The 72089-nt window shown below is 39.4% G+C and overlaps 5 protein-coding genes across 13 annotated transcripts in view; 1 reads left to right on the forward strand and 4 right to left on the reverse strand.

The window, feature by feature from the left end:
* Positions 1-1063: 1063 nt before the first annotated feature.
* Positions 1064-38033, reverse strand: LOC117288002 (leucine-rich repeat-containing protein 71-like). 9 transcript variants are annotated; one of them, XM_033768674.1, is made up of 17 exons: positions 34173-34248; positions 31136-31208; positions 27877-27986; positions 26332-26634; positions 25645-25720; positions 25317-25391; positions 24217-24285; positions 22857-23016; positions 21488-21667; positions 20853-20960; positions 19276-19344; positions 14830-14893; positions 9857-9889; positions 5339-5433; positions 4735-4843; positions 3430-3548; positions 1064-1787 (listed from the first exon to the last, which is right to left on the reverse strand). In XM_033768674.1, the coding sequence occupies exons 2-17, from the start codon at positions 31141-31143 to the stop codon at positions 1662-1664; spliced, it is 1704 nt and encodes a 567-aa protein (XP_033624565.1). In that variant the 5' UTR covers positions 31144-31208; positions 34173-34248; the 3' UTR covers positions 1064-1661. The 9 variants fall into 9 exon arrangements, with proteins under 9 accessions (XP_033624565.1, XP_033624562.1, XP_033624560.1 ...); XM_033768671.1 differs by lacking the exons at positions 31136-31208; positions 34173-34248 and adding an exon at positions 37729-38033 and having other exon boundaries at positions 5339-5421; XM_033768669.1 differs by lacking the exons at positions 31136-31208; positions 34173-34248 and adding an exon at positions 37729-38033.
* A 9165-nt stretch (positions 38034-47198) lies between these two features.
* Positions 47199-48182, reverse strand: LOC117287753 (neuropeptide CCHamide-2 receptor-like). The gene has a single exon (XM_033768256.1). The coding sequence runs from the start codon at positions 47929-47931 to the stop codon at positions 47302-47304; it is 630 nt and encodes a 209-aa protein (XP_033624147.1). The 5' UTR covers positions 47932-48182; the 3' UTR covers positions 47199-47301.
* A 1426-nt stretch (positions 48183-49608) lies between these two features.
* LOC117288559 (probable indole-3-acetic acid-amido synthetase GH3.9) lies at positions 49609-60914 on the reverse strand. The gene is made up of 7 exons (XM_033769465.1): positions 60676-60914; positions 54775-55791; positions 54094-54229; positions 53203-53367; positions 51197-51345; positions 50554-50639; positions 49609-50177 (listed from the first exon to the last, which is right to left on the reverse strand). The coding sequence occupies exons 1-7, from the start codon at positions 60794-60796 to the stop codon at positions 49959-49961; spliced, it is 1893 nt and encodes a 630-aa protein (XP_033625356.1). The 5' UTR covers positions 60797-60914; the 3' UTR covers positions 49609-49958.
* Positions 60915-62352: 1438 nt separating this feature from the next.
* LOC117287817 (probable indole-3-acetic acid-amido synthetase GH3.9) lies at positions 62353-68478 on the forward strand. The gene is made up of 7 exons (XM_033768350.1): positions 62353-62670; positions 63542-64558; positions 65198-65333; positions 65811-65975; positions 66532-66680; positions 67272-67357; positions 68005-68478. Exons 1-7 carry the CDS (start codon positions 62550-62552, stop codon positions 68233-68235), a joined length of 1905 nt encoding a protein of 634 aa, XP_033624241.1. The 5' UTR covers positions 62353-62549; the 3' UTR covers positions 68236-68478.
* A 3116-nt stretch (positions 68479-71594) lies between these two features.
* LOC117288085 (probable indole-3-acetic acid-amido synthetase GH3.8) overlaps positions 71595-72089 on the reverse strand; it is a 6121-nt gene continuing 5626 nt past the window's right edge. Inside the window, exon 7 of the mRNA XM_033768785.1 lies at positions 71595-71825. Within this exon, the coding sequence (XP_033624676.1) occupies positions 71595-71825 (231 nt within the window). The remainder of the gene's footprint in view (positions 71826-72089) is intronic.

Here is a 72089-nt window from a genome sequence, read left to right on the forward strand (position 1 = left end):
ACTGCCGAAGCTGTCAGTTTTTGTTATATTATTTTTGTTTCATATCCCATAATAACAGGATTGATTAAGAAGAAAAAAAATGAAGAAAAAAAATTTGATGTGGAAGGAAAACCCCAATAATGTGACAAAAGCTCATGCACTCAGGTAGGTAGGGACTGCGAAGCCCTAACCCATTAAATCAGGCATAATACATGTAACATTTGGTCCAAGGAAAAAAATTAGTAAAATAATTTTTGAGCACAAGGGCTGAGTGTAATTTGATCGCCTTTCTGAATTTTCCAAGAGCAAACAAAGTAGGAATTCAGAATCATTAAAGTATGAGGAATACCATCATGTTTAATGCAAGATCTGGGGTGGAATTCCAAACAGGAGTCTACAGAAGTAAAAAGGCATAGATACAACCACTGAGCCAGCCTATAATCTCCTAATTTATAGCCTTTGAGTAGAAGGGCAACATGGGCAAAAAAATTGGACGACCAATTGAGCTCAAATTTCCACAGGTTTGCTATTTTATGCCTATAACACCAAATGAGAAGACTGGTCTTTGACAATTACCAATAGTGTCCAGTATCTTTAAGGACATGCTATGAAACTAAAGTTCTGCTCAACATAAAAAGACAAAGGTTGCTTGAATGTAAACAGACAAACATAAACGTTGATGAGCAGATGAGCTAAACCTCCAATGACACCAAATCACAAGGCCCAATTTCAAAAAAACCTGTTAGCACACAATCTGGAAGATTTTGATTCTGACCAATTCTGCAACGTTCCCTTAACAAAAACGGGTTACCAGCCAACAGTTTGCACTGTTGCCACCAGTGCCCCACTCACGTCTTGCTCAGCAAAGAAATTTGCCGAGCAGCATTTTTTTGCTAAAAAGCTTTATGGAAGTGGGCACAGCTGCCTGATCCAAACGTTTTGAGTAAAATTAATTAGAAATTTCATAAAAATCAGTGGATGGAATGAGAGTGGTCTTCAAAAAAAGAAATCATCATAATGACAGAGATTTGATAGGTTTAATCACTCTTGAATTATCTTATCAATGGGGGACTCTTAGACGTTTCTTGCCAGTAAAGCGCGTTCTCAGACCTACATGGCAATACTGAGCATGTGTGCGCAAGAAGAGGACATTTATGTTTGCTCCCAGTCCATCAGCGTGTTGTTTTCAAGATCCTCACCATTGTATACAAATGTCTTCACAATATCGCTCCAACATATCTCACCAGTCAAGATTTACCAACGTGGAAGACCGGCCTTCGCTCTGGTTCAGACAATTCACTCTTGGCAGTTCCAAAGGTGCATTCCGCTGCTGGGGATCATGCTTTTTACGCATATGCTCCGTACCCTTGGAACCGTCTCCCTCATCAAATCCGTTCCGCGGAGTCAATTGCAGTTTTCAAGAAACATCTCTGAACTTTCCTGTTCAATGATTGATTGCTTTAACTGTTTTCCCATTATCAGTGCCATTATTTATGCGGTTATATTGTTTCTTGTAAGGCGCTGTGGTACCTTGTGTAAGAGTGCTATATTGATATCTCGTATTATTATTATCCGATTGATGAAGGTTTTTGAAAAATCAGTGCTGCTTTTTAAGACAGGTGTGATGGAGTTTTTGATATCCTGCCAGCACCATAAGGGGGAAATTGTTGTTAATTTTTGCTTCAACCAGCCAAGGACTGTGTATCTCCATCTGGGCTCTTAGCCTGCGCTTTATAGAAGGGATCTCTCGTTAACATCAAGTCTTGTATCTTCTGGTAAGCCTCACTGTCGGCACGGATTGGATTCCTCTGTAAAGTAGTAATCAAATTGAATTTATTTAGATTTGGATGGAGACCATGTAACTCTTACTGACATCAATAAACTTCAAACTGGCATCTTTATGTACAAACATACAAATGATCTCCTTCCTCGCACATTTTCCACTTTCTTCACGTCGGATCATGAAATTCATGATTACTCAACCAGATCCTATAATAACCTGTTTCTTCCTTTCACCTGCACCCTGTACTCAAGCAACACCCTTCGATTCACTGGTCCACATCTTTGGAACGCTATCTCTAGCGATTTAAGAACGTCCGTGGGTCGATTTGTGCTCTCATATAAAAGAGTCCTCCTCTCCCACTATGTATCGTAGCTTTTTCTCTACTTACTGTATCTATTTACTTTTGTCGTCTTTAGTTAGCTGGTTTTATATTCTTTGTATTTTGTCGTCAGCATTTTGAAATGTCATTGTTTGTTTGTCTTGTCCTTGTTTCTCCTTTGCCATTTGTTTGTTTGTTTGCCTGTATAAAGGCTGTTGTCTACAAGCCTCGGCTTACTCTAATGGCCGCATGCTCTCGCTCCTCTCTTGAACATAGTTAATACCTAGTTATTTATTTATTATTTGCTTTAACATTATATTGTTTTTATACTATTTTATTATGCGCTTTTGATTTTGTAACATTTCTATGTACTGTTTAAAGCCATTATACACTTTCGGTACAGAAAAGAAGAAAAAAAGTTCACAGATTTACAAATAACTTGTAGGGTTTACAGAAGGTAATCGTGAAAGACTTCTCTTATTATTCCATGAAATGCTTTACTTTTTGAGAAAACATTAAAACAATATCAATTCTCGATAGCGAGAATTATGGATTTATTTTAAACACATGTCATGACATGGCGAAACGTGCGGAAACAAGAGTGGGTTTTCCCGTTATTTTCTCCCGACTCTGATGACCGATTGAGCCTAAATTTTCACAGGTTTGTTAATTTATATACAAGTTGTGATACCTGAAGTGTGGAACTTGGACAATACTGTTTACCGAAAGTGTATAATGGCTTTAACTCTCACAATTTTTCTTTTTTTTCAACTGAACAAGAGTATGGAATAAATGTATTGAATTGAATTGAAATTGAATTGAAGAAGTTTCCCTACTCCATGATGTACTCAAAACATTCACGTGACAGGAAGTTATTGTTACAAGACAAGCACAGTTTCCCCCCCTTATAATTATCCACTTCACAAATGATGACCAGTATATTTTTCTGAACTTGCAAACCGTGATAGTTTTTGTAACCCGAAGCAACTTTTGGAGTGCCTGCAATTTTTGGCAGTCAGTCCGACATAGGCTTAAATATCCTCCTGGACATTCCATTGCTGAGCTTATGCATGCACCAATTAGGATGAGTTTGCTTCACCGACACAAAGAGGGGTTCTCCAAAATGTTCAAAAAATATCACTGCACGAGGCAGGTCACAATTTTTAATATACCAACCCTGGATTGGTAATATTTGTACCACAAATATGGGTATGATCAAATCACTCATTCCCTTCTGTCATAAAGATATTTATAGTCCTGACAAGATCTTCAGACAAAAAGCACTCCAGAAGAACATGGGAAGACAGAGGTCCAACCATTTTAGATGGAGCTTAGAAAGTCAACTTACACCAAGAGAGAGCCTCATCAGTCCTTTTAGTGCAGGGTTTGGAGCAAGGTTTGCTAAGGTGATCTGATACTGTACAGCTAGGAGGATAGACTTCAACCCTGCTTCTCCGATCTCATTTCCTGGTGCACAATACAAACAATAGATATAATAATGACATGCTTGGCAATGGGCGACATTTTTGGGTGGTCCTTTTTCAAATTTTGCTAGCAGTGCGCATACTCAGAAAATTTGCTTTAAAAAAAAGGGCAAAAAAATTAATCAGCAAAATAACATTAAGTTTGCTGAGCTAAGAAGCTTGCTAAGCAGTATATTCTGCTTAACAGCTTTATAAAATTGGGCATTGAATCAAGTCGTACAACATAGGCTACATTCAAACTCCCTTTGTAAAGACTCCATGCTTTAATACAGCCACTTCCACTACATGATTGTTTTAGTTAAAAGGCACTGGACACCTTTGTTAATTGTCAAAGACCAGTAATCTCACTTGGTGTATCCAAACATAAAATAATAAATCTGTTAAAATTTGGACTCGATTGGTCTTTAAAGTTGCATGAGAATAATGTAATAAAAAATACTGTTTTTGCACAATTTTTTGGTGTGTTTTCAGATGCCTAAAAAGGCTCCTTCTAATTACCTTTTTTCTTTCTCTCAAAAATTAGGTTTTTCTGAGAGAGCCGTCTCTCAAAATATTTTATACAATCAACAGCTCTCCTCTGCTCATTACCAGGTAAGATTTTGGATTGCTTACAATTATTTGGAGTAATTACTTATAGTGTCCAGTCCTAACCCTGCGGGAAGACAAGGGGATACTCCGGAAGGCACTTTTTTTAATTACCGACAAATGTTTGGGCCAATTCCGCTGAAACTACATGTAATCCTCAATGAAACCCTCTAGTTTGACATTCTAAAGTCACCTCAAACATTGAGCGCTATCAGGTCAGGCATATTGTGGGATAGCTTGGGCTTCAGCCGAAGCCTATTAATTTGTGTACAAAGTATAAGCCCATTGTGATGTATGCAGATATAATCCCCTTATGCTGTATTGATAGGTGGAGTGGGTGGGGTTAGGGTGAGAGGGGGAGGAGGAGGGGTTGGGGAGTAGCTGGGCCGGGGACCTCCATTCATCTATATAGACCCTTAGAAAAGGGATTGTGTCAACCAAACAATGTTATACGCGTAACAGAAACTGCCTTCCGTGAGCTCCCCTTTTGCTGCTTGTGTATTGAAAGGGGGGGGGGGGGGGGGTGCTGCTTGCAAGGTTAAATGTTGAAGGTGGCTGATGGCAGACTTTTAAGCATTACTTACTGGACAAGTTGAGACTGATGATGGATCTATTACCAGGGATCCATAGCTGGCCCTCAATGGACTCCACAGACTCTAATAGAGGGTTGATTGCCTCCACCATATCAGGAGACTGAAAAAAGAAACATATTAACATCATTCAGTACAAAAAATAGGGCAATTGCATCCACAAGCATTTTGGCTTACTCACACGGTTTCATGTTTTGGTGGGTCGTAGCATGTTCCATTTTGTATGTCTTGAGAAAGGATCAGTGCTTGATTTTGATTTAAAAAAAAAAAATAATTGTTAGAATAACGAGCAATTTTTTTTTAACGACTGCTATTGCTTTTTATATTCTTCTTTGATTTTGTTGATTGCCTTACATATAGCTAAAGAAAATTTCTCAGTACACACTCTGCGGATAAGATGTCAAGTTCCATGTTTTTGGTCATCAAATTTAAAGGCAGGAGCCCTTGTGCATAGTCTGACTTTGAGCTTTTAGTGTGTTTCACAAGAAGACACAATTCCCCTATTTCCTCCGTCTTTTCTTAGACAATTTATTGCATAACTTTGTTTTTGTCACTTGTGGCCTGAGCAGAGTTTCCTTTCCCACTTGAATCAACCCACCTCTGATTCAGGCATGGCTCCGCCTTTCTTGTCCTTTGATGATGTCGTCTTCTTGCCTTTTGTTGTCTTGGTTACGGTTTCAGCTATAAGGGAAGCTAGGGTAAGTATGTGGCAAGGTATCGAGGAAGAAGGGAAGGAAGGAAGGACAGTTGGAAACGAGAAGATATATAGAAAGGTTGACTAGATGGAGGAGGTATCGCATGCAGCATCTCAGGCTACTCAATCTCAAGCCTACGCGTCTTCGGGTCTAACGATGGCCATCAGCTGCAACAACAACTGTTCGAAAATGTCGAAGAATAGATCTTCTCAGTGTTCCGACTGGAGCCATTGCAGCTGAAGCCATTGCTGGAACCATTAATTTGGACATGACTCTACCAGGGCTCGTACAAACTGCCAAATTTCCCCTTGTAAATATCAACACTAAAGATAAAAAATCTGTCCATCAATTTCAGTTTTTCTATTTCTGCCACTGAGTTATTAATTTTGCCAAATGCTCTTTAAATATTCACAAGGACTAATAGTTTTTGTTCTCTTTTTTACAAACTGATTACAAAAACAGAATAGAAAATAAATGAATTTTCAGCGAGTATAAGTTATAAACAATCACTGCTTTCTCCTTAGTGCTTTATTTTCATTTGTGTCTCTACTGCAAATTCTCCACAGAAATCTATCCTTTTCTCAGATGAATAACTATACTTTCTACATTTGAAAACTTCTATAAAAGGCCAGGAAGTGTTTTTGTTTGGCTTTTTACTAATGAGTGAGATATAACAGTTCAGCTGATAAGCATATATACAATTGAGAAAATCCCAAAGAAAAAAGGCTGAAGTCCTTAAAAACTAAAGTGACTTTTGACAGTCACTGCAGAATGATTTTGCAACAAGACAAAAATGAAAAAATGGCGGTGCTAGCAGTGCTACAGCTAATCTGTGACAGTGAGCTCGAATCTATAGCGTTCTATCTATGGGAAATGACAAAATACACCTCTATGCATGCATGCATGCAATACTCTCAGACAAAGAAATGAAGACAAGTTACAGATGAAAGAAATGATAGTACAGACTAAAGCAAAATACAGTAATACACATGCAAGGATATCACACTGATCACAGTCCAAACACATGCCAAAAACCAAGTTTCATAAAGCAGTTAACAGAATTGTATGCTAAATCAGAAGTTCAGAACAAGTATGATAGACCACACTAGTAGGTTAGTAACCTCTGTGTACTAAGCAACAATTTTCTGTACTTAGCAATTAATCTGTGCTTATACGGCTCCATCAAATTTGGTTTCTCATATCACAACTTTGATATGATGGACATGGGTTAGAACTTAGACCTGCAAATTTGTTTTTGTTGTTGTGGATGAGGATTTAAAAAGAACATGAAATTTAAAGATGTGTGACAAATATGTGCAAACAGTGCATGTGCACGTGTTGATGAATATATCTTCATGGAAACAAGTGCTCTCTTGACAAAAAAAAATGCATCACAACAAAATATCACTTTTAAAGTCCTTTAGAAACAGGGCCCAATAATGGCTCTTGGCATTCTGCAATTATGTCCCATGGAATTATGTGATTTCAGTGCTTGGTAATTGCAGAACTTCGCGGTAAGCAGAGCCATGAAATCGGACCCTGCTTGATACTTTTCAATAAGATAGTTTATTTATTGTCTTTTTTTATTTACCATGCAGAGTTTTTTGTTTAATTCATCCAATTATCCAATTTTGTCACACAAATTTTGGGAAATCTATTCGCATCAAAAGGTACATAATATGTAGTTATATTAGAAATAACATCATGCAAAAACCACAAAATTCATGCAAATTCATGCAAAAGTCAGACGTAGAAAATATTAAATAGTTATTTCCCTTAATGTGGGGGTTGACTTTTTGCCAATGAAGCTCAGTGAATAGTCTTGATTGACAATATTCATTTTGTTGACCTTATAGTCGCTAATATCGCAATACGAATTACTTGAGAATAGATAAAATTATCAGATGTATACATGTACATGTAGCAGTCCTGGATTTACACACAGATCCAGGAGGTCGTGGCCTCCATTGCCTCTGGTCTTGGCCTTGGTGCCCCTTTTAAAGTTTCCCATTGACTTAAGAATTTTCCATTGGAAGTGCCCATTTGACTTGTAAAGTCCCGCCGAGCCATTGGATGTTGCGTCCTCTATTGATGACTAATACAAAAAACTAGCGACGCCAATCAAGACTACACAGCAAATGACTTTCAATGTGGCAAAAGATTTGTCACTAAAAATGGATGAAGGATCTTTGCTGAAAGAGTAACAAATGTATGAAAAAAACACAGCAATCACTTCAATAATGAAACAATGAGGTAATGTGTAAATGATTTCAAACAATGGTTGCGAGGAACAAAATGCAGGTAGATGGAAATAAATGGAATCGGTCCTTTATCTTTGCTGGCCCAACTGTGGCCAAAGCTCCTGTTTTAGTAAAGATTTTGCTGAGATCGTACATGAGGGATATTTAGTTCATAAAGTGAAAATGATCAGTAAAAGTTTGATGACATGACTGTAGTGAGGCAAGTACATAGGGGTAACATGAAAAATTGATCAAAAGGAATGGAGAAAGATTCTCAAGTAATATACAAGAAAGATTGTGTTTATAAACCCTAACCTTACAAAATGAGTGAGTTATTGGTCTTTGATGCTACAACACGTACTCCAAGTATGTAGCAAAGTTTAACGTTAATTTTTTATGTGCCCCTTCAAGGCAAATTTTAAGGCCTTCAAATGTTTTCCAAAATGTCCTGTGTTTTGATTGCACTGTGAGGGCACTGCATGTTTGAGCTTGCAAACATATGTACCTTGTTTGGTAGAAACGTGCGCTGTATAAGACTTTGATATTACAATTATTATTATTGGTAAGCCCGAGTTAATGGATTTTGCCAAGCAGTTAATTTATCCCACTATTAAGTAAGATACAAATGTACTCAAGAGTTAACTTTTTGCATATACGTTGGAGTTTTTGTTCGGTGAATTTCAAATTCCATTGAATCATTTTGTAGGATTAGTTTCAAGAGGGAAAAAAGGAAAGAGATGTCAATGATGTACAATGAATGTTTGGAAAAAGATTGATGCATAATTGTGATGAAAGTTGATCTTCACAGAGTGTATTTTGGTCTAACTAAATGGATATGGGTATGCAATATGAAATCACAGCATATCTGATGATAAAATGAAGGCCTGGAAAATTATAATGGATACCACTTCCCGTGAAAGTTTTCATAGAGCTCAATCCCATTATTGTTTTTAACGTAATGCTTAGCAAAAACTGGTAACCTATCAATATTGTGTACACTATATGTTGTTTGTGCGTTGCTTTGTCCACATTTTAAAGGTTTTTGCTCAGCATGGGCCAAATTTATGGCTCTACTAAATGTAAGCAAAGAAAAGGGGCTGATTTCATAGCACTGCTTAATGATAAGCACATTTTTGTGCCAACTATAGCAGACAAATTTGCTTTTAAGCGTAAGCATAATTTCACAGGTTGGCAAGACAGTTAGGCGGCGAGCTAGTGCGTTCACCAGGAAATCACACTGTTATACAGCATTCATTTTCTTTCAGTAAGCACAGGGAGGTTAGCATTTCTTTTGGCGTGCTTATACGATTATGAAATGGAAATTACACAGTACGCACAAAATTGGCCATTGATAAGAGAACTCTGTTGTTTGGAATTGCTTTCCTAAAACTGCACATTTCGGGAGTGGAATTCCAGGCCATGGATGTATACTGAATACTCGGACTATGGTGTGAACTCTACTGAAAAATCCAGTCTCTAGAATGTCATGCAATGGAAGAATAAGATTAAACAGGAAAAATACAGTTGGTATATCAACCTCTGGAGCTATGCCGGGATGCATCTGTCATGTTTGAATGAGGGAAGAATTAATAGTAAAAAAACAAAAAAAAGGAGGGAAATGAAAAGAGGGGAAAAAAGCAAAAGAAATTAGTCATTTTAATCAAGCAAAAAATGGACTTATGTAATTGTTGGTTAGTGCAGTGTGTTGAGCTTTCAATGGTCTTGGTTATTTTTGAGGAGTTTGCCTTGGTACACATGGGTGGATTTTGTTTGATTGGGTTTTGGAGCGACTAATTTTAATGATAAATGATTGTTAAATGTGCCATCTGATTTCATTAGATTTTTAAAGTAAAATAGGCCTAAATGTTGCCAGAAAGTTATGATCGAACGATAATTAGTGTATTTTTCTTCTGGTTATCAATAAATGATTGGTCAACCACACTTTGAAATAAATAATGCGCTGGTTTGGTTGACAAGGGTATCAAATTAGCTGAACTGTCTTTGTTATTTATAACAAAATAAATGGATAACAAATATTGTTTGTATTAGAAGGCCTCCGGCCCAAAAATTCATGCAATTATTAATAACGTTTTATTTTGTTAACTCCAGTACGGAAAACGTTCCGATTAGGAAGTGAAAGGAAGATTGAAAAAAGACAGAGCTGTATTTTGGGCTGCATACTTATTGCGACAGTGACAGAAGAACGACTTCCACCTGTAGAAAAGGTCAAAGGTCAACAGGATAATAATTGTCTAGTTCCAAAGTTTGCCCACAGGGGTTTTAAAATAAGATTAAAAAAAAACTTGAACTTGCAAAATCTAAATCTGTATGTTAACTGTACTCTCTTAATAATTTGCATACAGTTTTTGAAAACAAATTTCAAATAAAGTTATTTATTTCTACACTTACTGAATGACATTTTTGGGGGAAAATGTGCACACTATTGCAGTGTTTGTGCTTTGTGCGGTTCACGTGAAATCAGTTTGTGAATTGGTGCAGTGCATTAGCTGGAATTACACATACTCAATGCCAAAGCAAGCAAAATGAAATCACCCTGGTTGGCGAGTTATAATTGAAAGCACAGACGGGATGATACATGTCTCAATGCCAGGCCCAATGGATTGATACTGCCCTCTAAGCGAGGCCCAAAGGATTAATATTGCCCTCTAAGCGGGGCCCAATGGATTGATTGCCGAAGCAAGGCACAATGGATTATCTGCCCTCTACCACAATGCCAGGCCCAATGGATTGATACTGCCCTCTAAGCGAGGCCCAATGGATTAATACTGCCCTCTAAGCGGGGCCCAATCGATTAATACTGCCCTCTAACCGGGCCCAATCGACTGATTGTATAAGCAAGGCACAATGGATTATCTGCCCTCTACCACAATGCCAGGCCCAATGGATTGATACTGCCCTCTAAGCGAGGCCCAATGGATTAATACTGCCCTCTAAGCGGGGCCCAATCGATTAATACTGCCCTCTAACCGGGCCCAATCGACTGATTGTATAAGCAAGGCACAATGGATTATCTGCCCTCCCGCAATGCCAGGCCCAATAGATTGAAACTGCCCTCTCTAAGCGAGGCCTAATGGATTAATAATGCCCTTTACCTCAATGCCAGGCCATACTGTCCTGTCTCCTCAGAGCCATGCCTAAATGTAATGGAACAATAATGTCCTCTGCCTCATTGCCAGGTATGTGTTATGGATTTATACTGCCCTCTGCGCCAATGCCAGGCCCAATGGATTGATACTGCCCTCTAAGCCAGGCCCAATGGATTTCAACTAATGCCTTAATTCCAAGCCTGCATAGATTGATAGTGCCCTCTATCCAATGCCAGGCCAAAGGGATTAATACTGCTGCCTCTAATGCCAGGCATAATGGAATAATACTGCCCTCTATACCTGACTATCAGGCCTTATTGATTGATAATGCCCTCTGCCTGGACATGCCAAGTGATGATAAGTTTACAGCATGGTTTATGTTTGACTGCTTTTCATGTGCAATGTGCATGTAACTGATTATAAGTATTGAGTGATCACAAACTGATGCAATGTTTGTACTTAATGGTGTTGGTGAAATTTTGGTGAACTCTGGGGCAATTCAACCCCTCTGCTCCCACACACTTGACGCCCATGATCAAAATCACAAATTGTATTATCTATTTGTTAAACTAAGTTTAAATGTCAGAGCATTTCTCATATTCGCGCAGTGATGAGAAGTGAGACATAGAAAACATGTCACTTTGTGAGCCCTGTGGCCGATTTAACGAAGCGCTAGGATTAATCCTATCTAGAGAGTTAGAAAGAGTAAGATGGGTTCAATGCATCCTAATGTCTATGGTTAAAGAACTAAACTCATCCTAGGTCCTAAGATTAACCCCAAGTTATAGGAAGAGTTTGGTGAAATCGATGGCAAGAGTTTTGAGTAGCAAAAGTACCTTTGGGAAAAAAATACAAAAAATCTTGTCTTTCTTTTGGGTAAAAAATTCTAAACTTAGGCCTAAGAAAATCACGTTATCAAATCGGGAAATTTTTAAACATGGTGTGCGTATGTACAAACTTAAATGTTTAAAGTGTAAACTAAATGACAAAAAAGTGTACGAAGGCATTCACCGCAGGGAAATATCTAAAATTTGAAATGTTCTGTGATTGAACTGAGAACGCACAGCGAGACCAAACGCCGACGAGCAATGGACTAGACATTGAGCCATGTACTATCCCTAAACATAGAAGAAACATTTAGTGCATTTACCAGCCATCACGGCCTTAGCCCCTGTTGGATTAGAAAGACAGTGAGAAATAACATAAGAATGAAAAATAGCAGACAGTTCAGAGTCGAAAAACTCTTTGCAATTTGGTTTAACCCTTCCACCCTGACTGATACTCAGTATTTTATTGAGTGTTGCGGAAAACAATCTGCAGGCAAATCACTCCGGTGGGATTCAAACCCCTGACCTTTGCATCGCTAGAGCAGATGTATTACCACTAGATCAAAGAGCTAGCCTGGTCCAATAAAAATGGTAAAGGGTGTAAGGGTAAAAACCAAATTATATTCTTCATCCCCGATCCAAAAATTTATGGGAGTAAAAAATTTGGCTCCCATAAATGGCCGACCATGTTAGTCGACGAGGTAAAAGGAAAACCGTGCATTTTCGAGGCATGTTTGTGTGGATCATTGTATTCTACTTTTACAACACCTTTCTACCCATATGCATCTTATAACAAACGCTTACAAAGTTTAACAAACGCTTTTCAAAGACCAACTCGACCGATCCAAGGCAACGTGTTCCTTTAAAGGCAGTGGACACTATTGGTAATTACTCAAAGTAATTAACATCATAAAACCTTACTTGCTAACGAGTATGGGGAGAGGTTGATGGTATAAAACATTGTGGGAAACGGCTCCCTCTGAAGTGACGTAGTTTTCGAGAAAGAAGTAATTTTCCAAGAATTTGATATCGAGACCTCAAATTTAGAACTTGAGGTCTCGAAATCAAGCATCAGAAAGCACACAACTTCATGTAACAATGGTGTTTTTTCTTTCATTATTATCTCGCAAATTCGACGACCGATTTAGCTCAAATTTTCACAGGTTTGTTATGTTATGCAAATGTTGAGATACACCAAGAGAGAAGACTTGTGTTTGACAATTACCAATAGTGTCCACTGTCTTTAAGCATACACATGGGATTAATAAGGCAAAAACCCTTGTCTACCACAAAAGTTAATCGATAGCTACAGTGTGAAGTCCTAAACTAAATGTCCAAGTATGGCACTATGTGATATTTTCATAAATTGGCTTAAACTTTTCTACATAAAGCAAGTTTTAAAATTAAATGACAAAGCATATGACTGAGTCAAAGATGGCTTGGAACGAATCTGCTTATTTTTAGTTGAAAAATGCTTTCTGAATGTTTGCATTGATTCCTCCTGCACATGCTACAAGTGGATGACATTTTTTGTTTAATGATTCAAAATGAAGCAAATTGTTCAAAATGTTATTGAAGTGGATTGAACAAGACTGGTTTAAATTTGAACTATTATATTTGAGAGGACTGGACGGGTGCAAAGTTTTAAATTGTGTAATTCATTCGAAGTGGGATTTGCAACAGTGGGAGTATAATGGATCCTTCCCATGAAATATGCTAATGACATTCATGCATGCGTACAGACCCTGTTGGTTGGCAAACACCATAGAGTTGTGCACTAAGCAGACACGCTATTGCGTCTGCGTCACGCACCCATTAGCCGTATACAAAACAGCGCCATGTTCCCTCATTTTGCCAACCAAAACGTCAGTGCGCACGCGCTATGTGCAATTTACAAATTTCAAATTTCATGGGAAGGGTCTATTAGGAGAGGTTTTGAATAAGCGCCATGAGTAAATTTCGTTTGAGTAGAGTGTTTGTTCTGGAAAGACCAGGTGGTTGACAACTCAACGTTTCAATCAGTCTGGTCAAAATGTTGAGTTGTCAATTGCTCGGTACCGGTTGTTTTTAGAATCAACACTGCTCAAAAGAAACTTAGATGTGGTGCTATCAAGAACCTTACCTAATAATAATCAGAAGAAAAAAAGAAAAAAAACTCCATATTTCCGCAGTGCACAGGCTAATCTACTTTTAGCTATAGTTCTATATCACTCAAAAACACCCCCAAATGTCTCACATCAATTAACTATCAAAACTTACTAACTTCACAAGTGGAAAGCAGACCACATTTTGTGACTCTATTGTGCTATCCATACACCTCAAACTTACAATAAAATCTGATTTCAAGTATTTGTAAAACACAAGTCATACTTTACCATTCCCTGTCAGTTTGTCTGTATATTCAAATCATACTGGCTTTCGTGCAGTATCAATGTACATGTAAGAATCTGACCACCGACATTTCCACAATTTCATGGTACTGCTTTAAAACACAGAAATCTGTGCTGGAAAACCTCACATTATTCTACGCTAAATAGGCAAGTGCAAAATTCAACAGTGTAAGCAGTGGCATAAAAATTTGGTCTTGCATGTAGCTGCAGGACCAAAAAGTAAATTTGAAACATCTGTGTAAAAATATTGTGATTGGTCCACGACCAAGTCTCACTTGCCAGTCAAATATCAGACTCTGTACAGACCCCTTGCATATAAAGACCTTTCGCAAATACCCTCTGCGCAAGCACTAACTGTTGAATGAGGTGCACGCTGGTTTAGCTAGACATTAAACTTGCTGGACCAGCATGCACCTCATTCACGATAAGGCGATAAGGTCAGGAGTGCGTTTTGGCCACCCCAACCAAAAAACATTGGTCATTGGTCGAGTGTTTTTGGCCTGTTCGGTTGAGGCGCGGTGACCACATGCTGTTTAGACTAAACGGTGACCCAACTTGTTGACTTGGTTGGAGTTGCAAAAACCCCACTCCTATTGTGACGTCACAAGCCCAAATAGCGCCCTCAATGACGTCAATGGCGACCTATCATTGGTTGAGAGTTGTGCGCGGCACATACACGCATACATGTATACACCTTCCCATTGTTTGCCCTATCGATTGTGGGCAATGCAAGGGGGCCAATGCTTAATGTGACGAGATCGCTCTTTAACAATACATTGTGTTTTTGCTAAAACTAATGACCAAGGGTTGGACAATGCTTTGACTATTACCTTTCTTCCATGTATCGGCCTTCTTAGTGCCTCCTTTGCCGTCATCCTTGTCTTTTTTATTGTCCTGGAAATGACAAGAATGAAAAGATTAAAAAAACTGAGATAAAAACACTCAGCCATCGATTTCACTAAACTAATCCCAACTTAGGATTAATCTTAGGACTTAGGGCGAGTCCAGTTTCGTATCCGAATGCAGAACGCACTTAACCCACTAACTGGAGAAAGGATTAATCCTAGGATGTTGCTGGACAGTTACTTGAGGAGACTTCCTGGGAATAGAAGGGAAGTTTTGTGTTGAAGGCACTGGACACCATTGGTTTATTACTCAAAATAATTATTAGCATAAAAAACATACTTGGTACAAATGAAAAGACTTCAGGCCTCAAGCCTTTTTTAGGAATCCGAAACAAACACATTTGTGCAACAAGGGTATCTTTTCCCACTATTCTCTGGGAACTTTGATAACCAATCGAATCAAATTTTTCACTGATTTGTTATTTTATGCATATGTTGAGATACACCAAGTGAGAAGACTGGTCTTTGAAAATTACCAGTAGTGTCCAGTGTCTTTAAAGGAAGATACACTTTCATATACAATTGAGATCACTCAGAGGTGCATAAGAGAAGGTAACGATGCAAACGGACAGGGTATCTAGCCATCCCGACAGCAGAAAGGTCACATACAACTACATGGAGAATGCACATTTATTTTGCATTTGCATACTGCATAGCAAAACTAACAATAATCCAGTAATCTTACTTTTTGCACAGTTATAAATGAATTGAACCCTTTAAAGCCATTATACACTTTCGGTAAACAGTATTGTCCAAATCCCACACTTCGTGTATCACAACTTATATGAAATAATAAACCTGTGAAAATTTAGGCTCAATCGGTCATCGGAGTCGGGAGAAAATAATGGGAAAACCCACTCTTGTTTCCGCGCGTTTCGCCGTGTCATGACATGTGTTTAAAATAAATCCGTAATTCTCGCTTATATTGTTTTAATGTTTTCTCAAAAAGTAAAGCATTTCATGGAATAATATTTCAAAAGAAGTCTTTCACCATTACCTTCTGTAAACCCTGTAAATTATTTGTAAATCTGTGAACTTTTTTTTTTTCTGTACCGAAAGGGTCCAATGGCTTTAAAAAACTGTAGAGCAAACCAGGCTCTAAAAAGCAACTGCAGCTGTAATATTTCATTCCACCACCCCCCCCCCCCCCCCCAAAAAAAAAAGCGTATTAAAAAGCACACTCACAATAAGGTCAAATAATAAAACAAATACCAGTTGATCATCCCTGTCCGCATCCTTTTTGGGGGCTGCATCCTTTTTATTATGCTTTTTTTATTTGGGCTTTTAACCGATTTAATCAGATGCTCTTGCAACACGTGTAACCGTCTGTTTCAAACAAAACTAGTGAATTCCTACCTACCACCAGCAAATCTTTTTAGTGTAATAATCCGACCCTGTTAACCCGGGTCCTCATGCAACAAATAGATATAAAATAAGTTTGTGGTGGGTTCAAACTGAAGAATTGGTGGGTTCAAACTGAAGAATTGGTAGCCTGTTTGATTTGAAATACTGAGCAGCCATCTTGAAAAAAAAAAATGAAAAAAAAAACCCTCATCCTCCTCTTTTTGGAAAAATTCGGACGATCAACTGGTATTTATATTTATTTGGACTAATCAGTCCAGTAAAGGTTCTGTAAAACAGAATTTCATGGTCAGAGCCATAAAATCTGACCCTGTATACATGTACACTACAGTAGTGTGTGGTTCTTTCGGATTAGGTGCAGAATCCCAAGGAAAGCAGTTGCAGCGCAATCTTGAGCCAAGCACTTTGGTTGATTATGAATTACGCTAAATACTTAATATTTGGCTCCTAGGCACATTTTAAAAATATTCTATCTTTGTTAAAACAAAGAGAGGTTCTCCACAAATGTTATAAATTGCTTTGTGTTAATTAACTCCGTCACCTTTCTGTTCATTAAGCCGTGTACCTTAAAACAAAACAATCGTTAGATTAAATCAGGGGAAGGGAAGGTAGCAAGCTGTTAACCTTGGCATCATTAAACCCGCTCACAACCGAATTATATCTTACATAAACCACTGGTGACCGGCTTGTTTGAACCCTCAAGCATAAGGCACAAATCTCTTACACAACAGAAAGTCTTCTTGTGCAAAGGCCATTTTTGCACTCTATTTAAATTATCTTTAAAGCGATGGACACTATTGGTAACTACTCAAAATAATTATTAGCAGAAAAACTTACTTGGTAACAAGTAATGGGGAGAGGTTGATAGTTTAAAACACTGTGAGAAATGGCTCCCTCTGAAGTCTCGTAATTTTCGAGAAAGAAGTAATTTTCCACGAATTTGATTTCGAGACCTCAAGTTTAGAATTTGAGGTCTTGAAATCAAGCATTTAAAAGCACACAACTTCGTGTGACAATGGTGTTTTTTCTTTCATTATTATCTCGCAACTTCGATGACCAATTGAGCTCAACTTTTCACAGGTTTGTTATTTTATGCATATGTTGAGATACACCAAGTGAGAAGACTGATAATTACAAAGAGTCTCCAGTGTCTTTAAGATATTGTTTTTTTTATCAAAGTAGGTAGAACCAATTCATGTAATTATTGACTTCCCTTTCAAATAATAATCAAAGGTCAACCAATTTTTTCAAGTTATTGGTCTTTGTGTTCTGAATGTGTTTGTGTACTCAACATTGTTTGTACATTATGTACATAACAAAAGTTGGTACTGATAAAGAAGAGGGGATAGGAGTGCAGTCCACAAAAGTCGCCTATGGTAAGGAAAGGGTTAAAGTTAAAATATAGGTATTTGTTCGTGCACAAGTTTATGAAATTAATGTTATGCTTAATGCACTTTTACTGGTTATGATTATTGCATGCATCCGAGGGAATCAATGTTTGTAGGGTCAGTACAAATCATGCAACATTAGGGAGTAGTATTAATAACAATAATTATCACAATTGAAAGGTGCTTTGCTTGTCACTCAAGCATTGCTTAGTGACATACAGCCACAGCCACGGAGCACTCTGTGACATGTGTACGTGCGTACGCCATACAATCACAGCTTCACCGTAAAGCATCATTTCATGTAGCATTAGGTCATTATGTAGCCATGAAGTTTAGCAATGTAATGTATGTTATTTTATTTTGCACATGTTTTCAATGACAGATTTGGTCATCTACTTTCTAACAGCTTCGAGTGTCCTGGTGTTTGATCCTGGTGCTATAAAAAGTATAGTTGCATGGTTGGCACTTCAATATAATAGCATTTACTTTAAAGGATAGCATAAACTTTTAGTCTCAAAAACTAAGAGGGAGCCTACGGACAGAGCTGGGGGGGGGGTGTCTAAAAAGCTCTTGAACTGCAGCATGGCGTCTCATGGACGAGCTGCTAGTGCTGGGATGTATTTCACAAAGAGTTAAGACTAGTCCTAGTTAGGACGAGTTACTTGTCCTACTTAACTTAGGACTAGCTATACGTTTTTGATATCTCTTGGGACTAGTCCTAAGTTAAGACTAGTCCTAACTTTTTGTGAAATCGCCCCATGTCTAACTCAAGTTCTAATAGGAGTGTTGGTCTGATTCACGGTTATGACACTTAAGTCCAAAGCACGACACTTATAACCATAATTGCTTCTGGTAGCCCGGGTGTAATAATGGGAACCTGACAGGGCTGAGACTTAAGTACTATGTTGGATTTACCCCTTAGCGCTAATTTAAAGGGTCTAGGTACGTTTTGATGGACTTAAAACACAATGTCCACAGATTAACACTAAACTTTCACAACTTGAAGATAAAAATACCAGAAAGCTTCCTTGAAAATATTACTTGCTGAGGTGCTGTAGTTTTTGAGAAATGAGTAAAACTATTTTTCATGACACCGTTTTACTCATTTCTCAAAAACTGCAGCACCTCAGCAACTAATATTTTAAGGTACCCTTTCTACTATCATTATCTTCAAACGGTGTAAGTTTAATGTAAATCTGTGGACATTGTGTTTTGTGTAACAAAAAGTACCATAATCCTTTTAAAAGCAGCTTGTGGTTGCATTCTCCCCAGGGTGTTGAGAAAGTTTGAGGAATGTCTAACGATGCCTGATATACAGGGGTTGAAAGCACCTTGATCTAGCTATTTAGTGCTCTGTATACGAACCAAGTATGAACTTATTTGGGCTGCTGGATCTATAGGAACAAAAACTCTTTTAAAAACACAGGGAAGTACAAAAACTAATAAATTGTACACATTAATGCACAAGATTACACCATTTATGTTATTTTGTATTATTGCTTGACCACACAGCTTTTGACGACACCACTAAAGCCACATTTATATATGACTGCTGGTAATTGGTTAATACTGCCATCACATGATACACAACACTGCCACCGATTGGTTGGATTTTGTTTACCATAATCGCCACCGTCTTGTTGCCTTTCTTGTCGTCCTCTTTATCATTTTTCTTCTCGTGCTTATTATCCTGTTGAGATGTTTCCATAACAAAAGTAAAAACCTGATCAACAGAACAATGCACTAAGAACTGGCTGCCTTTTCGAAATACCTGAAATCAAATTGTTGAATGCAGTTGGGGCTATAATGGTCACAAAGTTGCTATTAAGTTGTAGTCTTTGGCTCATTGTTAGGAGTTGTTGTATTAAGCTCAAAACAGTAAAGCCCAGGTAATAATAGACCGATCCATTAAGCTCCGCCTCATTGCGTATTGACCAATCACAACGCAACAAAGGTCCAACACTAAGGTCTGACATGTGTACGCGTATGCTTGGCGCGCGCGGCAGAGTTGTGCAGATAGGCATTGGAGAGCCCCACGTGTTCTTGCTCACATGTGCGTCGTGGGTGGAACCTACTGGATCGGTCTATTCCTGCCAATCCAAAGCGAATTTTGACATCACAGGGATGTTTCAGCTGGGATTGTTTTTCAGCAGTGGACCACATTTCAATTGATGCAAATTAACATGCGCATTTGTGGCGTCAAAATTTGTATCGCATTCGCAGGAAGTATGAACTGGGCTTAAGACAAAAAAGAAGACAACCTTACTACAAAAAAACCCACAAAAACCCCTGAAATTACAACGTTTTGTTTTCTTTAATGTGTTCCTATGCAGCCGCTTCCCAATTTATAGATTAAACTTGTAGTCGATTCCTAGCTATCACACAGTTTGAGGGTAAATGGCTTTAGACTGGCACCACTGACCAAAGATATTGACAAAATAGGGCTCAATATCAAGATCTCTAATCACCAAACCCTGTAAGGGAAGCGCTGACAACAAAATTCTGCTTGCTAACCAAGAGTGACTGCTTTGTGAGCAAGCTTGGTAAACAAATTTGTGCGCTTGTATGACACTCAGCTTGTGCATGTCAAAATTTAAAAGACTTTAACGCGATCCACTTCAAATAAAGCATGTTTTTACATGGGGTAGAATTTGAACCTGGGGTGCGCTCCACTCGCGCAAACGACTCGCAACTGTTCGCGCAAACTTTGTTTGTCTTTTGAACGATTGGTGCCTAATACGCGATGTCAATATGGCGGTGCCCTGAAATGAAGATGGCGCGCACCATACGTAGTTATTTTTTTGTTTTTGCAGTTATAGTCCTCTTTTTGACATCATTACATCAACTAATTAACTTTGTTATTTCAAATCTGCATTATCATCCACCGAAAATACAATGTTATTATGTTTGTAAAAAAAAAATGTACCATATGCTTGTCCGCCATTTTAAAAACCACTCGCCAACACCTCAGAAGTATGTTCGCGTTAAGTTGCCAACGTTCGCCAACAGTGGCGGCACACAACTCGTTCCACTTGAAATTGTTGGCGAACGTGCGCAACTGTTGGCAACGTTTGTGCGAGTGGAACGAACCCCAGGGTCACCGAGGTGAAAGGCAGGAAAAAAACCACTCAGCAAACCCAATCCCCTGATTGCAATTGTTTATGAAAATTTAACCAACTATTAAAGTGAGAAACCAACCTTTTTCTTGGACGATTTATCTCGTTTCTTATCCCCTTTGTCGAGATGGCTTCCACTGCGTACGCTACCGGGCCTGTCTTTAGACTCTGCTCTTCTTGATGGAGGTGGCTGAAAGAAAAGTGATTAGAAAGCTAAACTCGGTCATTCTGTGAGTAGAGATACAACGAGTCTCGAGTTTAAAAGGCACTGGACACCTTCAGTAATTGTCAAAGATAAGTATTCTCACTTGGTGAATCCCAACATGTGCATAAAATTAAAAAAATCTGTGAAAATTCAGATTCAATAGGTCAATCGAAGTTGCAAGAGAATAATGAAAGAAAAAAACGCCCTTGATGCCCAAATTTGTGTGCTTTCAGATTCCCAATTAATGGCTTCAGGCCTGAAGTCTTTTAATGTTTGAGTAAGAAATTACCTCCTTCTCAAAAACTACGTTACTAATTCAGAGGGAATTGTTTTTCACAATATCCATAGCTCTCTCAGTACCAAGTTAGTTTTTATGCTTAGAATTATTTTGAGTGTTTGCTGCCTTTAAAAGTCACTCTTACTGGAGAAGACAAAACAACAATGGTGTGTGACGCCACTCAGCCACGTAACCCAAATGCAGGATTTGTCCACATGTTTTTCCTATAACTCACCGACTTTCCACTACCCCGGTCTGGTGAACCTTTATCCCTGAGTAGTTTACGTCTCTCTACAACTTCCTCGTGAGTTAGAGGAAACCTCGACAGTAACTCGCCAAACTTCATAGCACCTTTGTCCGTTATCCGATTGCTCGCTAGAGAAAGACACAGGAGAATTCTGTTCATGCGGAGACCCTGTGGGGAACAAAAAACATTAAATCTCAATTTGGGTGTCATGGCTGAGCGGTTAAAGGGAAGGTACACGTTTGATAATTGCTCATAACAAATATTATCTTAAAAACTGACTTGGTAAAGAGCATTGGGGAGCTGTTGGTAGTATAAAACATTGTGAGAAATGGCTCCCTCTGAAGTAACGTAGTTTTTGAGAAAGAGGTAATTTCTCACTAAAATAATAAAAGACTTCTTTTATTCCTGTCTGAAAGCACACAAATTCGTCCAACAAGGGTGTTTTTTCTTTCATCATTTTCTCGCAACTCCGATGACCAATTGAGCTCAAATTTTCACAGGCCTGTCATTTTATGCATATGTTGAGATGCACCAAGTGAGATCGACTATGCCCGCCCTGGAAAATAATGGATCCGTCTCAACACACTGTATGTATTCCTATATGTAGGTCGCGCAAGTGTGTGTATGCGTTGTATACGTTCATCGTGTCACGGCGGGAACTACGTGAACTATAGCTGTGACCTTTTTTCGCAGACGACCTTTCACATAGTTTGTGTGGGAAATTTAATTGTTTGTGTTTCATGTCAAACTCGCAACGTAAAATGGCTGAAGCAGGATCTCATCTTGTTGACATAGAGGGAGTACGAGCATGTCTGTTTCTACCTACATGGCACGAGAGATAATAGATGCTGCCGACAGTGAAAGCATAAAGCAGCTTATAAAATACGCCTTAAAAATATTTGCAGACTATCTGAAGCTCATTAACAAGGATTTGCAAGAGGTTGGTGAACTGCCCAATTCTGAGCTCGACGGAATCATCGGTAAATTCTATTGTGGAGCACGACAACAAAATGCTGAACTGTACTGCAAAAAAAGTATGCTGTCGATCCGTTTCGGGCTCCAACATCATTTCATCAATAAAGGTATTACACTTTTATACATTTCTAAATCAAGGCCCAGTTCATGAAATCTTTTAACCAATCAGATTAGAAGAATTTATATTATTTGGTATATAAAAGTAATATTGACTGCTTAATATTCGAGGCACAGTTGAAATTATAGGCCCTCGGTGATCAATGTCAAAACCATGACTATGCCCTCAGCTTCGCTTCGGGCATAGTCATGGTTTTGACATCACCTTGGGCCTATAATTTCAACTGTGCCCCTCATAGCAGTCAATATTTCTAATTATTGTTACCTTAGCAATGGCTTCGGCTCCTACGTCTGTGATCTTATTATGGCTGAGGTTGAGGGAGATTAGATTCTTATTGCAGGTGGTTACGGTAGACAGAGCTGAGCTGATACCTGATGCTCCCCTGTCTGTTATGTCATTGTGACGCAGTGACAAATTTATAATTCTGTGGAGTGCACATACAATTTATAATGACATTTATTAATATTGGATATCAGGCATTGCAATGTGAGGTATCAATATGTGGTACCACCATGTGTGTGTACTTGCCAGGTAGATTTTGTATTTAGAAAACTGTCTTGCTTTATATTCTACTACCACTGAGTAGAATCCTATATGATAATTTATGAATTTGGGCAAGCACAACATAAACATCTTTTAAAGGGAAAGTATACATGTACCTTTGGCTCAATTGTTTTTATCCTATTTGAATGTAGGTGTAATATGTGATTTGTCGCAGAACAAGTCTCCCGAACAATATGAAAAATCTACTCCGCAGTAGTAGAATATATATGGCAAGACAGTTCTCAAAAGAACAAACTCTACCTAGAAAGTAGACACACACATGGTGTTCCTGCAAAACAAATATATCATGTAGATATACACAATAAAACTAGGGAGTATCGTTTTGAGATATTGCCCAAAATTTGAAGCCAATATGTCCACGTAAGAAGCATAATCCGTAATTAATAATAACTAGTTCTGAAAGAGCTTCTAAAATCGGCATCCTCAGTTCTAGAGAGGTAGATCAAACAGCATTCACGGAAGTGTCGTGGCCGAGTGGTTAAGAGCACCGAATTCAAACTCTGGTGTTTCTGATCAGCAGAGTGTGGGTTCGAATCCCCAGCCGTGACACTTGTGTCCTTAAGCAAGACACTTTACCATTGCTTCGTCCTTCGAATGGGACGTAAAGCCGTTGGTCCCATGTGTTGTGTAATGCATGTAAAAGATAACAGTGCACTTATCGAAAAGAGAAGGGGTTCGCCCCGGTGTTCCTGGTTGTGGCTGCTTAATGTGCCGTAGCACCTTGTAAACCCTTATAAGTGCTACATAATTGGGTCTCAGAATCGTGCGATACGGTAGATACGTGCGCTATATAAGACTTATTATTATGATTTCATATCTGAGGAAAGCAGCGACTAATTTTCAACAGGCAATGACAAATGGGTGCGTTCGATTATTTTTTCCTGGGTCGTCTCGGGTCTGCCCCCGGTACTACGTCATTCAACGCGCTCACCCGGGTCAGTCCCAAGTGCCCTGCTTGGGGAGTGGGTCACTTGCAAGACCGTTTGATTAGTTCTTGTCAGGGGCTCATCCCAGGGAAGCTACTCGAACGCAACCATAATATAATACCAAGATAACTTACAGACTGTCTTCTCCCATAATACAGGCCCATGGTTCCTCCGGAATGGGGTTACCTTCTATCACAATATTTCTGTGGGCAAAAAGTACATAAACAAATAAATACAAACAGATTGATATGATGTTGTGGTTTTGTTTCGGCAACAAGAACTGTATTCAAGACTCAACTTATCTATTTAATCTTCTCCCAAGTACATTAAAGGCAGTGGATACTATTGGCAATTACTCAAAATAATTATTAGCATAAAACCTTACTTGGTAACGAGTAATGGGGAGAGGTTGGTAGTATAAAACATTGTGAGGAACGGCTCCCTCTGAAGTAGATTAGTTTTCGAGAAAGAAGTAATTTTCCACAAATTTGATTTTGGGACCTCATGTTTAGAACTTGAGGTCTTGAAATCAAGCATCTGAAAGCACACAACTTCGTGTGACAAGGGTATTTTTTCTTTCATAGTTATTTCGCAACTCTGACGACCAATCAAGCTCAAATTTTCACAGGTTTGTTATTTTATGCATATGTTGAGACACAGCAAGTGAGAAGACTGGTCTTTGACAATTACCAATAGTGTCCACTGGCTCTAAATACAAAGGGTTTTAAAAAAAATTCTTCCCGCTTAATCTCATTCACGAAATAATAAAGGAACACTGTTAAAGGTCAAAAGGGTCCCATCTCAAAGATTTTCTTGGTCCTATTAATTAAAGTAACTAGTGATTTGGAGGCTTTTCTTTATTCACAGCTGAGAATTTTCTCTCATATATTACTTCAACTTGTTCATGTCCTCTACAAATGTTGGAAACTTCTTAGACAAGTACAGGGCCCAATTTTTAAGGCTCTGCTTATTTACCGCCGAATTCTGCGCCTACAATCATGATTCCCCGCTGCCGTGCAAGCATACAATATCTGCGCTAGCCTTGTAATAAGCGTAGAATGCCTAGTCAAGTGGAGTATGCAGACGCAGAAGCCAAAGTTCGCCGCTAACCCGTGAAATACGCTTGCTGTAAGCACAGAATTCCCTGCTTACTGTAAGCGCCGACTCTGTGCTTACAGTAAGCAGAGCCATGAAATTAGGCCCAGATCTCACTGAAGGAAATAGAAGTACTTACTTTAGATTTGGACACTGAGGAAAAATTGCAGCTAAATCTCTTAAGGTCTTGTCTGTAAGTCCGGTATTCCAGAAACTAAACATTGTAAAAGAGGAGAAAAACAACAAAATTAACTGGTATTTAAATATAAATATTTCAAACGTACACAAAGCCCATCAATTATAAAATGCTTTTGGGAGTAATGTGAAAATGTTTGTCGAAACTCTGCCATTGCGAATTCGGTAAAATGGTAAAATGGTACCTATTATAAGCACACGTTTTCAAATGTGAGATGATATTGGAGTCCCATTCCATTATGAGTTTGTAATGTGCACAGTGCTATACTTACTTTATTGTATGGAGCTTTTCTATCGTAGGGAAACAGGTTTTGAAGATTCCAACCATCATATCGTCTATTTTCCATCCTAAGGAAAAGACAAAGCAAAAAATGAACAAACCTTCCTTTATGTTGTCCTTTTTTCAAAGTTTGGATACACTAAATTAACTTTATTATACACAGGGTTTTAAACTTTGCATGGTGGAAATATTTATGGTGGAAGTATTTTTGTTGTTATAACAAGGGGCATTGAGGAATCTGTAAATATTGTTTTTTATGAGAGAGGTTTGCTGTAGCACCAAGTGAATTGAGTGGTGTTGGTTTTGATATAAACCGGTGGTTAATGACTCAACATTTCGATCTGAATGCTCTCCTGAAGATACTCAGAGCACACTGATCGAAACGTTGAGTCGATAATAACCACTGGTTGATTTCAGAACCAACACTACTCAAAGAGATTTACACAGGGTGCTTCTGCAAAAACCTTCGCTGATTACACATTGAACTAGACAAAGGCCTTCACCGAAAAGGGGACTTCGGCTTCAACTACTGCTAAATCGCATGTGTCTGCCTATTTTTGTTTACACTGGCAGACACGCTGATCTAGCTGAAGCTGTAGTCGTCATTTTGAACGGCCTAAACCTGGTTTATTTAATCTTGATAGACCTAACTGAGTCTTTTTTGGGTTCTTATCTTTACCTCTAATATAAACCTCTGTGACAGTCGCTGGTTTATCTTCATTCTCCATCTCAACCTGTATACAAGGTTTGAAGTACGCAAAGCGCTCCTTAGTGACGTACGTCTTTGGTTTGGGTTCTTCCTCGGCGACGTCGACGGCCTCTTCAGGGGGATTGGGGTCCTTTGCCTTGGGGTCCGGCGGAGGAGGGGTACCGGGTCTCTTGGCTCGTATCACTACATTTGGGATCTCGCTTGGTGCCAAGCCCGCTCGTCGACACAGCTCCGTGAAATCTGGATCAAAGTGTCCAGTGCATGTGTAGGGTTCTACGGAGGACAAGGTTGTCATAGTTAACTCTTTGTAATCTAGTCGGAAGCGGCCCCCCACAATCAGAGAAAATTCCACAAAACTTATTACCCAAAAGGTTGGATTTTTGTATAAGACTGGTTTGGCTAGGGTCGGGAGAACATTAAATCTCATCAATTTTAAAGACACTGGACACTATTGGTAATTGTCAACGACCAGCCTTCTCACTTGGTATTTCTCAATATGCATAAAATAACAAACCCATGACAAATTTAAAAGACACATTTTGGACGACATGTTTTTTTTCTTCTTTCATTATTCTCTTGCAACTTCGATGACCAATTTAGTCAACATTTTTCACAGATGTTTCATTTTATGATAAGTTCGAAGATACCAAGTGAGAATACTGGTCGTGACAATTACCAAAGGTATCCAATGCCCTTAAGCTAAACCTTGTAAAATTTGGGGTTGTTACATGTAGGATCATTTATGAACTAAGTGCTTACCCTAAAGGCCGAGTCACACTGCAGTGTTAATGAAAATGATAACGATACAAAGAGAACGCATTCTATTGGTTGAATTGCTCCACCCAGAATACGCACACGCTCATTCAACCAATAGAATGCGGTCTCTTTGCCTCGTTATCGTTTTCATTATTGCTGCAGTGTGACACGGCCTTAAAGCACTGGACACTATTGGTAATTGTCAAAGACTAGCCTTCATAGTTTATACATCTCAACATATGTATAAAATAACAAACCTGATTTTTGGGGTTGAACAAAGAATTGACTAGAGTGGGATTCGAAACAACAACCTCCAGATTAACGTGCCAGTGCGTTAATCTAGAGGTCGTTGGTTCGAATCCCACTCTAGTCAATTCTTTGTTCAACCCCAAAAACATTTCATAATTTGCCCAGTCAGTTTCCCTTGTAGTTTATATTGAAATAACAAACCTGTGAAAATTTGAGCTCAATCAGTCGTCGAAGTTGCAAGATAATAATGAAAGAAAAAACACCCTGGTCACACGAAGTTGTGTGCTTTCAGATGCTTGATTTCGAGACCTCAAATTCTAAATCTGAGGTCTCGAAATCAAATTCGTGGAAAATCACTTCTTTCTCAAAAACTACATTACTTCAGTGGGAGCCGTTTCTCACAATGTTTTATACTATCAACCTCTCCCCATCACTAGTTACCAAGAAATGTTTTATGCTAATAGTTATTTTGAGTGATTACCAATAGTGTCACTGCCTTTAAACCCTTACCTGGTACTTTATTGACATCATCCTCAGAGGCTTCCTGAGATGTAGAGGCGGCTGCCTTCTCCTTCAGTGCCTTCTCGGTGCGTTTACCCATCTTCACTTTCTTTGCAATACTGCAATAATGTGGATTACAAAATACATGGTTAGTTATTTGAATGAAGTACTCTTACTACATGTATTGCCTACACAGGGGTGAGAGTCATTACTAAAAATGAAAAAGTCTGAAACTTGGATACAAATTCAAAGATATGTTGAAATGATGCTATTTCTATCTTTTGGTAACCCCTGGGGTTAAAAATTTCACAGAGCTTTAGAAAACAGTATCCAAAGCACTAGAGAAGCAGGATTTCTTTATTTGTGGGGAAAAATAGTGTCTGATTTTCTTCACCAGGTTGACATAAAAAGTCTGAATTCAGCCAAAAGTCTAAACAATCTCATCCCCGCTACATCAAACTAAAGGAGTTTTTTTTTAATGGTCCAATGTTTTGACCCTAGCCCATCCATAATCTTTCTTGAACTCAAAAGTATTTATAGAACTTTGCCCAAGGTCCTTTTGGTTTTCAAGCAAATCCATTTTCATTTTGTTTCAAGTTTAATGGGAAAAAGAACAAAATCACATAAAATATTATCTGTATAGGGAAATGGGAAGTTTGTTTCCAACTCATGCCAAAATGCCCGTGTGTCACATGAAAAAGAAATTGAACCAAAACTACAATCACAAATTGATAAAATTGTTCCACAAAACACAACCGATGACTATTGGATTTGAAAATATGATATTTAAATAAAATTGCTCAACATGATTTGTTAAATGTGCTGAATATTTTGACTTGCTTCATAAATGCATGCAGTGCATAAAGTTGATAACGGTACAAATTATGTAAAAGTGTGTTAAAGGGAAGGTACACTATTGGTAATTGTCAAAGCCCAGTGTTCTGACTTAATGTATCTCAACCTATGCATAAAATAACAAACCTGTGAAAATTTGCACTCAATTGGTCATCGAAGTTGGGAGAAAATTATGAAAGAAAAAACTACCTTGTTGGACGAATATGTGTACTTTCAGATAGGAATAAGAAGTCTTTTGTTATTTTAATGAGAAATTACATCTTTTTCAAAAACTTTGTTACTTCAGATGGAGTCGTTTCCCACAATGTTTTGTACTATCAACAGCTCTCCAATGCTTACCAAGTCAGTTTTTAAGTTAATATTTGTTTTAAGTAATTACCAAACGTGTACCTTCGTTAAATGTGCTGTTGAATTGCTTCATAAATGCATGCAGTGCATAATGTTGATAAAGGTACAAATTATGTAAAAGTGTGTTAATTGGAAATGTAAGCAAATGTGTTGAATCATAAGTCCTCTACCAAAACAAGAGGAGTGTACTCATAAAACTACATAATGAGCATAGCACCAGCAAAGATGAAAATAATTAACAATGATTGCATGGTATAAAATGAGCTAAATGCAAATGTGCAACATGTATGAATTTTAAAAACCTTGAAAACGAAACTACATGTACATGTAGGAAGGGGTCGAAAGTCGGTGTATTTTCTTGGTAGTCAGCAGGGCTAGTAACCAAACAATTTTTAGTAACCCTGATAAGATCTTGGTAGCTCGAAAAACACATTATGTCTCGCGTCACGGCTCAAACTTTGCATTACACCATCCGCTCAGTTTATTGCTGTGTGTGATATTGACTGTTGCATTATTTTTCCACTAGACCATCGGGCTATCAAACTGGAAAAATGAGTAGCCCGGCTGTAAATCTGGTAGTCCCGGGCTAGCGGGCGAGTGGCAATTAAGACCCCTGGTAGGTAATGTGTATGTGCGGCAAACTGAACTAACACACTCCTGCAACGAATTATACATTGTGAATTGCATCCATGTGAAATCTTCTGGGAAACAATGTAGCCTAAAGTACTGTACTATCGTCAGCATTTTTGCAAACTTGTCATGTTATCTACATCATGTGCGTTTCATACAACTTAGTAAACAAAACAGTAAAATCCTAAACTTAATTTACTTATTAGTCTGTAACGGAATAAGGCATTCTCAATGAATTTAACTACGAAATCCCCGCAAAAGATCATCATGCTAACCAACATCTCGGTACTTCAACCCTCATACATGTAAATACAGAACAGACTTTCCCTATTAATGCTAAATCCATCTAGTTTGATTAATCACTAGATTTCATATCAAGAAATACGAGGAAAGTTATAACATGTAGCCCCCATGTAGCGAAAGCAAAAGTGAAGTGAAATTCAAAGCACTCCATTTCAAATGAGTCATGTTTATAAGGTCACCCTTATTTGTATCTAGTTGGATTGCAGTGCATGCTTCCTCGACCGCTGGTGCCATCTTTGATGTATTAACAAGGGCCAAGTGCACGCATGTACGCGCTGTGTTTGCTCTTTTCCCTTGTTAATACATCAAAGATGGCGGTCGATGTGTGTATTGCAATCCATCTTTACAGATATGATATATTTCCGGTTATTTATCAACACATTCAACTGTTAGGTGGCTCAAAGGCCAAAAGTACCAATATTAACAGTACCACAAGATCAAAGAAGAATGAGCTCTGAACCTTCTAGGTTTCTCTCTGCTCTAGGACTTGGATGTTTTTTTATAGCTTGTGTTCTTCGCACATCTCCAACACAGAGTGAATCAACCACAGGACTAACTTAAATGTCCACTAGGCCTATATTTGGATGTCAAAGTCACACTTCTAGGAGGTAATTATCGAACAAGGGATTCGGGGGGAAACAAATAGCCTGGCAAGATTCAACACCACTGGGAATGTGATTGGATGAAATCTATTTTGGCAGTCAGGTGCCATGTCCTGCCTCGCCTTCCACCTCTGGGATCCCGCTTCGAATCCCACCGGGGGCATTACATGGATTGGGTTTTAGTCCCTACCTGACTATGTGGGTTTTCCCAAGGATTATTTCCCTGGGATTTTCTTCCCACGTCTAAAAAAAACTGAACCTTCTTTCCTCGTCTGATTGGCTACTACTATGTAATACAGTGATTAAGTTCGCTTTTATGAGAGCCTGTGGCTTCACAACCAGGGTCAATGAAAGAAATGAAATCCATTCAGGATGCAGTCAATACGCCAAATAATGCACATCAGGTTTTAAAAAAACTGTTGTTTCAGAAAGCATGCAAGGGTGATTGGTGGAATTTCGATGAGCGAAGATTTCAGAGTCCTGCAAATGGTGAAATGATATGGAAAGTTTGACACCTTGACTATACTCACTTGCTCATTGTTTAGTCTTGGCAAACATGCAAGCAAACACGTGGGACGCGATACATACACAGAAACTGGGATTCTAGGAAGTAACATTGAACCCACCATTCAAAGCATCAATCAAAATCAAACAATAAACAATATTGAAATCCGTGGGCTGCGGGTCTTTCAAACTACTTTTGCAATGAAATCAAACTATAACACAATGCGACTGCCTTCTACTGTACATCTACATACATATAGCTAGCAAACACTTGTAATTTGTATGGATCACTATGGACAAATAATGTAGTCAGCATTGTGGGGCTGTTGGGCTGTTACTTTGTGTTTTAAACCTTTCTTTTAACATATATCCAACTCCAGTCGCCATACACCATGGTGGCTGTGATAAGACCGATGTTAAAAGAAAGCCATAAAAAAATAACCATATATAACAGCCCAACCATGTAGGTTAACGTAGACCATCCACCATTGTCCAAGACCTTGCTTGGTGATTTTTACGGCCGCTAATTTTTATATTACAATAATAATTGAAGTGCCCTGTGAAAAATGGAAATAGCCTTGCCCTCTCTGACAATTAAATTTCAGGCTTGTCACCACTAGGCATTTGAATTTGATGATGTTGAAACTATCGACTACTTCACTCTTCAGCTAAGTTACTTCAATGGTAAAACAATGGAATAATTTTGGAAAGATATGTGCATCCTGGCTGTCACCACCCCATTTTCTGAAAAAAAGAACCTATTTTTGTTTAGTAAGTAGGTTAGAACTAGATTTTGTTTTATTTAGATACCAATTTTTCTATTTTGTAATAAACTATAAACAAAGTTTCTCTACACGGACATTGAATTGATATTGTGACTGCTGTGTCCATCTATCCGGACGTCCATTCTGCGGTCGCACTAAATACCGACAACTCACGACAACAATTTTTAATTGCCTTTTAACAGAACATTTGAACATAATTCAACTGTTAAATATATGCACAAGAGTCATATGCACCCAAATCACTTTCAAACTGTTGAAAAAATTGTATTTTTAATCGTAAAAAAAAGTGTTTTTTAACCTGAATTAAAGCCAGTGGACACTATTGGTAATTGTCAAAGACCAGTCTTCTCACTTAGTGTATCTCAACATATGCATAAAATTAAAAACCTGTGGAAATTTGAGCTTGATGGTCGTCTGAGTTGCCAGATAACTATGAAAGAAAAAAACACCCTTGTCACATGAGGTTGTGTGCTTTCAGATTCTTGATTTCGGGACCTCAAATTCTAAACTTGAGGTCTTGAAATCAAATTCATGGAAAATTACTTCTTTCTCGAAAACTACTCCACTTCAGAGGGAGCCGTTTCTCTCCCCATTACTCGTTACCAAGTAAGGTTTTATGCTAATAATTATTTTGAGTAATTACCAATAGTGTCCACTGCCTTTAAGTAACGAACGGAAACATCTGCCATGTTGTCTTTCGACGTACTTGGATGATTCCATTACACCGCAGGGGTGATACAACAATCCCAACATGCAAGATGATTATTTACCATTTTATGTGCCTCTCATGGAGTTTGAAAAATATTATATTATTACCTCCCCTTTTAACTTCGAATTCAAGAGTGGCGGCTAAGTTACTAACAAGAAAGAATAAAACAGCAGCTAAAATAAAAAGAAAAAAATACAACTCAGCCTTCAGAAATTACCCATGCCCCTGCAGTGTAATAGAATCGTTGGAAGACAACATGGCAAATATTTCCATCCAGTACTAAATTCGGGGTAAAAAACACTTTTTTTACAGTTAAAAATACAATTTTTAAAACAGTTTGATACTTTGAAAATGATTTACATTGTAGATGCATATATGACTCTTATGCACATATTTAACTGTTGACTTATTATGTTCAAATGTTCTGTTAAAGTGTATTTAAAAATTGTTGTCGTGAGTTGTCGTGACGTGAGGGGTCGTGAGTTGTCGGTATTTAGTGCGACCGCCATTCTGAGATTCATATTCAGGTGTCACTGTCGGTCGCACTAGATACCGACAACTCACGACCCCTCACGACAACTCACAACAACAATATTTAAATACACTTTAACAGAACATTTGAACATAATTCAACCGTTAAATATGTGCACAAGAGTCATATGCATCTAAAACACTTTCAAACTGTTGACAAAAATTGTATTTGTAACTGTAAAAAAAGTGTTTTTTTACCCCGAATTTAGTAACGACATTCCGATTCTATTCTTTCGACATTCCGATTCTATTACACCGCAGGGGGCAAGGTAATTTCTGAGGGCTGAGTTTTATTTTTTCGTTTTGGTTTTAGCTGCTGATTTTTTCTTTCTCGTTGGTAACTAAGCCGTCACTCTTGAATTTGAAGTTAAAAGGGGAAACTTAAATATAATAATTGTTTTAAACTCCATGAGATACATAACAAAATGGTAAATAATCATCTTGCATTGTATCACCCCTGCGGTATAATAGAATCGTCCAAGTGCGTCGAAAGACATTATGTCAGATATGAATTTCGGCAGATATAACCGTTCGTTACTAAATTCGGATAAAAAAAACTTTTTATTACATTTGAAAACACAATTTTTTCAACAGTTTGAAAATGATTTGGGTGCATATGACTCTTGTGCATATATGTAACTTGTAAGGGTTGACTTATGTTCAAATGTTCTGTTAAAAAAGTACATTTAAAAATTGTTGTCGTGAGTTGTCGTGACGTGAGGGGTCGTGAGTTGTCGGTATTTAGTGCGACCCGCCATCATAGTCTAGTAGTATACATAGCAGTGTCACACAGTCTTGTAAATTAATATTGTAATGAATGCGAGTTGTACCATGGAGGTACCTCCATGGTTGTATTGAATATATTTTTGTAAACGCCAACGGCAACGGTACGAACGGTCCTAATGACGTTAGTTTTCCATTTGGATTTGATTTGTGAGTTTATTGTTACATACACTAAACAAACACTTAAAATAAGAACAATTTACAATATTATGAACCATAAATCATGTTTAAGTAGCAATGCACACATGGATTTACCTAGTTTTTCATTCAGACTGCCTCTTCGAAGTAAATTTTGGCTTACAAAACACAAACAAACCGCCAGAAATGTTCGTTCCATTCATTTGCACGTACTTTGTGTTTGCCGAACTACACACATTCAACCAGTCAAACTAGAGTACACATACACGACATATTGAAATGTAGTGCCATACTTAATCATGTGTTTTATGACACGTTGTTGATCAGAAAGGTATCAGTATTACTACTTAGTGTCAATTATTACAAAAATAAAGCATTTATTTATAAAACAAAGGACCTTTGTACTTGTTTGTCACCATTTTCTTTCATTGTTTACCAAAATCAATCCGCATTGAGTCCGTGATTCGGTTGGCTAGCAACAGCAGAAATTGCAGCGCCCTCATTTGGTCAAGTATGGTCAATGAACAGAAACTTATAACGAGGTGTGTGTGTCCTCAGATAGTCCGCCGCAAGGATAAAGATCAAGCGACATGCGGTTTTTACATTCTCCCTAATTCAAAGATCAATTGCATTGTATGAAAAGGACCCAAGCAACAACATGATTGCGTAAGCTAACCAGTCTTAATCATGATATCCTTCACACATCAGATCGACTTCATTATCAACTTACTCTGATGAAAGAGTATAATATTTGCTATGGAAGCACATCTGACCAATCTTTACGCTCGGGCAGAAGCCCCCCCCCCCGCCCAAACTAATGTTAAAGTAGTTTCCCTTTCCAAAGGGAAACTTAAGGTGTCCTAACTCTTAAAAATACCGTTTGAAGACAACACTTCCTGGAATCCGTCGGACTCTTTCACCGTAGGCCCCGGCCAAAGAGGGTCGGTGTCACATGCACCGTAACTCACAGCACTGAGTTTGTGTTCAATTAATAATAGTCATAATGTAGGTGAAACATGAACTACACTCCTCAAACGGTATGTCTACGGCCACAGACCCGACATGAGCCTCAACAGCCATAAGCTGGATACACTCGCGCCTATATCCTTTTCTGGTGGCATTGAATGAGGCACTACCGCAGAGAACGGTTCGCCTGAATAGGGTGGAACTGTGGAAAATGCGTCTCCATACCATCCAATCCCTATGGTCTGAACATTCAAGAAGTGGACATAATTGACTAATGTCGTTGCCTTCTCCTTTTCCCCTACCAGAGGACCTCACCAGTCTGCCTCATAATATAATAATAATACTCTTGGGCATTTTAATACGGAGCACGCACAAAACCATTAAACGATTGAAGCTTCTTCACTTCCATTAGTCGCCAATTTCACACAAAAACCTTAATAATACCCCGAGAATCCATTTGAATAACACAAATCAACAATCTCAGTACAATGATCTTATGCCATAATATTTACAGCCACAATCACTCGAAACCTATATCAACCACCACCATCAGCCTATAGTTGTAGTTTGATTAAAACAAATTACTCAAGTGTGGGGAACTGGGTACAACATTATTGCCGAAGTTGTTTACCACTAACACAATATATCTCGTGCAAAACAAATAATATTATGTGAAATTTTGACTCAATTGGTCATCGAAAAGTGCAAAAGAATAATGAAAGAAAAAACTCCTTTTTGTGTGCTTTCAGCAGATGAGTAAAAAGGCCTCGGGCCTGAAGTTGTTCAATATTTCAAGTGAGAAATTACCTCTTTCTTCAGAGAGAGTCGTTTCTCACAATTTTGTATTAAAGGAACACGTTGCCTTGGATCGGTCGAGTTGGTCTATAATAAAATGCATTTGGTTGGAAAGATGTTTTAAAAGTAGAGTACAATGATCCACACAAATTTGCCTCGAAATTGCGTGGTTTTCCTTGTACTTTGCGAACTAACACGGTCGGCATAACAAACGGTTACAAACGCTTTTCAAAGACGTGTTCCTTTAACAGCCCCCAATTTCTCGCTACGAAGTACGTTTTTTAAGCTTGCAATTATTTTAAGTAATAATTACCAATAGTGGCCATTGCCTACGATTGAACCATTGGACCTACTTCCCTTCGCGATCTATGTCCAGAGCTTAGCCTTCACAACAGGCACTGATCCAGATAAACCTTAAACGAATTTTGAGCCTTTTTTGTAGTAAAGGTTGAGCTTAAAAGATTTACGCTATTATCAGCAAAGTAGGCCTATACATTAATAACAACAATACTAATGATGACTATTTTGGCATGTGCTTGCCAGCAGTGGTATGGCGTAACTGGATTTCCATTGCGGATAGGTATTATGTGGATAGCGGGTCAGTGCTTAGTCTAAGGGGCGTTTGTTTGTTTGTTTGTTTTGTTTTGTTTTGTTTTGTTTTGTTTTGTTTTGTTTTGTTTTGTTTTGTTTTGTTTTGTTTTGTTTTGTTTTGTTTTGTTTTGTTTTGTTTTGTTTTGTTTTGTTTTGTTTTGTTTTGTTTTGTTTTGTTTTGTTTTGTTTTGTTTTGTTTTGTTTTGTTTTGTTTTGTTTTGTTTTGTTTTGTTTTGTTTTGTTTTGTTTTGTTTTGTTTTGTTTTGTTTTGTTTTGTTTTGTTTTGTTTTGTTTTGTTTTGTTTTGTTTTGTTTTGTTTTGGGGGCTTGCTATTTCATGTACGAAAACGTTTCTCCTGAAGACGAGCAGAGTAAACTGTTCGAAACGTCGAGACCAAACCGGCTCTTTTTAGAGCCACCACTCTTGCAAAAGAGATTTCACTTATGTTGAACCCGCAAGTTTACTATTCATATTTATATTTATAGTTATTATTGAAAACAGTACGATTGATCATTTTGCTTTGCACATCGTGTGGTGGACGGAGTGAATAAAAAAACACCCTTGTCACACGAATTTGTGTGCTTTCAGATGCTTGATTTCTAGACCTCATACTAATTCTGAGGTCTCGAAACCAAATTCGTGGAAAATTACTTCTTTCTCGAAAACTATACGTTACTTCAGAGGGAGCCGTTTCTCACAATGTTATATCAACAGCTCCCCATTGCTCGTTACCAAGTAAGGTTTTATGCTAATAATTATTTTGAGTAAGTACATGTAGTGTCCACTGCCTTAAAAGGAAAAAGTACAGATTTTGTTTTTGCTAACAAAACAGTTGCTGGCAGTATAAGCACTCTATGTAATCTACCATAATGTACATAAACTTACAGACCTGTAGAAGATCGGCCATCTGGGTTCGAAAACCTAGTCAAACCGATTACACATTTTGAATGAAATCGACTTACAAAAAATGAATAATATACGCTCACTTAGCGATAAACTCCAAACGGGAAATTAGTTTGATTTTTTTCTCCCCTAAAATGACATTCCAGACAGAAATATTTCGAAGGGATGTTTCTGACAGAAATATTTCAGGGGATATTTTCTACTAATCCTATCATCATCTCTTAGACCGTGTAAGTTTGATGTAAATCTGTGATCGAGTTTATTTTCTCTTACCAATTCTGTAATAATGTTCCTTTAACATAACAAAAGTGGAAATAGTCCAGCACAGATATCATTTGGAATTGCATTTTCGTAAACATTTTTACATAAAATATTTTTTGGGTGAAATATTTTTTGTACTTAAGTCAAAAATACATACCTAGCAAATCTTGCGTTCGCGGGCGAGTCGTCCACTCCTTCGGGCATACCGAGACCACTTCTACTAAAAGCAGGTTTCGATTGGATCTGTCACTCACGCAGAATGGCGACCGTGGAAGAGGTAGCCAAACTCTCCCAAAACCTCCTACAACTATAGTCCATGAAATTAACTCATAAACCATCCAGAGAAATGTACACACAGCAGTAGACTTGTATGAGAAATCCAAGAGTTGATATTATAAGGAACAGCAATGTCATCCACTTCTAACGCTCACAGAAATCACTATTATGATTTGTAGCCTTCAAAATAACATGCCTTTCTGCCCTTTAGACAAACCAACTACACGATACTTTGACGTAAACCAATTGATAATCCGATTTGCAGAGGAGGCCACAATGGTCTGGTTGCTTGGGTTTCGGGAGGGGATTGTTCGCTGGCCGTGTCAGAATAAATTGCTCGTGATTGTCTGACTAGTTGTAAACGATTGATCGAACTGTCATTAATTATTGCTTGGTCCAGCGTGTAACTTACTCTATCGACTTTTACAGACCGTTCGATTTAGGCGCATAGAAAGGCTGGCGAGTGGTGTAAATTTGCGATGGTTTTATACATTGTGGTTAGAGCAGGTTTTACACCTTTTAATAATGTACAAGGCCGAAGGCTGTCAAAAAGGCAAACGAAAAACGATGGAGACGTGTTTTTGTTCTTGTTTGTTTCTCCTGAAGACGAGCAGAGTTAACTATTCGAAACGTCGACACAAAACCGGCTTCTTTCAGGGCCAACACTCCCTCAAAAGAGAATTATAGTTGTTTATTACTATTGATAGATTAATCTTATCCGCCACACCTTCAAACATCAGTTGAGAAGTGCCCTCTTATGAAATGAATAAATAAACCCATCAGCATATAAAATGCAATAATAATTGAAAACTAAGTTTGTTATGAGTTGACAAATATGTATAGGAAATTATTGGTGGAAGAAAGGCTGACAATGACTTATGCAGTTCAACTGTGCAGTTCTGATTAAATTTATAGGCTACTGTTTAAAGACACTGGACACTATTGGTAATTGTCTAAGACCAGTCTTCTCACTTGGTGTATCTCTACATAATGCATAAAATAACAAACCTGCGAAAATTTGAGCTCGATTGGTCGTCGGAGTTGCGAGATAACTATGAAAGAAAAAACACCCTTGTCCCACGAAGTTGTGTGCTTTTAGATGCTTGATTTCGAGACCTCAAATTCTAAACTTGAGGTCTCGAAATCAAATTCGTGGAAAATTACTTCTTTCTCGAAAACTACGTCACTTCAGAGGGAGCCTTTTCTCACAATGTTTTATACTATCAACCTCTCCCCATTACTCGTTACCAAGTGAGGTTTTATGCTGATAATTATTTTGAGTAATTACCAATAGTGTGCACTGCCTTTAACCGTTCACCTTGTCGTTAAAGGCACTGGACACGTTTGGTAGGATTATCAAAGACCAATTTTCTCGGTGTAACACAATGCTTAAAGAAACAAATCTTTGATTGACTTATTTGGTCAACGAAGTTGCGAGAGAATTATTAAAGAAAAGACACCCTTGTGCTTTCAGATGCGTAATAGAATACCTCAGCTGAAGTATTCTATTATTTGAGTACGTTACTTCTGCTGATAGGGAGCCGCTTCTCATGCTCACACTGTTTTTGTTCGTTACCATTGCAAAGTTTTTATGCCAGCAATTATTTTGAGTAATTACCAATATTGTGTCCAGTACCTTAAACTTGCAAAACAGAGTGTTCAAGTTTTTGCCCATCTCCACAAGTGCCCATCTTTTTGGGACCAAAGAAAAACTGTTCTTCTTTTGCTGGAACAAACTTGCTTCCAATGTATTACACCATCTACAGCAATTAATAGGCGCTGATTGATTTGCAAGTATGCAGGAGTAACGCCATGTTTCTTAACAAATTAATATAAGTGACATGACAAATTGCTCCTTTACAAATCAGACAGCTAGGTTAACCCTGTACAGAAAATCGTTATTCTTTTTGGACTAATCTTGTTCCAGTCAGAGGGCTATGTGCATGTTTGGACGGAGCCTCGAGCATAACTATCGATTGCTTCCAGCGCAGTCTGCAGAGAGAAGCCGTGTCCGAACTGGCTACCGCAACGGCTACATCTATCGGATTTCCGCGTCATCATGCGTTGAGGTATAGGAGGTCCTTAACAACAGCCGTAGCAACAGCCGTAGCCATATATGTAGACGCCAATTCGGATACGGCCTGATATTGCTAAATATGTTTCTACGAATTTAAACACGGCGCACATGAGCAAAAATGTTTCTCGACTGACTGGGCGTGGTTAAACATGGGGATATCACACCTATGTAGACACTTTGAACAATAGGCGTACCATCCCACTAGTTTTGAAAATAAAACGTTGCCAATATGGTGCATTGAGTAAACTGCGTTACTAAACTTATTTAGGACTACTGTTGGACTGTGGAATGGGGGGGGGAACAATGCTTGTACCCCGCCTTCAAAGTAAATAAAAATAAAAATAATTAAATAACACGTTCAAGCTATCAAACTTTACTGCTTTAAAGCATGAAGGAAGGAAGAGAAGGAGCTCGAACGACCCGCAAAACCGCAGAGTAACAAAATAATACCCTGACAATGCCCCCATCTAACCAGTGGAAAAAGATAGGAGACCTCCAGCTGGACGGCCGATTAACGAGCAGGATTAGATTTCTTTGTACAGAACGTGCGGTACCGCCGCTCTGCACCGTTGCCTTCGTGTAAAGTTGAATCATTGGAGACAAGAATTGTGAATAATTACACGTTTTCATTTACCGTTTGTGGTGTTTCACTGAAACATCATGGCATATTTTTTCATTTTTTTTGACTTTCCGGTCACTAGCGGTGGTTCAAAATTTGGGTATAAGCACACGAGGGTGGTTGGTATTCAATTGTGTTTTTCGATTTGATGAGCACAAGTGTACACAATTTTTATCAGGTCTCAAAAAAGTTGTTTTTCTGTATTATATCCATACGACATACGACACCATGGTTGAGTGAAGAACCAAGTGCGCACGCGCAAACTCACATACGCCAGTTCGCCCATTGTCTGTATAAGGTATGTCGGTGATTACGAGGTGTTGTTAAACGACCGCGGTACCGCAGGTTCGACTTTTGAAGTCCCTTCGTTCGAGCTCCTTCTATTCCTTCCTCCATGTTTAAAGGCAGTGGACACTATTGGTAATTTCTCAAAACAATTATTAGCATAAAAACTTACTTGGTAACAAGTAATGAGGTGCTATTAACAGTTTAAACATTGTGAGAAACTGTTCCCTTCGACGTAACGTAGTTTTCGAGAAAGAAGTAATTTCCCACGAATTTTATTTCGAGACCTCAGATTTAGAATTTGGGGTTTCGAAATCAAGCATAAAGCACACAACTTCATGTGACAAGGGTGTTTTTTCTTTCATTATTATCACGCAACTTTGACGACCGATTGAGCTCAAATTATCACAGGTTTGTTGTTTTTCTGCATATGTTGAGATACACCAAGTGAGAAGACTGGTCTTAGACAATTACCAATCGTGTCAAGTGTCTTTAAATAATCCCTAAACACACTAGACTATTGGCCTGCGTGTACGTTACAACCAAAAATAAAATCTACGTGCAAACATTGATCATACGAACATTAATCACGGTGTGCTCTAAATGGGACTAATGTATGCTCAATGAATATATATATGAACCCGTAAAAGAAGTAGAGAGAAGGAAAACATGGTCTTGGCCAATGTGTATATTTCTTTTTCTGACATCACCATTAGAGGGTCTATGTACTTCTGTTTGACAAAAAACACAACGTCCACAGAATTAATTTTGAGAAATGAGTAAAACAATGTCATGAAAATAATTTTCGCCTCAGTGATCACGAGACGAAAATTGTTTTAGCATGTGAAAACGTTTTTCATGACATTGTTTAACTAATTTCTTAAAAACTACAGCACCTCAGCAAGTGATATTTTGAGGGAAGCTTTCTTATATATCATTATCATCAAACGGTGCAAGTTTAATGTGAATCTGTTGACATTGTGCTTTGTGTTACAAAAAGTACCCCAATCCATTAAATCCAGTTTATACTAGAAATAATTAGAACTTATAATTTTGGGGAATGTTCTACATTATAAAGTGTTAATACTGACCAATGTTTGATACTTTACCTGAAAATCATCGAGAGATCTCAATGATTAAATGCACTGGGCACTAATGGTAATTACTCAGACAAATGTATTGTTAGCAAAAAACCTACCTGGTGACGACTAATAAAGAGCTGTTGATTATAGTATAAAACCATGTGAGAAATGGCTCCCACTAAAGTAGGCGTAGTTTTTGAGAAAGAAGTAAGTTCTCACTTAATTATTAAAATTACCTCAGGCTTGAAGCCATTTATATAGGCATCTATCTGAAAGCACAGACATGCGCAACAGTGGTCTCTTTCTTACACTATTTTCTTGCACCTTCGATGACCAATTATGTGCTACTACAATGGGAGACTTTCTGGGACGATAGAGGGCAGCAGACTTACCGGGTAAATCCATTGTTCTCAGAATTATGCGCATGTTCAGAACTACGTAAACAATGGAAATTTACCCGGTATGTCTGCTGCCACCTAGCGTTGGAAAGTCTCCTATTGTCACAGATTGATATCTACGCATATGTTGGGATGCATGAAGTGAGATCTGGTCTTTGACAATCAACAAACGTGTTTAGTTCCTTTTAGGTTGACCACAGCGTTTTATTTTACCACGTACTACGATCGAGATATCTAAATGATTAAAGACAATGGACAATATTGGCAATTGTCAAAGACTTGTTCTCACGTGGTGTATCTCAACATGTATAAAATGACAAATCTGTGAAAATTTGAGCTCAATTGTGACCCGCTCTGCAAAAAAGGGTATTAAGGGACGATATGCTAATTACATTTCAAGAGGTGTTCGATGTTGAGATCCTGAAAGTATTTTCACAACATGATTTTGTCTTTCTTGGTTTATTGGCTTCTATTGCATAAATCCTTTCATATTTTATTCACTGAAATATCATTTTTAATTTTTTTTATTTGAAAAAACTAGTTTTTTGTAAAATCTTTAGGCAACTTCCCTTAAACTATGCTAGGTTTAAGAAGCTGTATCTCTGAAGTGCACTTTCATTATTGGTCGTCGAAGTTGCGAGACAATACAGAAAAAAAGAAAGAAAAAAACCTTGTCACACGAAGTTATGTGCTTTCAGATGCTTGATTTCGAGACCTAATAATCTCGAAAACTACGTCACTTCAGAGGGAGCCGTTTCTCACAAAGTTTTATACTTAATTCACAGTTCCCTTTCTCGATACCAAGTAAGGTATTATGGCAATAACTATTTTGAGTAATTACCAATAGTGTCCACTGCCTTTAAATAACATGAAGGTATACAACCATCAAATTGTGACGTGATTTACCTTAAGCTTCTACACAGCGTAGGTCTTCTCGACGCATCCATTTCTGTTTCAGACGTTGTCAATAATATCCACAAAAATGATAGTCCTTTATTCAGTCGAGGTCTCTTAAAAGAATAACCGATGGAACAACTAAGAGGCAGATATTCAGTAACCCAAAGACGGAAGAATCCTTCAGCGGATACAGTCTACCGCATACACCAAAACACAATGCTTTGTCATCATGCAGAGACAACTGCTACACCTCCAATGATACATTTATTCTGTTTGCTGTGACAATATTTATTTTCCAACCGCCCTTTTCTCTCTGTTTGATGTTACCTGTCGGTTTATTGGACGGATACACCGGCCCTACGAAACCAGGGCATAAACCAGGGCTCGACTTAAGGCTTTGGCTTAAAGGCAGTGAACACTATTGGTAATTACTCAAAATAATTATTAGAATAAAACCTTAATTGGTAACAAGTAATAGGGAGAGGTTGATAGTATATAAAACATTGCGAGAAACGGCTCCCTCTGAAGTGCCATAGTTTTCGAGAAAGAAGTAATTTTCCACGAATTTGATTTCGAGACCTCAGATTTAGAACTTGAGGTCTCGAAATCAACCATCTAAACGCACACAACTTCGTGTTACAAGGGTGTTTTTTCTTTCATTATTATCTCGCAAGTTCGATGACCGATTGAGCTCAAGTTTTCACAGGTTTGTTATTTTATACACATGTTGAGATACACCAACTGTGAAGGCTAGTCTTTGACAATTACCAATAGTGTCCACTGCCTTTAAAGACACGGACACTATTGGTAATTGTCGAAGACCAATCTTCTCACTTGCTGTATTTCAACATGTGCATGAAATAACAAACCTTTGAAAATTTGAGCTCAAGCGGTCGACGAAGTTGCGAGATAACACCCTTGTCACACCATGGAGCAATCTAGTTTATTGCTCCAGGGTCACACGAAGTTGTACTTTCAGATGCTTGATTTCGAGACCTCAAGTGCAAAATCTGAGGTCTCGAAATCAACTTTGTGGAAAATTACTTCTTTCTCGAAAACTACTCCACTTCAAAATGTTTTATACTACCAACAGCTCCCATTACTCGTTACCAAGTAAGGTTTAATGCTAATAAATATTTTGAGTAATTATACCAATAGTGTCCACTGCCTTTAAGCTGCCAAGTAACACGTGTGTTTATGATCCACCGTAATATTATGGCTGAGAGTTTTTTTTTTCCAATAAGGCACAGAGTGTTTGCTCGACTATACATGATAGCAAACAGACGGCAGTTGCAGGTGTCTGTATCACAATGCACACATAACCAGGGCGTAAAACTTGCTAAGCACAAACAACTATACTGCTCGGCGAAAATAGGTTACCAGACTGAATACACACAGTTCCCACTGCTGTGACCTGTACCCCGGTAGTTTGTTAATTAGCTTAGCAGTTTGCTTAGCAGAATTTTCTGCTTTATGAAATTGGGTCATACCAATAAAATACATTGAATTCGGAGACGCATTTTTTTCTATGGAAAATACAACATTTTATTAGAGTTTTGAGTTAAGTCAAAGTTTCCAAACTGCAAACCAGTCAAAACCCGAACCAAAAAACAAAAGGTTCTCAAAGATACTAGCTTGTTATGTTATAATGTTATAGGCAAATTTTATTTTGTATAAACAGGGCCCAATTTCATAGATCTGCTAAGCACAACAATTTGCTTAGCTTGGAATTTCTTCCTTGATATTTTTGTTTAGGTATAAGGCAGTGGATACTATTGGTAAATACTCAAAATAATTATTAGCATAAAACTCTAATTGGTAATGAGTAATGTGGAGAGGTTGTTAGTATAAAACATTGTGAGAAACGGCTCCCTCAAAAGTGATGTAGTTTTCGAGAAAGTAGTATTTTCCACGAATTTGATTTCGAGACCTCAGATTTAGAGTTTGATGTCTCGAAATCAAACATCTGAAAGCACAACTTCGTGTGACAATGGTGTTTTTCTTTCATAGTTTATCTCGCAGCTTCTACGACCCTCAAAATTTCACAGGTTTTTATTTTATGCATTATGTTGAGACACACCAAGTGAGAAGACTGGTCTTTGACAATTACCAATAGTGTCCACTGTCTTTAAAGGGTTTGTACACGTTTGATAATTATGACTCATTGTTTGTTTCAGTCCTATAATAAAGTTGTAGATATGCATGGGCCTACCATGAACAAAATAACCTGTGAAATAACTTGTTTATTTCAAGAGGGAGTAGGGTTTTTTAGAAAATTGGCGCGGTTATGCCAACTCAGGAAAAGAATAAACTGCAAAATTTGAACACACCATCTGAGAAGCGTTTCTATTAATAGAAGCGTTTCTATTAGTAACGCTTCTCAGTATCAAACATTTTTGGATATTATGTGACATATTTGTCTAAAGCCGCATGCATGCAGTACTTCGAAGTAAAACGTTTTACTGCCGTTATGATTTCGTAACCAAACGTATACAGACCCTTTAATATGAAGAAGAACCTATACCAGCGCTTTCTGAAATCTGCCATTTGATGTCTAAGTTGTGTACCCTGAATGAGTCATCTTCTAATTACACACAAATCACTTGCAGATCGATCAGATCGTTTAAATTAAGAACTGGCAGCTTCGTGTGTCAACAAGATTCAAAATCGGTAAAGTGGTCTTCTTTCTTTCTTAAAAAAAAAACTCAAACAAAAGATGTCTGTCATAAACCCTACGTGTCATGTTCTCAGCAGCGACAGAAGAATAAATCCATTTGTCAAATATTGAGATTCGGCATTAAGAATGGGGGGAATTACAATAGTGGGCAATGGTTTCTAGGAAAAAAGGAAAGGCGCATCTTTTAACGGCAATGTTTAACTAGGGTCTCATAAAATAACAGGTTAAAATGTTTAATCGTATAAATATCGATATACGATATTGATAAACAAGGTATATTCTAAGGTACTTAAAGGGCAGGTACACATTTGGTAATTACTCAAAACAAATACTAACTTAAAAACTGACTTGGCAACGAGCATTGAAGAGCTGTTGATAGTATAAAACATTGTTAGAAACGGCTCCCTCTGAAGTAGCATAGATTTTGAGAAAGAGGTAATTTCTCACTTAAATAATAAAAGACTTTTAGCCAGAAGTCTTTTATTCCTATCTGTAAGCACATAAATTCGTCCAACAAGGGTGTTGTTTCTCTCAACATTTTCTCGCAAATTCGATGATACATTTAACTCAAATTTTCACAGGCTTGTTATTTTCAGCTTATGTTGGGATACACCAAGTGAGAAGACTGGTCTTTGACATTACCAAACGTGTGCCTTCCCTTTAAAGTGTTCCCTTTGAAGCATCACAAACGTAGCCAAACCAATGGTGGAAGATTGTACACTTCAAAAGGCCAATGAACTGCCTCCAGTTAACTTCTACTTGAATCTTAAAACTGTATGCATTTTGTTCTGGTTGGAAAAGGTATATTTACAATAGGCCTGTTTTTCTGTCAAAAATTGTGATATCACTCCTCTTCATTCGCAAAATTATGTCAAAAAGCAAACTCATATCAATGCAATGTTGACTGAATACCAACGAAATGGTGGCAAATCTAAATGACTTCATTAAGGTGTCCAAGCTCCATACCGACATCATACTGGGATTGCGACGTGTCTTGTAGGGTAACGGCAGTATACCCACAGCCAGCTCGTCGACGACTGGCGTTTCGGTGACAGCATTGTGTCAAAGCTTGACGGAATGTATTGCTTATGAGTAGGATGACGTACGGGTTCAGGGTGGAGTTGACTAGAGTCATATAGAACGGGATGTTGACAAGTGACTAACTTCTAGAAATGGCGGACGGGTCTGCCGTAAGGTCTTGGTAGTTGGCCCACAGATTGTAGAAGTGATGTGGGAACCAGAACAACTCAAAGGAAATCACGAGAAGGAGAACAACGACTGCGAGACGGTGGGTCTGTCTGCCGGATTGATCACGGGGGACTGGTGTTGAATCAGACGGTTGACTCTCCGAAGTCTGTCCCGCTCGGTGGTGCTGGATCAGGACTCTTGCCATGTTGGCGTAGCAATACGTCATAGTGGTTAAGGGAATAATGTACATGGTGGTGACTGAGCTGTGAAAAAGACCCGAGCTGAATGAGTGAAATAGGGTAATGGTTTGCAGGACCAGTAGCCATGCTGTTCGGCCATGATGAGCAGTGGCACACCGTGGATGAGGGAAAGACACCATATTGCCAGGACAGCTACAAGAGCAAAGCGTCGACTACTATCACGACGATGTCCCATCACCAAACTGCAGTACCGATCGATGCTAAGTGCAGTCAGGGTGAACACACTTACTCCGTGAGCCACTGCCTCACCAGCTGAAGCAGCTTTACAGATGACCCGCCCAAACTGCCAACATGGGTGGAGGTCGGTCTCCACCTTCAGCGGCACAGTGATAAGGAACAGTAGAGTGTCACCCAACGCCAGGTTAAGAATGAGGGCGTTGGTCGCCGTCCGGAGACGCTTGACGGTGGCGAAGAGAAACAGAACACACCCATTTCCAAGGGTTCGTAGAACACACAGCACAAGCATGACAACGGCTCTGCTTAGAAGATTTTCCACATGGAAATCACAGAAGGTGTCCCAAACCAAATTGGTTCCATTATTGTCTAATTGAGGGTCTTCAACAGCATCCAAAGTGGTGAAGTTTTCAAGCTCCATCATCATCTCTCCTGTTTTTACGAGTTGACAACAATCAATGCTGTAATCAAAGATACTGTATGTCGTCTGTCACTCTTTCGAAACGGTAAATGGAATGCTGTGTTATATTCGGTGTCATCTGAGACTTTAAAGGCACTGGACACCTTTGCTAATCGTCGAAAGACCAGTTTTCTCAATCAGTGTATCCCAAAGTACAACAAACCTGGGAAAATTTGTACTCAATTGGTCATCGAATTTGCAAGAGAATAAAGAAAGAAAAAAAAACATTGTTGCATTTTCAGATGCATAATAAAAGGCTTCAGCCTGATGTATTTTATTATTTGAGTGAGAAATAACTGTCTAAAAAACAACGCTAGTTCAGAGGGAGCCGTTTCTCACAGTGTTTTCTACTATCAACCTCTCCCCATTACTCGTTACCAAGTAAGTTTTTATGCTAACAAATATTTTAGGTAATTACCACTAAATTCCACTTTAAATTTGAAGTATGCTGATAAAGCAAAACAAAAGAAAGCAAAAGAATAGTATTTCGATAAAGAAGTATGTGTTGAAACTAAATACCATCTTTGACCTTTTGATGCAGTGTAAGTCGAAGACCTGATAGAGTTTCCATTTGCTTGATAGTTAGGCCTGCTGGAAAGCGAAAATGTCAAGTCGAATTCCATTTAAAATCTTTTCAATGAATAAGAAAATCGAGTCATAATGATTACAAATAGATTTTAATTATTGTGTATAAGAAAAAATTGCGAAAAGCTCCGTTACGTAATCACTCTCACAACGTCATAGTTGGGAGCTCCAATTTGTAAAGCTGCTTTGTTGTAGCGTGGAGGTACAACAAAGCAAACATCCACAAATGACGTCAAAGCATTGTCCTTTGACGCGCGCCGTCAACGGCAAAAGTGTTTTTAGTTTTTCAAAACCTTTAGGTTGGGGCCTGATTTTTAACTCGATAATACGAAAAATTCAGAAGTGTACACATATCAAAATTACATTTAAATGGTGAACAAGTGCATAAAAAACAAGTTAAAATACCAATCTGTTGAAAAAAATCCGCTCATGTAGCTGTTTAAGGTTTACTCTAACTCAGACTTAAAACTGTTATTTAAAAAAACATTAAAAATGTAAATTAGCTACACAAATTTGTTCATCTTTATCTGAAATAACAATGTTGTTGAATTTTTAACTCGATAATACGAAAAATTCAGAAGTGTACACATATCAAAATTACATTTAAATGGTGAACGAGTGAATAATAAACAAGTTAAAATACCAATCTGTTGAAAAAAATCCGCTCATGTAGCTGTTTAAGGTTTACTCTAACTCAGACTTAAAACTGTTATTTAAAAAAACATTAAAAATGTAAATTAGCTACACAAATTTGTTCATCTATATCTGAAATAACAATGTTGTTGAATACAACCTAAATCCAGAGCACTGTGATTATTTACACGACGTATCCATGAAAAAATCATTACAACGAAAGAGGAGAACACCTGTTATACTCATTTGATATTTTTCTTTAAAAATCAAGCATCTGAAAGCACGCAACTTCGTGTGACAAGGGTGTTTTTTCTTCCATTGTTATCTCGCAACTTCGATGATCAATTGAGCTCAAATTTTCACAGGTTTGTTATTTTGTGCATAATGTTGAGATGCACCAAGTGAGAAGACTGGTCTTTGACAATTACCAATAGTGTCCAGTGTCTTTAAACTCCGAATGCCTCAAATATTTTGTTTTTGAGCTTTCACAATAATTTATTTCTAGCGCACCAAATCGTTTCTTTTGCGCGTTATGATTTTGAGCGCACAAAATAATAAGGGCTGGGTATAGTTGCAATTCGTCAGCCAGAGGTAATACTGTTACATGATTACACCTAATGAACGATCAGCCGACTATACATATGAACTTAGTGAAATTACACTTTTAGTTTCCGTTTTTCCATTCTGCTATTTCAACTCAATTCGCTGTAAGGGATCTATTTAATAAAACCAATATGTGTTTGGTATATGCCCGTACGCATCATACCCGAACTTGCCTAATCTACACAGCCCTGCAGAAAATCTAGAAGAGCCTTAGTGCGCAACTTTCTGGGCATCTTAAACTGATTATAATTGGCCGTAGAGGTCGCTATAATGTGATCTTTCAGTTTATTGAAGGAGCCAGGGCGAACGACGGCAACGCGAGCCTCGCAGATTGTGCCCACTTTCCGGTACTGCTCGTAGAACTCGTGCTGTTTCCGCAGAGATTTGTCGAACTGAAATAAAATTGGAGAATAGTCATTTAAGTTGTATACACCAAAGGTATTTGTCATAAATAAAGGTTTGGCTATTTGTCATAAATAAAGGTTTGGCAAGTTGTAAGGTGATGTCTGTCCATGTAGGACACTTACATAATGTGACGATTTAAATGAACATTTCAAGTCGTTGTTTATTTAGGAGATATTACATACAATATCTCGACTATTCTTTTTTAGTCCGCACGATTAACAGAGTATTTGAAAAACTACTAAAGCCTAAAGCCGATGTTTCGAAAACAAGTATGTCCGAGACAAAAGATGAACTTATAGACAAGTCTAAAAACATGGTCTAAACGGCATATAAAACAAATTGTTACAAAGTCTATGTATTTACCATTGACATCTGATCAGCAGATAATCGAATCTCCTTGTCTGATTCGAGCTCAACGAAAAGCAAATAATACATGTCGTATGCACCACCTGGAAGCAAGACAAAGTGGTACAAATTTAGTTTCTGTTTTTACATTTGTCAAAAACAGAATGAAAGTTGATGTTTACTTTGTTCCTGCCTATTAAAGGAACACGTTGCCTTGGATCGGTCGAGTTGGTCTTTGAAAAGCGTTTGTAACCGTTTGTTATAAAATGCATATGGTTAGAAAGTTATTTTAAAAGTATAATACAATGATCCACACACATTTGCCTCGAAATTGCGTGGTTTTCCCTTTTAGTTTGCGAACTAACACGGTCGGCCATTTATGGGAGAGTCAAAAATTTGACTCCCATATATGGCCGACCGTGTTTGTCGACGAGGTAAAAGGAAAACCACGCAATTTCGAGTAATGTGGCTCATTGTATTATACTTTTAAAATAACTTTCTAATCATATGCATTCTATAACAAACGGTAACATACGCTTTCTAAAGACCAACTCGACCGATTATTGTTAAAAATTACGCGGCTAATTTACTGCCCAAATGCATAACAAATGCACGGGTTCTGTTCCTCACTTCCCTCCCATGCACAACTTCAAATTGTTACCATTTTTGTCATCGTGCAAAAGTGGGCTCTCTGCGCATGTCCATTCTACTAGAGTAGCTCCATCCCATCCTTCTAAGCTTTCTTGAATGGCTTTGTTGACCACCAGTTTGTTAATCTTCTCACTGCGTAGATTCAGTAGCTCTCCAGTTCTAGAAATGAGACCAACGTAAATCAAACCTTTCTAGTGATTGTTATGTCGCCTTATTGTTCAACCCAAAAGACCCTTTTCATGAATATTTTTTTTATGCTCATTACATTCATACATGCGTACATACCCTTTTGGTTGGAAAATGCCATAAGGTTGTGCATCAAGCACACGATGTTCCCTCATGTTTCTAAACATAATTTTAGTGCGCAAGCGCTAATGTGCAATATTTCGTGGGAAGGGGTAGTAATTGTTGTATTGATTATTTTTCTAAGCTCTTGCACGATCAACTCAATATGTAATTTAGTGCTGGTTTCACTCTAAAAGCACCCGGACAAGAATTGACCCGAAGTTCTCGTCCAGTGAGCTGACCCATTTACGGGTCTGTATTACCCAAAATCTGTCTCAAAATGATCACGAAAATGTTCAAACCATGGAGGAAGAACTGACGCATGCAATTCAATTTTAAATTCCATTTTTGTAAAATACAATTTCTGGGTCGGCCTGAACCAAAAACTGAGCCCAATTTCATGGATCTGCTAACCGCCGAATTATGCGCTTACGATCACGATTCCCCGCTTGACATGCTAGCGCCGAATTTCTGTGATATGTATTAGTAACGTGGAGTACGCACGCGCACAAGCCAAAATTTGCCGCTAACCCGTGAAATACGCTTGCCGTAAGCATAGAATTCGCTGCTTCCGTGAGCGCCGATTCTGTGCTTACGGTAAGCAGAGCCATGAAATTGGGCCCTGGTCTTTGACATTTACCACAGGTGTCCAGAGCTTTTAATGTCGGTGGTTCTTTTTACGCTGAACCATTTTAAAAGTTGTAGAGATACGTAAACATGGTTGAATAAACAGCACCAGAAAACCTGCTGGTGTCTCTGGTAATTCTGTTCGCTGCAGATTTTGTCCCGAATATGGGAATACCAGTGGGCGCTATTGCGAGAAGTTTGTACGCAGTTCTCCGTATCGGAGAGAATCTCTGGGGGACACAATTCATTTGACTATCACAACGGTTCAGTATTTACCAAGACTCTGTGGCCCAGGGTTATGGACGTCAGGCTGATCTGGAAATTCTATAAGAAATGGGATTAACTTGGATTCTGCCAAAATTTGTATGACCCATTTTATGGGCAAGTTTGCACATATTTTGGATCTTCTTGACCCAAATGGGTCAGGCCTCAATGGGAACCGGTTCGGGGTAAATTCTACCCCGGAATTGCAGAGACTCAACGGCGCACCCAGGATTATGTTTTTTGTTTTTTTTTGTTGGGGGGGGGGGGGGGGGGGGGCTCGAACCAATTTATTGGGTGGGGTCCAGGGGCGAAGCCCCGGTGGGGGTCCAGCTCTGAGCTTTCTGGCGTTTTGGGGGTGAAAAATCAAGCCTCTTTCTGCACAAATTTAGAAGAAAAACATACTTTTTAAGCACTTCTGATTCATATAAATGTATCGTCTACAATTACGAACTGCAAAAATCAGTCAATAATTCAGCAGAGGTTTTTATTTTAAATAGTAATGCTGCGGACGTGGTTGAAAAGAGAACATTATAGACGTTGCTACCTACTTTTCATCACCCCCCGAGCCCCCCCCCCCCTTGGGTGCGCCGTTGCAGAGACTATATAGTTTAGAAGTACGGTAAATAGCCATATGTACTGGATATGGTGACCTGGAAAGCAGCAAAAAGATGAAAAAGCAAATAGCTGTTTTTTGAGTGCATTGATGAGTGTGCAGAAAATCAGTGTAGAGTTACGAGCTACTAAAATAGTAGGCTTTTAAAGGTGGTGAATAAGCCCGATTCTTGTTTTCAATCTTAATGTAAAAAAAAAAAAAAAAACATGAAATGATCCACCTATTACCTGTACGCAACGGTAAACACTGGGCAACTCTCAATGAAATCCACAACCTCGACCACATCACCCATACGGTAACGGTAAAAACCAGATATGGTCGTCATGGCTATCTCGTACCGTTTGCCAACCTCGACCTCATCCATTAACAGCGTCTCCGGGTTCTCTTCGGAACTGGATTGGGAAACAGAATAAGTCTAATCATGGAGGAAGGAAGAGAAGGAGCTCGAACGAAGGGACTTCAAAAGTCGCACTTGGTTCTTCACTCAACCATGGTGTCGTATGTCGTATGGATATAATACAGAAAAACAACTTTTTTGAGACCTGATAAAATTTGTGTACACTTGTGCTCACCAAATCGAAAAACACAATTAATCGGTCGTCCAGCTGGAGGTCTCCTATCTTTTTCCACTGGTCAGACAGGGGCATTGTCAGGGTATTCTTTTGTTACTCTGCGGTTTTGCGGGTCGTTCGAGCTCCTTCTCTTCCTTCATCCATGGTCTAATCATGGTGTACGGTTATTGTACATTGTCTATCAAACCACTTCCTGAAGCAGAACTGAGGCAGACCCTTGCTCTAGGGCTGTGTTAATCACACGTGCCCCCCAAGATGGAAGAGTTTGGAACGCTAGGTGGCAGCAGACTTACCACGAAAAATCCATTGTTTACATACAGTTCTGAGCCTGCGAACAATTCCTGAAAAAATTGATTTATCTGGTATGTCTGCTGCCACATAGTGTCCTCTAAAGCCTCCCATTGCAATGATTAATTTGACCATGTGTCATTATACCGCCTTTCTATAGGCTGAACCATACTCATATCCAGTACTGCTCATTATCGCATTTTTTTCTAGTCTTCATCGGACCATATCGGACTGTCCTTGCTCTATGCTCAGACCTACCTCAGATGTTCTGGGATTAACTCAATCAGCATGTCGTTAGGGAGGAACGTGTACTGCTGTGGTGTCTTATCTTTCCATGTATTAACGCCAATAAACCCTTCTGTGCACCCATAGCCTGACGTGTATAGTGGGACACCTGCAGTGAAGATAATTTGCGTAGAATAACTATATTATGCTCAGTTGATTTCACGGGAAAACTAGTCTAACTTCACTTCTTCATCAAAACTTCTTTAAAAGAGACGCCTAGACTTGCCTCAAATCCCAATCCCGTGCCATCGCCATAAAACTATTGTTTTGTGATGCTCTGCATTCCCCAATCTGTTCCCCAACCATTCTGGGACCATAATATCAACATTTTGACGGCGGGTATACTTAGGGAACTCTCGCACCAGAATTGGACTTGAACCAAGCCTAACGATAACGCGACTTGAATCAAGCCTAGGAGACGCCATGACACAGGTGGGCGATCCTAATATTATGACTTTTCTCTTTTCGATGGGTGAGGGCGTGTGGACTATTTTGTCAGGAGGATCAAAAACATGTACATGTACTATTATGCAGTTTTATACATGAAAGTTTTGCCAACCAGTTTAACCTTGCCATCCCACCACCAAGACTGTATTATTAGTTGAACAAACATTGTGAACTTTGTGTTAAAATGCCGTTCTCACACATAATTACCTTTGGTATATCTTGCATCGAGCTTCTTTATGTACCCAGAGATGTCGACAGACAATACATGGGCAACAAAAGGCCAGATTCTACGCATGATGCCCACGAAGCCTTTTGCAAACTCCCTCCTCAGTTCGTCTGCTCGAGCTGGGTCTGCCGTCAAAGCTGCGTCCAGAGACCGTCGAATTCCCTCATCAAGCTGTAACTTCGGGTTAACCCTTCCTAGAGTCAGATCCTCCAGGAACATCTCCTGTTCGTCTTCCAGCATTTTCATTGCCCTGTAGACTTGCGAGGTAAAAGCCCCAAAAAACTGGCAGATATTTTTGTCCGTGAGACCGAAGAGCATGCTGACGTAAGTGGCTTCGAAATCGGAGGAAATCTGGAAGCCACTGGGCGGCATGTTCTGGACAGTGGACATAAGAAAATTTGAGGCGGTACTATCAGGGAAAAACAACACTGGCGCAATACGTGCGCCAGATTTTGTAAATTTTTCCGCGGGCTTCGAGTAAAGAAAGACCATTTTCTGTACTGAGTCTGATGGATAGAGTAATCTTGAAACAGCGTTGCCTGCTTTGTGATAATAACTTGAAGTGACCATTGGGATAAGCTTGCCCTTTCCTGTTGTGCCAGACGAAGTTCCAAATCGCTCCAGTGTTGCCGCAACGCAGACGTTCTTTTCCCCGTCAGCCAGCCTGGTGAAGTAATCTCGATAGTGTTCATACTTAGTGAGTGGATGCTTCTCACGGAACTCTTGAAGAGATTTGATGTCGCTGAAGCCATGTCTCATGCCGTACTCCGTCTTCGCATCACGGGCGAGCAGCTTCAGAAGAAAACTCTCATGCTCTTTCCTTGGACGTTTCCAGATTTTTTGCATGTTGCTGTAAACTGAAGGCGCTGTGAGATCAATAATCTGGAAAAACAAGTACTTGACCAATAGAGTCGCCAAAGTGTGGGTTTCGGAACAACGTTGAGTTGAGATGTGAAGAGCTATCATAGTTGATAGACCGCACAGACCGGCGAAGATGCCTGGGGAAAAATAAAACAAAAACAATAGAACAACTTCACAATCACATCGGACTTCCTTGGCCGCACTTCTTTGCCTGCATCCTGTTTCCCATCTGCACATCAAATCTCTCTCACGTCAAGGGTATTAAGGTGAATGGGTTTCTTTTGACTCTTCAAAATCTATGCTTTCTTTTTTTTCTCTTCATGTCCGCACCTCAAGTGTTCTTTTTGTTATGTTATTTAGGCGACTTCCAATAAAAACAAATTATCCAACAACAAAAATTAATAATTTTGTGTTGAACAAAAAGAGGGGAAACAGCGGGTCGGGATTTGAACCCTCGATCTTCGGAAGCGTGCCGGTGCCATAGGGGATTCCACTACGAACATTTTTTATGTCCGACTTTTGGAGAACATGTGCTGAAGGGAAGGAGATTGATTTAAAAGAAGACACTATCACTACACGTATTTCTTTACATTAGACCGCATCACAATTAATACTCAGTACGTGCACGTAAGGCGTGGTTTGATGTGCTCGGCACGCACCTCAATCGAGCACGATGCTGGTCCATCGCGCACAAAATCGGGTACACCCCTTTGTTCCATGATTTCTATGTTTTGACACCCCGGGCACCCCCATAGTGTTGTTGTATTTCAACACAAACTCAAGCGTGTAAATCATCAGCAATTTTTTCGGAAAAAGATCGTATATGAACATTGCGGCGATATATAGAATTCGGAATGTACTACCCTTATTGAACTAATTCTTCAACATTTTGCGTAGCGGCGATTATTAAAAGAAAATGGAATTCGGGCTTTCTTTCCCTTTAAAAAATAACCCTTTTCGATGGGAACATTTGCAGAGCGGCGATGTTTACTAAAACATGGAATTCGGGCTTTCTTTCCCTTTTTGAAATAGGCCCCTAATCCTTCATTGGGTGACACAGGGCGATATTTATAGTCACCTGGAAGTGGAATTTTTTTTAAATAAAGCTTTTGTCACTAAAATATGTGTTTTTATGAGAGGAATGTGAATAAAAAGTTAACTAAGGTCTAAAAATATTAGTTTTGATTGTATTTACAAATTTACGAGTAGGCCCCGACCCGAGAGGGCGCTGTTCGTGACGTAATTCAAGGCGCGATATTTGAAGAGAAAATTTGTAGTCAGGCCCCCGTACTCTACGTCTGGGAACATGGCACATCAAAACAAATTCAGACACGATTTTACACACATACGTATATTGAAACTTGAACATGTTGAACGCCTAGTGGTTTTTACAAAAGCTATTGCTGCTATTTTTATTTAACTATGCGACTTTTTAGTGACCAAATGGGTTGTAAGATGTGGGTCTGCCTACGTATTATTACAGAAATACGGCCACGGAGCAGACTGCACGCACGCACTATGGCTGCTGTATAATGTGCGGACGGTCACATAGGACCTGCACGCACGGTGAATCGCATGCGGTACCAACAAAAAATCGTGTCACTTGGCAAAAGCTAAAAACATACCCTCAAAGTTCAAAGTTCTCCTCTGGGTTCGTCACGTATTTCAGATACCTTCTTCGACTTCCCACTAGCTGGAAAAATTGTTGGGACGGCGTCGTAATTAAGAATGGCTCTTCTCGTCATGTCAAAATGAGTGGTGTATCCCGGATTCGAAGCACGACGGCTCGAAGTGTTCGCTGCATAGCGCTGAAAAAGACGTCGGACCGGACCACTTTGCTCTAGTTAAGCTGACTTTGGCAGCCCACAACCGCCTATACTTGGGATCTGCAGGAAACAGATGAAGACTGACCCCATCTTAAGTTGTTTTGCTGCATTCAGCAGCAATACACCTGGTCGGCATTGCCGGGAAAATGCCAGAAAAAACTTTTTTCGCAGCCTACAAACTCACGTCTTAGAATTACATGTACTTTTGCACGTGTGTTTATCTACGCATCGAGGGGGGTCTATGTTTGATCGAGGCAAAGTCTTCCTTTTCCTACGTCACAAAAGGGGTAGGCGGAGTCAAACCCCCAAGCACTTAATTAATTTTTTAACATATAAATCGTGACAAAAAATTACTAAAAAAATTGTTTTATTGTTAATAAACATATACTCTTATGTTTAAAAGAAAAAATTCCTATTTCCAGGTGCCTTTATAATTAATACATGGAATTCGGGCTTGCTTTCCCTTTTGATAGAATCCTTCAATGGGAGTATTTGCACATGGCGATATACATGGCATTATGGCTTTCTTTCCCCCCTCTAAAAATAATCCTCCAACAGGGGACATTTTCATAGCGGCGTAAGAACAATGGAATTCAGATTTTCTTTCCCTTTTGAAAAAATCCTTTAATGGGAAAAATTTGCATAGCATAATATTTATTAATACATGGAATTCGGGCTTTCTTACACTTTTTTCAAATATTACAGGCCTTGCGGCGATATTTATTAATATGTGGAATTCGGGCTTTCTTTCCCTTAATTGAAATAATCATTCAATGGGGGACACTGCATTTGCATCTTTTTATTTACTTGATACATGGAATTCGGGCTTTCTTTCCCTTTATTGGGACATTGTCGGCGATTGTTTGGTATTATAGGAGCCGATATGCCTGTTTTGAAAGATCAGGATCAGAGGTTTGGCAGTTAAAACGAACAAACGACGTATGCGTAGAAATTACAGGATGTATATGCCATCACAAACGAACAAGCATACACTATAGATCGACCGTCTTCCATGCTAACACACAGCACACTACTTAGTGCGATTGTGCGATCGACCGTAGACTTGATTTCAATTCTTAGATCGCAGTTATTCTTCTCCATATCAGCCACGAAAAACGCTCCCACATCACGCGCCTCGCCTGAACGTCCGACGTCATACTTTGAGGCTCATGAATAACGCCAGAGACCGGCATCCAAAACCGGCGTGTAGATTCACCTTTGACCTCTGTCATTTCACATGCATTTCCACGTACAATACTATACATGTACATAGCGCTATACAGCACAGTGCATGTCATGTAACATACACAGTGTACAAGTGCGATCACTAGACCGTGACTGAGTAGCTGTAGCCGGCTAGCAAAGTGCCCCTTGAAACCAGGACCGTGTTTACATAGGCCATTAGGCCTCCCTAGTTGGTTAACGCTAGACATACATGACATAATCTATTACTCTAGGATCTATGTATAGCGTTAACCAAACAGGTACATGTACATGATTAACTGGCTAAACACTACATGTAGGCCAAATGCACTGGTGGTCGGGTAAGAGGCCCAGTAGGTATCTAGCATGAAACGCTACCTAAGCGAACGTAGGATAAAAAAAAACCAATTAAATTTCCATGGAGATACGAACTCGCAGGTATCAGTGATGTAAGCGCGACTGATGACCACTAGGCCATGAGGCCCAATGCATAATACGAGGGTTAACATGTATTTGTATCAACAGAGGGGATTATAATCCGGCGAATTAATTCTCGTGTCATGATTTTGCAAACATTGTCACTAAATATGAACTGCTAACGCCTTTAACTATGAAGTAGGGTTAAAATGTAGTATAAGATGCCTTTAGGGGTTTTTGACGATGACGTTGTCGTCGTCAAAAACCCCTATTCAATTACGCACGTTCGTCCACGGAGGACGCCACCTCGGAGTCTAAATTTGACATTTTTTCACTCATTTCTCAAAAACTACAACACCACAGCAAGTAATATTTTAAGGGAAGCTTTCAACTGTCATTATCTTCAAACTGTTTAAGTTTAGTGTAATTCTGTGGACACCATGGTATGTCGTCGTCGTCAAAAACCCCTATTTATATACGCACGTTCGTTAAACGAAAACCCTAAGCCTTCGTGTACAAAGCATATTTGTCCACAAAGCATATTTGTCCAGAACTCGGTTATGAAACGAAGAAACAGAGACTGCGCTGTGGTCCAGAACGTATGTAGAAAAACAAGAAAAAGAGACTTGAGTAGACTCCTCTCAAGAAGTCACAACTCATGATAGGTACATACTGAATTGCATTTACCATAGAGAATGTTTAACAATAACATGGAAGTGACTGCATCCAGTTATGTTCAAACGCCTAGACTCATCTCAAGAAGTCACAACTCATGATAGGAACAAACTGTATGGCATTTACCAAAGAGAATATTTAACAATAACATGGAAGTGACTGCATCCAGTTATATTCAAATGAAGATTATGTGGCTAATTAATGAAGATTTTTAATTTTGTTTACATTTAGAGGTAAGCTTATGTTCTAAGCTTCAATTTGGTATATGATTTCACTCTTTTGAAGTTATGGTCTAGGAGATTAGGTTTAAAGAAAAAAACGTGTGCAATTGCTATGGGTTTTAGGCAGAAACAAAGATCTCGACAGAAACAATACCTGTTCCGACTGTAGGTCGGAACAGCTAAAAACAATTCTGCAATAAAAAATGAATGAAATTGAGTGAGCACATGTATTTAATAACAGAAGTTACATCCTTATCCCTGGAAAGGTATAAATTTATCAAAATGTATTTTCAAACACAAGTGATAAGTCAGAAATAAACAATTTTGTTTTCTTTCTCAGTCATGGCAAAGCCCCTGCGATGCACCCCTCTCAGCCAGTTTTTCTGATTGCTCCTAACGTAAAGTCCTCATTCTGGGGCCCATATTGCCCTTTATTAGAGTAAATACCAAACAGTGTAATTGCGCAGTCGCCGGTGTAAAGCTCCGGACAATGCATGCAATGGGCAGATCGTCTGTCATTCATCGGAGCCATTGATGAATGGAGTTTTATAGGGCCAGTTACTTTACCAAGGCAATTTCAGTGCAGCAAACGTTATACGTTCGCTTATGTAGCGTTTCATGCTAGATACCTAGTGGTACATTCTACACCACAAACTCAATGGAGGTATAGTCAATTTACCTGCAGCGGCTTTCACCGTCCATGATCCGTCACTGGCCCAGCAGTAGTTGGCAGCATACGCCGTGACAAACCCAGACAACATTACCCAAACCAAACACCGAAACTTCCATGTTACCGCCATTTTTGTAGTCGTCTTATATATATTGGTTGACGACCTGCAACTGTGGAGACAAAATGAACCTCAATGTTCGTTTCAATGCACTTTTACAAACAAGCGCTCGTAAATGCTGATGGTATAACAATGCACAATCCATCAAACAACTGACGTCACTCTTCAAGTCACCGGTTACATTAAGCATTGTTATACCTCGGTAACAAATTGTGAAGATTGATTGGTCGAGAACCTATGACGTAATGTGACAAAAATAAACAAGTATCTCGGCTATTGTACATGCGTTTTTGTTTACATGTGAACATAACCTCGATCGTTCCCACCGTTGGTCCATTTCCAACGCATTTTGTACGAAACATCTGCGGGTTCGAGGGAACAGTGAAGACATTTTTTTGTACTAAATATCAAACAAAAACAATTACTGTTCGTCTGCTTATTAAACTATGCAAACTCCGTCGTAATAATGTTTGAAGATTACAACAGAACTTAGGCGCCCTTTCCCCCTCGGGTGTACAAAACGGATGGACCCATTCACAGCGTGCAACAATATTGTGCAATGTCCAACCTTCGAAACCGCTAAGTCGTGCCATTGTACGTTTGACCTTTCATGCTATATCCTCGATTACGCCGCAGCCAAAAGACTGTTTACTTTTTCAACCTTTGGTTAATGATTAATAAAATATACCGAGCATTCCAGACTGTTTGTTGATTGCTTATTACACATATTTTTTGGGGGGGTTACAAACTTCCGGGTCAGAAATACCCGATTCTGGGTTCCGTGTCCTGGCCACCCGGGTCAGGCTGACCAGGAAAAGGTAACTGTTGCGACACCCGCTGCCAAAACATAGGATTCGAACTGCCTTTAGCTACCGGGCAATTTTGGTAGTCTAGTTGGTAAGACACTGCTCTAGAATTACAACGGTCGTGGGTTCGAATTCCACCCGAGTAATCTACCTGTGATATTTTTTCACAAGACTCGGGAAAGTACTGAGTAAACACTGCTAGCACACATGGGGTGTATGGGTAAAACAAAACAAAATTAGTATCCTTATCCCCGAGGCAAACTTAACATCGATTACAGGAAAAAGTAGTTGAAAGCTGGATTTTAACTCAAATTTTGCGTCAATGATTTGACCCATTGTGATGACACAGAGTTCCGGTTGAAACTAACCCCAGAGTGGGCAGGCCCCACGGAACCCAGATCCGGCGTGGCATGAGATTCTGTCCCCCAGAGATTATGTCCCGTAAATGGCAAACTGTGTCCAAACTTCTTCTGATAGCGACTTTTTTTATTTTATTTTAAATCCTCCTCCTCCAACCCATGTTAGTTTTCCATATGGGGGATGGACAGAGTCTCCGGTGTGGCAGGAGATTCTGTTGGTGTGGGTTGCGTCTAATTTTAGGTTTATTATTATCATACCTCTCTCGACAACGGTTGATTGTGTGCAGACAATGAATAAAAGAGAATGGTTTTTGTATAGCATTGTGTGGACCTCTATTGAGTGTATGGCATGCAAGGTCATGCTCAAACGTACACACTAACCAAACGCATCTAGTAGGCTATATGGCATTGATGATTACTAGCCTCAACAAGTGACGTTAAAGCTTCATAATGCAATGCGCCTTCGGTTCAGCAAATACCTTCACATGTTCGCGACATTTATCCGATAAATCTATCCAATATTCATAGGTTGATTTTGTCTCCGTCCGGACGGGTTCTTGCACGGTTGCAGGTCGGCCAATAAGGGGACTTGTGGCAGTAATGGCGGTAACATGGAAGTTTCGCTGTTTGGTTTGGGTAATGTTGTCTGGGTTTGTCACGGCGTATGCTGCCAACTTCTGCTGGGCCAGTGACGGATCATGGACGGTGAAAGCTGCTGCAGGTAAATTCATTTCATATGATTTGAAGAATGAGTTTGTTATTGTTGGAAAGAAGTCTCTGTCATAGCGTTCAACCGCGTAACAAGCTCATGAGTTATCAAAATGTGTGAAGTTCGTTCTTTGATATTGTATAAATTTTCCTGGTGTAAGTTTTTCCCACAGATATTATGTTTTAGGCGTAAAAAATGACAAGAAGACAACAATTATGGACAGTATAAAGACTTAATTTTGCAGTAATGTACTTATTATTTGAAGTTAACAAAATAGGTACACCGCCAACTATAACTTTAGATGGCTCGGTTTGTACATCACCGATGTTGCAGGAGATTTTGCCCCCCCCCCCTCCCCATCATACGGGCGGCGAATGGTCAAATTCAGAGCCGTATATTAGGAGAGTTTCAAACACTTGCGATTAGAAGCCATTTTGTTCCTCAAGAAACGCATGGGCGAACACGGGGTGCCAGACTAGTCTGCCCATTGGGTTGTGCTGCGTTTGGAGACAACATGGCGCCCAGCAACCACGTGACCAAAGAAAAGTGGTCCCACCATTTCACAACTCTCTCAATACACAGCTCGGGTCAAATTGTAATGGTAGCGCCCTCGGATGAATCAACTTCCTATAGCCCATTTAAGACGGGGTGGGGTCTCTATTAAAAGACACCGGCATTCTAATATTGTTATGGAAGTCTCAAAGAAGTCACAAGGCACAAAAGCCATTGGGAAAGGTGAGACAGAAAATGAGAACATAATGGAAGCATAATTTGTTCCTTACGCTGGAAATGAGGGAGATTATGGGCAGCAGCAGGGGAACATGATGCACGCAGGGAATTCCGGAGTGAAGTTATTATACTGTTTTCTTTTACTTTCTCCCAGGGATCTTGGCTGGTTTGTGCGGATTGTCAACTGTGATAGCTCTTCACATCTCAACTTTACGCTGTTCCGAGACCCACACCCTAGCGACTCTATTGGCCCAGTATTTGATAATGCAGGTTTTCGATCTCATAGCTCCTTCAGTTTACAGAAACTTAAAAAAAGTCTGGAAGTATCCAAGGAAGGAGCAAGATAATTTTCTTTTGAAGCTGCTTGCCCGTGATGCGAAGACGGAGTACGGCATGACACACGGCTTCAGCGACATCAAATCTCTTCAAGAGTTCCGTGAGAAGCATCCACTCACCAAGTATGAGCACTATCGAGATTACTTCACCAGGCTGGCAGACGGGGAAAAGAACGTCTGCGTTGCGGCAACACTGGAGCGATTTGGAACTTCGTCTGGCACAACAGGAAAGGGCAAGCTTATTCCGATGGTCACTTCAAGTCATTTTCAGAAAGCAAACACGGTTCTTTCAAGATTACTCTATTCTCCAGACCCAGTGCAGAAGGTGGCTATTCTTTACTCAAAGCCCGCGGAGAAGTTTACGAAATCTGGCGCACGTATTGCGCCATTGGTGTTTTTTCCCGACAGTACCATCTCAAACTTCTTTATGTCCGCTGTCCAGAACACGCCGCCCAGTGGCTTCCAGATTTCCTCCGACTTCGAAGCCACTTACGTCAATATGCTGTTCGCTCTCACGGACAAAAATATGGGGCAGTTTTTTGCGCCTTTTGCCTCGCAAGTCTACAGAGGATTGAAAATGCTGGAAGACGATCGGGAGATGTTTCTAGAGGATCTGACTGAAGGAAGGGTCAACCCGAAGATACAACTAGATGAGGGAATTCGACGGTCTCTGGATGCAGCTTTGACGGCAGACCCAGCTCGAGCAGACGAGCTGAGGAGGGAGTTTGCAAAAGGCTTCGTGGGCATCATGGCTAGAATCTGGCCTCATCTTGTCCACATGTCGACTATCGACATCTCTGGGTACATGAAGAACCTTGAGGCAAGATACTCAAAAGGTAAAGAAACTAACAGAAGTCCTTTTCAATATTAGCTTTAGACATTTTTTTACGCGAAGTTCATTTCACATTTAATGTGTAAAACGCCATTGGTTTTCATCTTCTGTTTTGCATGCCTCTTCAAATACAGGTCATAAGCTGGACAGATGTAATTGGTTGACAAAACTCTCTTCAGATAATTATACGTCAGTGCATTGAAAAAAATCAGATTGGTTGACACAACTCACTATTAATATACGTATATGTGGGCTGGCAATATCTGATTGGTTGATAAAAATCTCTTCAGCTTCAGTGGATTGGCAAGATCTTGATGGTTGGCAAAGCTCTCTTTACGTCATTTGCTCGCAATATCTAATTGGTTCACAAAACTCTCTTTAAATATACGTCAATGGGTTGGCAAGATCAAGTCGGTTGGTCCGTGACAAACGAGCCCACGAAGTGAGAACAATTCTCCTTCAACTTGCGATCGCCCCCCTGGCGTCAACATACATATTCTTTCAAAGGAGTTTTAATGAGATGAGTCGTACAAGAAATGAAGAAGAAGTGAAGTTTGAGACTGGTTTACTGTTTATAATAAACGACTTTTCCCTGTTTGTTTTCTGCTATAACATCATGTTACGCATGTTATCTTCACTGCAGGTGTCCCACTATACACGTCAGGCTATGGGTGCACAGAGGGACTGATTGGCTTGAATGCATGGAAGGATAAGACACCACAGCAGTATACGTTCCTCCCTAATGACATGCTGATTGAGTTAATCCCAGAACATCTGAGGTAGGTCTGAAACAGCCCCACCAAAGGAGATTCCCCCGAAGAAGTGATAAAGTTTGGAACAAAATGTGATTTTGAACACTGGTTATAAAGGCCCATTGAAAGGTGGCAATACCACCAATTGCAAATTAATAATTGTACTGTGGGACTTTGAGGGGGTGGGGCGGGGGCGACGAGATGGCAGCAGAATAACCAGGTAAATTCATTGTTCTCCAAATTGTGCTCATGATCAGAACTACGTAAACTTTGGAAATTTAGATGGAGAGTCTGCTGCCACCTAGCGTTCAAACGTCTTCCATTGTGAGCTGAACGGTATGACCGTAGACCAAGGTTCTCGGGAAGTAGCCTGGACGTCTGACGTCATTCTTCGAGGCTCGATAAAGACAGGGGCTCAGTCTACTCGGGAAGTTGTTTGATAGACAATGTACAACTACCTGTACACAAAGATTATACTTATCTATTACTGTTTCCCCAATCCAGTCCTGAAGAGAACCCGGAGACGCTGTTAATGGATGAGGTCGAGGTTGGCAAACGGTACGAGATAGCCATGACCACCGCATCAGGGTTTTACCGTTACCGTATGGGCGATGTGGTCGAGGTTGTGGATTTCATCGAGAGTTGCCCAGTGTTTACCGTTTCGTACAGGTAAAAGATGAATCACTACTAATTTGTTGTTAAAAGTTAGATTGAAAAAAGATTGAGGCTTAAAAAGTGTGCATTTACGCACTCGTAAAACAGCTTGCATATTTCCGCTTTTTACTGCTTTTCCACCAGGTGATAAATATTGATCCAGATCCATCCGTGGCTAATTCGGATTTTTTGCTCGGATTCAGCGTAAATTTCTGGGTATTTTTGACACAGATTATTGGGTCCAGTGACCCTGAAATGGGTCAATACCCCAGGGGACAACATTTTGGGAAATTGTAGCCGAAAGTTATTTTAGAGTGAAGAATCAGTACTAAATATCACATTGTTCGATCGGGAAGAACTTGGAATAATAATCAAATACAAAAGATATTCTTTCGAGTGGGACCATTAAAGCAATAGAACAATCACTAGAAAAACATAATAAACCTTTGGTCTCATGTCAGAACTGGAGAGTACTGAACCTAAATAGGTCTTCTCCTCTAACTAATTATCAAACACAGAAATTCAAGACAATCACTTGAAAAAGTATGGTTTACTTTGTTTTAATTTCTAGAACTGGAGAGCTACTGAATCTACGCAGTGAGAAGATTGACGTACTGGTGGTCAATAAAGCCATTCAAGAAAGCTTAGAAGGATGGGATGGAGCTACTCTAGTGGAATGGACATGCGCAGAGAGCCCACTTTTATATGAAGACAAAAATGGTACGATTTGAAGTGTGTATGGTTCCAACAGGGAAGAACAGACATCTTGCATTGGCCACCATGTTTGAGTCAAACAATGAATACGTGTCAATCACGTGAACGCGTCCTGCGTAGGTCTCAGTCATTGGGTGCGTTCGTTTAGCTTCCCTGGGTCGACCCCGGTGTGTGGCGTTTTCTTTTTCCAGGACGAACGTGTGCAGATAATTACCCACGTTTGTCCTGGAAAAAAAAACCGCCACACACCGGGGTCGACCCAGGGAAGCTAAACGAACGCACCCATTATTACAGGCCCTAATTTTAACCAAGTGAGGGCGCTGTATGGGCTTGCCACGATGTAGAATGCAAGCAGTCGTAATGTGTTTACTGACATCATTTTAATAGCAAGTATCCAAAACTGTACCCGTCATTTTTAATCTTAGATCCGTAGGCCTACCGTATTTCTTTTAAAGGGCAGTTTTAATCACATTAATGTTCAAGACTATAGGCTTTTAATTTGTCTAAGAGGCAGGAACAAAGTAAACAAACTTTCATTTTATTCTTGACATTCGGAATCAAATAATTAAAATCTGTTTCATTTTGTCTTGCTTCCAGATGGTGAATACGACATGTTTTATTTGCTCTTCGTTGAGCTCGAATCAGACATAGAGATCCGATTATCTGCTGATCAGAAGTCACTGGTAATTATACTTCTTTAACTAATAGTCATTTCATGCCGGTTTTTAGACTTGTCCACAAGTCAATTAAATTGTTTCGGAGAAAGGAATCTACGTCCCTTTTCGAAAACCGCGGTTTCGGTTAAAGTCCACACCAAAGTGCACGTTTTCAAACCGACAAAAGCTTAGCCTGACAAAAACCAGTGGTTTCGAAAAGAGGTTATAATTATGCACTAGAAGCACAATCATTTGGCCAATAACATCCCTTTAATCGTTTTCAACTCCCTAGGAAATATAGGCCTACAGCCCCGAGCTGCCGTGGCGCTCCGAGGGCTTTTTAATACGCAATATCAACCTCTACTCCCGCAGATACCAATTTATACACCTGGGTGAAGAGAAGCAATTATAGTCATTAGTCAAGTATCTTGCTGAATGACACAAGTGTCACGGGCGGGATTCGAACCCACAATTTGGTGACTGAATTCGATGCTCTTGATCACTCGGCCATGACACTCTATATTATTGAAGTGTGACAAATCGTACTCACGGTAGGGCCTATTAATGTAAGGTTATGTGGACAAGAATGAGCTATTGAACGTCAAACATAAACTTGCCCTACCATCTTTGGCATCATGTTCATAACTTAAGGTTATTTTCCGATTTCATTACAGTTCGACAAATCTCTGCGGAAACAGCATGAGTTCTACGAGCAATACCGGAAAGTGGGCACAATCTGCGGGGCTTGCGTTGAGGTCGTTCGCCCTGGCTCCTTCAATAAACTTAAATATCACATCATAGCGACCTCTACGTCCAGTTATAACCAGTTTAAGATACCCAAGAAGTTGCGCACCAAAGCTCTTCTTGATTTTATGTTGGACTGTGTTGTTAATGATAACGATTAGGTGTTCGGGTTTAGCGGTGATCGGGTGAGAGGTGCTCGGCATGTGCAAAACGTGAATAAAAGGTTAAAAGGATAACAAATTTGTGGGTGCCGAGTTTGCACGGTGCCGAGTTTGTAGTGGTGCCGAGTTGTCAAGGTGCCGAAGTGACCAATACCCCTTGGTATCATCAAGAGATCCAGTCCAGAGAAATGTGGTATTAAGATCGAGCTGAAATAACACAATAAACTGCAAAACCCCAACTTACTTGAGTGTGTACTTTTAAACTCAGGATTAATGTGTTTCCCCCAATGTTTTTTGGAATACTTATCTACTAATGCGTATGCTGTGGAGTCTTTTCTGTACGATATTTTATGACAGGAATGAAGGCCTGTTTTCCATTGTTTGGTGCATTGAGGAAAATGTAGATGCGCTTTAAAACTGCTGTATAATCTGTGTCATATAAAGGGAAGGTATACGGGCAATACAACTTCTGTGTTTGAATCGCATACTTTTCTTACTTTAAGACCTTTGTAGTTTTAGAGCCTGGTTTAGTTAACTGTTTACATTATTTATTCATTTAGTATAGATATTATGGATTAACGTCACCTAGCCGCCATCCTGTGCGGTGGAGGAATAGCAAAATATCTACCGAACATCTGACGTCACACTTCGAGGCTCGTGATTAACGCCAGAGAGTGGCCTCTAGCCTAGATATAGGTCAATTCCCGTCCACCTTCACATTTAACCTACTTTCATTTCACACACAGTCGAATCCATACATTACATACAAGTACATACTAAGCAGGGAACTGGGGGTTGACCCGGTTGAGCCCATGGGATGAGACTATTCGAACGCACCGGGGTTGACCCGAACGCTAATCGAACGCAACCTTTGTGGATAAAAACAGGGGACAACCTCCTTTTGACCTCTTAGGAGAGGGCACCAGTTCAAAATGGCATCAAGTGTACTAGTCCTGTATAGGAATATTCATCTGTGCTGTACAAGCGCGAAAGTGAAAGACGTATACAGGGCTACAAATACATAATGTTTATACGCATCTTTATATATATAAATAGCTTCCTTCACTATACAACCGTCCTCTTACTTCCGTTTACCAATCATCCTATTTAAACCATGAAACGTCTTGAGCGAAATCCGGTGTAATAAATAAAAACCTTTATTTTCATGTATACAACGAGTACGGTGTTAGGTTTTGTTTAACCGGGAAGCGTATTTGTACAAAGGACTTATTGAATAATGCAAAAATATATAATAATCTCATGTACTGATTTTAATCCTAATCAATAGTACACAGTACACAATGCACAGCCACCAAGGTGAAAGGTATACACCCGACAAGAGGCTTTACTTTTAGGAAAGTAAATATAGAGACACGGGGAGGAGGCAGTTCCCCGAAATACACATAAAGCAGAATCCACACGTATTATGAACTCAAAAATATAAAATAATCTCATGTGCTGGTTTTAATACTCAAACGAAAAGTACAAAAAATACACATTGTGCACAACACAGTGACTAAGGGTGAAAGGTCAAGAGGGCATGCGGCTGCCCACACACGTTTACAATGGGTGCGTTCGATTAGCTTCCCCGGGTCGACCTAGTCTTGGTTCAGGACTCTCCTGGATTTGTAACAAGAAAGCGCGCTATCACCCCCAACGTGCTATCAACCACGAACCGCTATCACAGGAGAGTCTTGGCACATTCGTTAAATCTCCCCCCAAAATCGGGGGAAACATAATGCGCGTGCGTAGGTTTCCCGCAGAGCCCGCCCCCTTTTTTTTGGGGGGGGGGGGGGGGAGATTTAACGAATGTGCCAAGACTCTCCTGTGATAGCGGTTCTCGGGTGATAGCGGTTCGTGGTTGATAGCGCGTTGGGGTGATAGCGCGCCCTGTTGTGACAAATCTAGGAGAGTCTTGAACCAAGACTAGGGTCGACCCCGCAGTGATCACTCGGGTAAGCCCCTGACAAGAACTACTCGAACGATCACTCACCCTCTCGCGTTGACGTCATGCACCTGGGGCCAGCACCAAGTGGCCCACTCCACAAGCAGGGCACTTTGGGCTGACCCGGGTGAGCCCCTGGAATGACGTCAAAGCTATTCGAACGTACCGGGGCAGACCGGGGTCGACCCAGGGAAGCTAACCGAACGCACACAATGAAAGATGATTTAATTCAAAACACTACTCACAGATAGCTCCATGACTTTGTCCCTCCCGAAGGAATAGAATTTGGAGCATGACCAAAGCCATGCTCCCCCAAAACTAGGAAAGCAATACCTGTGCTAAAATGAAGGTGCTCTCTCTCTTGCCCAAAGGTAAAAATAGAAAGGAGAGCAAGCCTATATACAGTGCGCGACCCAAACCTTAAATTTACACTATATATAATATGTTAATATGTTAATAAAGTTTGTGTGTTTGTGTTAGATTTGAATATTGTCTGACGTGCTTGGTCACAATTAAAAATTACTGTTTAAATTCGAATTCATAAGATAATACAGGCACAGTTACTATTTCACATGACTCGGGCAAGCTTTTGCGTAGTTACGTAAAAGAAATGGTTAACATCCATACTCAATTATTCTGAATGAATGAATGTGTATGACACAATGGTACCAGGGTATGCTCATCTGGCTGTACCTAAGCTAACATCATAGCAACTGAGGCATTCAAATGTAAGCGGTAACTTGTGACCAAGCAAGTCAATGTACCAGACACTATTCAAATCTAACTCGCAAATGGCTTATTGGATTCGACAGTTGAACACTGATGGCGCTCTTGGATTCTCTACATCAGAGCCGTATTATTACTATTATTGTTATTGATTCGGCCATTTTACAAAGAACAATAACAGCAGAGTTACGAAAACTTGCGATTAGAAGACATTTTGTTCCACAAGAAACGCATGGGCGAACACGGGGTGCCAGACTAGTCTGCCTATTGGGTTGTGCTGCATTTGAAGACAACATGGCGTCCAGCAACCACGTGACCAACGAAAACTGGTCCCTCCACGTCGCCACTCTTTCAATACACAGCTCTACTCTACATTGCAACTATGGGTGCATTCGCTTAGCCTCACTTGGTCGACCCCGGTCTGCCCCGGTGCGTTCAAATAGCTTTGACGTCATTCTAGGGGCTCACCGTGGTCAGCCCCCAGTGCCCTGCTTGTGGAGTGGGTCACTTGGGGGTTGCCGTTACCCGAGGTGCATGACAATACCACGAGAGGGAGGGTGTGATCGTTCGATTAGCTCTCGTCAGGGGTCAACCTATATGGAAGCTAATCAAACGCACCCAAAGTTTTTTTTCTCAACACTGTACAGAACTGGAATAACTACTTTATTGGTTGTTGTTGACTACACAGTCAATTATTGTTATTTACAACACACTCCTGCATGAAATCCAACAGCACCTTAGTGCGCAACTTCTTAGGCATTTTGAACTGGTTGTAATTGGCCGTTGAGTTCGCTATAATGTGCGTTTTAAGTTTGTTGAAGGATCCCGGGCGAACGACCTCAACGCAAGCCTCGCATATTGTGCCGAATTGACGATAGTGTTCGTAGAACTCATGCTGTTTTCGCAGGGATTTGTCGAACTGAAAAAAGGAAGAACAAAAATAGAACTTGTTTAAGAGAAGGAATGAAATGAAATTATGTTTTAAAGGCACTGGACATTATTGGAATTACTCAAAATAATTGTTAGCACAACTATTTACTTGGTAACGAGTAATGGAGAGCTGTTGATAGTATACAACATTGTGAGAAACAGCTCCCTCTGAGGTAACGTGGTTTTTGAGAAAGAGGTAATTTATTACTCAAATAATGAAAGACTTCAGCTGAAGCCTTTTGTTACACATCTG

Source organism: Asterias rubens, chromosome 3 (genome assembly GCF_902459465.1).
Source record: "Asterias rubens chromosome 3, eAstRub1.3, whole genome shotgun sequence".
NCBI lineage: Eukaryota > Metazoa > Echinodermata > Asteroidea > Forcipulatida > Asteriidae > Asterias > Asterias rubens.

Bases quoted from the DNA above. Each gene is read 5' to 3' on its own strand.
- LOC117288559 (XM_033769465.1), bottom strand. From the start codon at position 60,796: ATGGCGGTAACATGGAAGTTTCGGTGTTTGGTTTGGGTAATGTTGTCT. The intron at 53,368-54,093 runs GTAGGTCTGAGC...TTCCCAATCCAG, and splicing joins TTAATCCCAGAACATCTGAG to TTCCGAAGAGAACCCGGAGA. The intron at 50,178-50,553 runs GTAAATACATAG...ATTTTATTTCAG, and splicing joins CTGCTGATCAGATGTCAATG to TTCGACAAATCTCTGCGGAA.
- LOC117287817 (XM_033768350.1), top strand. From the start codon at position 62,550: ATGGCGGTAACATGGAAGTTTCGCTGTTTGGTTTGGGTAATGTTGTCT. The intron at 64,559-65,197 runs GTAAAGAAACTA...TCTTCACTGCAG, and splicing joins TGAGGCAAGATACTCAAAAG to GTGTCCCACTATACACGTCA. The intron at 65,334-65,810 runs GTAGGTCTGAAA...TCCCCAATCCAG, and splicing joins TTAATCCCAGAACATCTGAG to TCCTGAAGAGAACCCGGAGA.
- LOC117287753 (XM_033768256.1), bottom strand. From the start codon at position 47,931: ATGATGATGGAGCTTGAAAACTTCACCACTTTGGATGCTGTTGAAGAC.
- LOC117288002 (XM_033768669.1), bottom strand. From the start codon at position 37,775: ATGCCCGAAGGAGTGGACGACTCGCCCGCGAACGCAAGATTTGCTAG. The intron at 26,635-27,876 runs GTAAGGGTTTAA...TGTCCTCCGTAG, and splicing joins TGATGTCAATAAAGTACCAG to AACCCTACACATGCACTGGA. The intron at 9,890-14,829 runs GTAATAGTCAAA...CCTTTTCTACAG, and splicing joins GGCCGATACATGGAAGAAAG to GTGGAAGTCGTTCTTCTGTC.